Consider the following 72,089-nt stretch of genomic DNA (forward strand, 5'->3'; position numbering starts at 1 on the left):
TAGTGCATTAGTCCTCCTTTGACTACGTTTCATCTTTGGTCTTAGTTTTGTATTATTCTTCATCTTAAGAGGCTATTGATCACGTTTTAGGGGGCTGGCCATTCGGCCATGCCTAAACCTTTTACTTATGTGTTTTCAATAGTGGAGTTTCTGCACACCATAGATTAAGGGTGTGGAGCTCTGCTGTACCTCAATTTTCAATACAATTATTATTACTTTCTATTCAATTCTCTTCTATCCTTATTCCAAGATATATGTTATACTTAACTTTGATGAATGTGATGATCCGTGACACTCATCATCATTCTCACCTACGAACGCGCGTGATTGACAACCACTTCCGTTCTACCTTAGGCCGGGCGCATATCTCTTAGATTCCCCAACAGAATCTTCGTGGTATAAGCTAGATAGATGGCGCCATTCATGAGGATCCGGAAAGTCTAAACCTTGTCTATGGTATTCCGAGTAGGATTCTGGGATTGAATGACTGTGACGAGCTTCAAACTCCTGAAGGCTGGGCGTGATGACAAGCGCAAAAGAATCAAGGGATTCTATTCCAACCTGATTGAGAACCGATAGATGATTAACCGTGCTGTGACAGAGCATAGGAACGTTTTCACTGAGAGGATGGGAAGTAGCCATTGACAACGGTGATGCCCTACATACAGCTTGCCATGGAAAAGAGTAGGAAGGATTGGATGAATGTAATAAGAATGTAGAGGTTCAAGAGGAGCACAGCATCTCCACACACTTATCTGAAATTCCCACTATTGATTTACATAAGTATTTCTATCCCTTTTATTTTCTATTTATTCCATTAATCAAATTTAAACCAATAATCTGCCTAACTGAGATTTACAAGGTAACCATAGCTTGCTTCATACCAACAATCTCTGTGGGATCGACCCTTACTCACGTAAGGTATTACTTGGATGACCCAGTACACTTGCTGGTTAAGTTGAACGTAGTTGTGATCACATATGCCAAAGAGCCGTTAAATAAATCTCATGCAAATACAAAGAGGGCAATCACAATTTCGTCCACCAAAAAGATAAGAGGATAAGAAGTTAGTTAAGATATTTTGAAATCAAAATTTTTTTTTTGAAAAAGATATGATATAAAAGATTTGGTTGAAAAAGATTTAATTTTTAAAATTAAAATTAATTACTTAACTAACAAGAAACTAAAAGATATGATTCTAGAATTTAAAGATTGAGCCTTTCTTAACAAGAAAGTAACAAACTTCAAATTTTTGAATCAATCACATTAATTGTTAGTGTAATTTCAAAAATTTTGAGATAAAGATAAAAAAATATTTTGAAAATCAATTTAAAAGAAATTTTCGAAAATATATATAAAAATTGAAAAAGATTTGAGTTTTGAAAAAGTTTTGAAAAGATAAGATTTTTAAAATTGAAATTTTGACTTGACTAACAAGAAAGCAACTTATTTTAAAATATTTTGACCAAGTCAACCCAAAATTTTGAATTTTTGAGTAAATTAAGGAAAATATATTTTTTTGATTTTTTTGAATTTTTAATGATGAGAGAGAAAAACATAAAAATGACCCAAAACATGAAAATTTTGGATCAAAACACATGATGCATGCAAGAACACTATGAATGTCAAGATGAACACCAAGAACACTTTGAAGATCATGATGAACATCAAGAACATATTTTTGAAAAAAAATTTATGCAAAGAAAACATGCAAGATACCAAACTTAGAAATCTTTAATGCTTAGAAAATATTAATGCAAAGATGCACATGAAAAACAACAAAAGACACAAAACAAGAAATCATCAAGATCAAACAAGAAGACTTACCAAGAATAACTTGAAGATCATGAAGAACACCATGAATGCATGAATTTTTCAAAAAAAAAATGCAAGAACAATATGAATATGCAATTGACACAAACTTAAAAATTGACTCAAGACTCAAACAAGAAACACAAAATATTTTTGGTTTTTATGATTTTATGATTTTTTTTGGTATTTTCTTTATTTATTTTTGAAAAAAAGGAAAAAAATTTTTGAAACAAAACAAAAAGAAAATTACCTAATCTGAGCAACAAGACGAACCGTCAGTTGTCCATACTCGAACAATCCCCGGCAACGGCGCCAAAAACTTGGTGGACGAAATTGTGATTATCAACAATGGCTCCAATAATTTGGTAGCTGTCACACGTGAATTACACTTAGTCATAACTCCACACAACTAACCAGTAAGTGTACTGGGTCGTCCAAGTAATACCTTACGTGAATAAGGGTCGATCCCACGGAGATTGTTGGTATGAAGCAATCTATAGTCATCTTGTAAATCTCAGTCAGGCTGATTCAAATATGATTGGATTAGATATTCAAAAGATAAATAAAATAAATAGGAAATAAAGATAAAGTTACTCATGTAATCCAATGGTGGGAATTTCAGATAGGTGCATAGAGGTGCTGTGTTCCTTCCGAATCTCTACTTTCTTATTACATTCATCCAATCCTTATTACTCCTTTCCATGGCAAGCTGTATGTAGGGCATCACTTTTGTCAATGGCTGCATCCCATCCTCTCAGTGAAAAAGGTCCAAATGCTCTGTCACAGCACGGCTAATCATCTATCGGTTCTCAATTAGGTTGGAGTAGAATCCCTTGATTCTTTTGCGTCTGTCACTAACGCCCAGCCTTCAGGAGTTTGAAGCTCGTCACAGTCATTCAATCCCGGAAACCTACTCGGAATACCACAGACAAGGTTAGACTTTCTGGATTCCCATGAATGCCACCATCAATTCTAGCTTATACCACGAAGATTCTGATTAAGGAATCCAAGAGATATGCGCCTGGTCTAAGGTAGAACGGAAGTGGTTGTCAGTCACGCGCGTTCATAGGTGAGAATGATGATGAGTGTCACAAATCATCACATTCATCAAGTTGAAGTGCAACGAATATCTTAGAACAGGAATAAATCGAATTGGATAGAAAATAATAGTAATTGCATTAAAACTTGAGGTACAGCAGAGCTCCACACCCTTAATCTATGGTGTGTAGAAACTCCACTGTTGAAAATACATAAGTGAAAGGTCCAGGCATGGCCGAATGGCCAGCCCCCATGATCTGAGAACTAAACATCCCAAGATGTCTAATACAATTGTAAACTATCCTATTTATACTAGACTAGCTACTAGGGTTTACAGAAGTAAGTAATTGATGCATAAATCCACTTCCAGGGTCCACTTGGTGTATGTTTGGGCTGAGCTTGATCTATCCACGAGATGAGGCTTCTTTTGGAGTTGAACGCCAAGTTGTAACGTGTTTTGGGCGTTCAACTCCGGTTCGTGACGTGTTTCTGGAGTTTGACTCCAGACAGCAACATGGAACTGGCGTTGAGCGCCGGTTTACATCGTCTAATCACGAATAAAGTATGGACTATTATATATTGCTGGAAAGCTCTGGATGTCTACTTTCCAACACCATTGAGAGATTGCCATTTGGAGTTCTGTAGCTCCAGAAAATCCATTTCTAGTACAGGGAGGTCAGATTCCAACAACATCAGCAGTCCTTTGTCAGCTTCCTATCAGAGTTTTGCTCAGGTCCCTCAATTTCTGTCAGAAAATACCTGAAATCACAGAAAAATACACAAACTCATAGTAAAGTCTAGAAATGTGAATTTAGCATAAAAATTAATGAAAACGTCCCTAAAAGTAACTAGATCATACTAAAAACTACCTAAAAACAATGCCAAAAAGCGTATAAATTATCCGCTCATCAATTACTATAACATAGAAGAGCCCGACATGAGGTAGTCGGACTCCCACAACCAAGTTACAAAGATAATTCCTGAAAGAGACCTGAACAAGGTCCAAGAAAGAGGATTACCAAGTAACTCGACAGGGCCCGACATGACGAAGTCGGCCCAAAATATAAAGTTACAAGGGTAATCCCTGGAAGAGACCTGAACAAGGTCCAAGAAAGAGGATTACCAAGTAACTCGACAGGGCTCGACATGACAAAGTTGGCCCAAAATATAAAGTTACAAGGATAATCCCTAAAAGAGACCTGAACAAGGTCTAAGAAAGAGGATTACCAAGTAACTCGACAGGGCCCGACATGACGAAGTCGGCCCAAAATATAAAGCTACAAAGATAATCCCTGAAAGAGACCTGAACAAGGTCCAAGAAAGAGGATTACCAAGTAACTCGACAGGGCCCGACAAGACGAAGTCGGCCCAAAGTATATAAGTTATAAAAGTAATCCCTGAAAGAGATCTGAACAAGGTCCAAGAAAGAGGATTACAAAATAACTTAGGAGGACCCAACATGATAAAGTCAACCCAAAACATAAAGCTACCCCTGAAAGAGACCTAAATGAGGTCCAAAAAAGAGGGTTACAAACAACAACTCGGACAAAAACCGACCTGAAGAAATTGGCAACCTCAGCATTATAATTCCTAATGAAGACCTGAACAAAGTTCAAATAAAATGAATTGCTGAAAATAGCATCAGGCAAAGGAATCAAGCCGATCATGTCAGACAAAGTTCCAACACTCCCAAAGCCTACGAAGATACCAAGACAAGCGCAGACAGACATGATATAAAAACACAAAGTTATAATAATAGCCAGCTTCATAGGCCATCAAGTTCAGCCCACAAAGCCTGGAAACTACTTTGTTTATCAAAATAAAGTTGCTAAACCAGCAACTAAAAAAGTGTCAAAAGTCAACAAAATAAAGAGTTCAAAAGCCCACAAGCCGGGCTATCTACACAAGTAATTACAGAAATCAGTTAAACACCCGAAGGCTTCTCGGCAGCATCAGCACGGGGTGAAGGAGGGCGAGTCTGGAGAGGCACTACATCCACTGTCCTGTCATATCGATTCAATATCTGGCAATCAAGATCTAATTCGAGACGAACAGGAGCTGAAGAAGCCGACACAACAGAAGCTTTGACAACAGGCTCAGAGGGAGGCTCAACGTCATCATCATCAGGATCATCGGGGACGATCTTGCCATCCTTCACAACATTATCCAAACTAAATAAAGCAAGGTCGACCTCCAGGGGAAGAACCCGAACCTGCTCCTTCAGGTTCTCATAAGTTGCAGTTACGCTGCCTATAAGGTGACCCTGGAGCTCAGAATAATCAACCCGGGCCGACTCTAACTCCCCCTGAGACGCATCACTTCTCGGTAGGTTATAACACAGCTGTCTTTGTGCTTCAATGTCGTATCCTCAGCCAACTACACAGAAGCCGCCAAGGCAAGAGAGCTAGCCTTCTCCCTTTCCAGCTCCTTCTCCAGTTTAGTCACCTTCACTTCGAGCTCTTCCTTTAGACCCTTCATCTGATCGAACTCTCGCTTAGCTTCCTCCATAAAGGCTTTGGTAGCATGCAGAGGAAGATTTTGAGCAGTTTGATACAGAGTAACTCCCATATGAGCCATCTTAACGCTGCTTCGAGTTATAAAATCTACGTGATGAAGGAGAGAAACATCATCCATGGAGAGGGCACCATAAGGAGTAATCTGCTGGTCGACAAAGCCAATGGGGTCAAAATCAGGGCATCCAGATTGAAAGGTTCAACGGTTCGAGGTCTTTTGGGAGGTGGAACGGCCGAAGAAGAAACCACAGTAGCAGTGGAAGATTATGGAGGATCCACTAAATGAACCCGAGGAGTAGGGATAATTCTCCTCGGGCCAGGAGAACTCGGCACAGACGGCTTCAATGGGACCTGAGAGGACCCTTCCCCATCCACCCGGGTCGAGGTGTTTGAGCTGCAGTAGCTTTTCTCGCCTTTTTGAAAGCCTTCATTACATCATTATTCTTGGCCATCTCTGAAAAAATGAAAAACAATAGTTTTACAAACTGGGAAAAAAGGAGAAAAGCAAAAACAAGAAATAGTATATATCAAGTAATACCCAATACATCTCGGACGAGGGAGGGGTCTCCCAAACATTTTTTGGTATCTAGATGAGGAGGTTCCCCCCAAAGATCCTCCAAAACCGTCACAAAGGCCTGTTCGATCTCATCAAGCATTTCTCACATATATCGGGATACTACTATATTCTACTGCCAATGTAAAGGGAAGGATGGCTCACCATTCGCTTTCAGAAAAAAGGGACGAGCTCCCTTAATAGCTCGAACCTTGAAAAAATAATTCTTGAAGTCCCTAAAAGACTCGTCATACATGGTAAAAACCTTATGTCCTTGTGCAGATCTAAAAGAAACCCATGAGGCTTTCTTTTTTGAAGAAATTTCGGGCTTAGTTAAAACAAACAAATAAAGGAAAATAATTTGAGAAGGGGTAACATTCAATTCTTGACAAAGAAGTTGAAAAATCTTAATGAAGCCCTAGGAGTTTGGATGAAGCTGGGATGGAGCTACATTACACGACCACAACAAGTCAGCCTCAAACGAAGTAAAGGGAAAGGTGATGTCCAACTGGCTGAAGAAATAGTCATAAGCATAAAAGAAAAGGCGCTCCCCCTGGGTCAGGACAGGGAAGCAAACCCTCTCCTCGGAGTTAGGTGCCACCAACTCATAATTCTTCTCTTGATCTCTACTCTTATAGAGACGGTGATGTTTCCTAAGCTCCGCACAGAATTCAGCATTGACCACAGAAACACGCATCAAAACAAGGGAGTCCAACCAATCGGACATACCCTCAAGAACCTTAGAGGACGTCTCTACAATATTTTTGCGAGAAGATATAGCCAACTAGTCCTACAAACAAGAAAAGGAGAGCGGATTACTAAAAACATCTCGGACAAAATCAAAACAACTCAGCCAGCACAGTCCAACACAGTACAAACAGCAAAAAAAACCCCAGGACCGACACCAAAAAGGTCCAGGGGCATCTTTTGGAGGCAATCAGGGAACAAAGATTCAGAAAAATCTACAAGGTTAACGTCCCAACAAAAAACTCACAACAAGAACAAAGAGAAACCCTTTCTCAGAAAGCAACATCCCAAAAAAAAAGAAAGTCATTACCACCAGAAGGTCATCAAGATAGCTACCTTCCAAATTCATAGTCTTAGCTTATCAGCAAAACAAAAAGCAAAACAACACGAAGAAAATCAAACGAGCCACCAAAAGAAAAAGTTCTTCTACGGGATTCATCAGGAAGAAAGCTAATCAACATGCAGGAAAAACATCAAAGGAGTCATCTTCCAGAAAAGAAAGCAGGTTCATGCAGTCCGCAAAAGAAGAAAAACAAGCAGTATGAACCCTAGAATACAGAGGGGCTATCTCAAAAAGCAAGAAAAAAACCCCCGAACAATAAAATAAAGCAGGCGCGCAGTGATACGAAAAGGATCAAACTTTCCAGCGTGTATTTAAAAATCAAAGCTTTATCAAAAATCAAAGGTAAAGCAACGAAAGAAATAAGGGAGCAGAAAGCAGAACCAACCTGGAGAAAGGAGAAAAGCTTGAAAAGGCTGAAAGACGAAGCAACGATAGATGTTCCTCGAAGCAAAAGCATCAACAAATACCAAAAGACGTTACAAGAGAAACGCAAAAATGCAAATTTCAGACGAAAACAGAAAGGGAGAAAGAAAAGAGGAAGTTACAACAAAGAAGCAAGAGAAGAGAAACCGTTTTTGTGAAAAAGTTCAAAACGAACAAAGAGACGAAGCATTAAAAGAATTAATGAGGTTATTAAACCCTCACGCATTCCTAAAGCAGGGAGACGTGCATTTTCAAAAGAATAAAATTTAAAAGAAACGTTCCACATTCAAAGGAGAACTCTACAAAAAAGAGATTGACAAAATGCTCGAGTTTGGCTTCACTTGAGAAGGTCCGAAGTCCTACAGACTAAAGACTCGACCTCAAGAGGAAGACCGAGTTCAAGCAGGGGTACTGTTCATACCCGGGGTCGAGCTGTCCGACCCGGGATGTTCTACCGACATAGCGACCGACCTCTTCAGGTCAAGGACAATCCGACCTCTTCAGGTCAAGGACAATCCGACCTCTCCTCAAAGAGCTCGGCCAAACTACCAGGAAAGCCCAATAATGGGCCCAAACAGAGGAACACGATCCGAATCCAAGGGCAGCCCAAGCCTATGGAGATAAAGGCGGTTCCCTTAAAGATAAGATGACATCTCTCGAAGATAAAGATAAGATAAGATAACTAACTTATCTTATCTAAGGAAGGTCTCTCTACACCGTTATAAATACACTGGAGCACCCAGGTATAACTTATACTCTGATTATACTCAATACCTGCTTAATACTCTTGCTAACTTTAGCATTGGAGTCCCCACCCTCCGGGGACGAAGGATCAACACCACCATCAGGTCCAACAAGTCGGACACAACAGCTCCGACCAATACAGAAGATCTCGTCCGAGATCGATCTACAATTTCAGGTAACCCTCGAAACAATTAATATATGTATATTTTTACTGTTTAGAGGTCTGTAATACCACACTACCTCTGTTCTACGACTTAAGCGCAAAACACTGTATAGTAGGGTGTTACATTATGGTATCAGAGCAGTTCGTTACTATAGAGCCTGAGGATGGACTGATGGTGCTTTTGTGCATTTTCTGTATATGTGTTTATGTGCTATTAGGATATCTAACTGATATATGTGGCATAAATGTTCATGAGCATGCATTTGGGACTGAAGGCATTGAACTTGAGATATTGAGACTGATCAACTTGATATCACTTGTTTGGTGTGTATAGGGACCAGATGTCTACTCGCGGATGCAGATGTGGACGCGGACGCGGGCGAGGTAGAGGCTGAATAGGCAATGCTATGCCTGAAGCATCAGGAAATACTCCTAACCCTATAGACTTCATGGCTGCATTAGGCAATATGGCAGCAGCAATGTAAGCGACAGCTGAAGCCCTCGGAAATCAAATTAATAATGGAAATATTGGCAATAATGATGAGAATGGTCCAATGTTACTGCATTCCTTCCTGAACGTTCACCCTCCAAGTTTCAGAGGAACCTCAAATCCTACCAATGCCGATAACTGGATACAGGCCATTGAGCGAGCATTGCAGGCTCAGCAGGTTCCTGATGAACAGTGGGTTGAGTTTGGAACCTACCAGTTGCATGGTGAAGCTCAGCACTGGTGGCAAGGCATGAGGGACATTCTGCAGCCTGATAGGGTTGTGATCTCTTGGGAGTTGTTCTGAGAGAAATTCTATAAGAAATATTTCCCCACCTCAGTTAGAAATGCTAGAGAACTCGAACTGCTTCAACTTAAACAGGGCCAGATGACTATTACTATGTACACCAGTAAATTTGAGGAATTGTGCCGCTTCTCACACATCTGTCAGGGAGCTCTTGAGGACTTTGCTGAGTGGAAGTGTATAAAGTATGAAGGAGGCCTTAGGAGTGACATTCAGAGTTTTGTGGCACCTATGCAGATTTGGGTGTTTTCTGAGCTGGTGAATAGTAGCAGGGTGGCGAAGGATTGTGTCAGAAGGGCTGCAACAGAAAAAGGGAGTCTGAGGATGCCATTCCAAAGGACCACAGGGAGAAACTTTGCACCCAGAGGTAGACAGTTCAAGCGTGGTGGCTATGTCCCTCAGAATAATCAGGGGCAAGGCAACTCTAGAAGACCTAATACCAGTGCTAATCAGGGAAGGAGACGGGGGAAGCAGCCACATCAGGATATTAGTTGCCATAGATGTGGAAAGTATCATTCTGGGCCATGCAGGATTGGGACTGGAGTCTGTTACTCCTGCGGGCAGCCAGGACACTTGGCTAGTAGTTACCCAGAGAAGAAGAGGTATGAGATAGGCAGAGTGCAGCAACCAGGAAGAGTATATACTACTTCTTCAATAGGCGCTGAGGGTCAGAGGCATTGATAAGAGGTAACTGTGAAATGGCGGGTAAAACCTTGAACGCTTTGTTTGATTCTGGAGCTTCACATACTTTTATTGCATTTAAGATGACTCATGAGTTAGGGTTGAAAATAGTAGTACTGGGGTATGATTTAAATGTATATAATGCCACCCACGAGGCTATGGTGACTAGGTTAGGGTGCCCCCAAGTTCCTTTTCGAATACAAGGGCATGATTTTGTGCATAACCTAATTTGTTTGCCAATTACTGGTCTTGATCTCATTCTGGGATTGAACTGGTTATCCAAAAACCGCGTTTTACTGGATTGCTCTGCGAAAGTAGTGTATTTCATGCCTGAATACACTGAAGGGCCAGCTGTGGTGAATAACTACTACTTGAATTCCATGACGGTGAACTGTTATGGAGCCGAATGTCAGGGGATATTGGTGTTAGCTGCGGGTGTTTCGGGTGATGATCAGAACTTGGAACAAATCCCGGTTGTGTGTGAGTTTCCGGAGGTGTTCCCTAATGATATTGATGAATTTCCACTAAAACAGGAAGTTGAGTTTGCTATTGATTTAGTACTTGGGGCCGGACCAATCTCGAGTGCTCCTTACAGGATGTTGCCTTTTAGAAATGGCTAAATTGAAGTCTCAACTGGAGTATCTATTGAGTAAGAATTTTATCCGACCAAGTGTATCACAGTGGGGTGCGCCGGTATTACTGGTGAAGAAGGAAGATGGAAATATGCGCTTATGTGTTGACTATAGGCAGCTGAATAAGGTTACAGTGAAGAATAAATACTCGTTGCCAAGGATTGATGACCTGATGGACGAATTACAGGGAGCCGGTGTGTTCTCTAAGATTGATCTACGATCTGGATACTACTAGATAAGGGTCAGAGATGAGGATATTCCTAAAACTGCCTTCAGAACGCGCTATGGCCACTATGAATATACCGTGATGTCCTTCAGACTATCTAATGCTCCGGCAATATTCATGGATTACATGAACAGAATTTTCCATCCATATCTGGATAAGTTTATTGTTGTGTTTATTGATGACATTCTTATCTATTCTAAGACCGAGGATGAGCATGCAGAACACTTGCGAACAGTGCTACAAATTTTGAAGGATAGGAAGTTGTATGCCAAGCTATCCAAGTGTGAGTTTTGGAAGTCTGAGGTGAAATTTCTTGGTCATGTGGTGAGTAAGCAAGGAATAGCAGTGGATCCTGCTAAGGTTGAGGCGGTGATGACTTGGGAGCGGCCAACTTCAGTGACGAAAATTGGGAGTTTCTTAGGCTTGGCAAGTTATTATCGAAGGTTCATCAAAGGATTTTCACAGCTCGCTTTGCCTTTGACAAAGCTGACCAGGAAGGATGTTCCTTTTGTATGGACTCCCAAGTGCGAGGAGAGTTTCCTTGCCTTAAAACAGAGATTGACTACCGCCCCTGTATTAGTGTTACCTGAGCTGAGAGAACCATTTGAGGTGTACTATGATGCGTTCTTGAAAGGTTTGGGATGCGTGTTGATGCAACATCATAAGGTTGTAGCTTATGCCTCACGTCAGCTAAGGCCACATGAAAGAAACTATCCGACTCATGATTTGGAACTCGCGGCCATTGTCTTTTCCTTAAAGATTTGGAGGCATTATCTCTATGGAGTGAAATTTCAAGTCTTCTCAGACCATAAGTGTCTGAAGTACCTGTTTGAGCAAAAAGAATTGAACATGCGTCAGAGGAGGTGGATGGAACTCCTAAACGATAATGACTTTGAGCTAAACTACCATCCGGGAAAGGCGAATGTGGTAGCAGACACTTTGAGTAGGAAATCCTTATGTGCCGCTTGGATGATGCTAAGGGAGGTAGAGTTGTTAAGAGTCTTTCAAGGATTGAAACTAGGAATCAGAGAAGAGTTTGGGACCTTATGCCTAATCCCGTTACAGATCTCAAGCGACTTCAAGGCTGAACTAGTAAAGGCTCATCAGAATGACCAAGAATTGTATAAGATTTTGCCGGCGATTGAGAAAGGCAAGCAATGGAGAGTGTTAGAAGATAAAGATGGGTTGTGGAGTTTCAAAGGCCGGATAATTGTGCCAGATATCGGGGATTTGCGACAAAGCATATTGGAGGAAGCTCACAAGAGCGGGTTCTCTATTCATCCAGGAAGCACCAAGATGTACCAAGACTTAAAGGCGATGTTCTGGTGGCCAGGAATGAAAAAGGATATGGCGTTACATGTTTTCAAATGCCTAACTTGTCAGAAAGTCAAGATTGAACACCAAAGGCCAGCAGGAACCCTTCAACCTTTGGAAATCCCACAGTGGAAATGGGAGAGCATTGCTATGGATTTTGTATTGGGCTTACCAAGGACCCGGACAGGTTGTGATGCTATTTGGGTGGTTATAGACTGACTGACCAAGTCAGCTCATTTTCTGCCTATTCGGATAAGTTGTACTATGGAGGAGTTGGCGCACTTATACATAAAGGAGATTGTGAGATTACATGGCGTACCTTCACAATTGTATTGGATAGAGATCCTCGCTTTACATCACGATTCTGGGGGTTACTTTTCAACGAGCTTTTGGCACCCAATTAAGCCTAAGCACTGCTTATCATCCTCAGAGAGATGGCCAATCAGAAAGAATAATCCAAACCTTGGAAGACAAGTTAAGAGCTTGTGTTTTGAATCAACCGACGAGCTGGGATCGATATATGCCTTTGGTAGAATTTGCTTACAACAATATCTATCATGCGAGTATTGGAATGGCTCCATATGAGGCTTTGTATGGAAGAAAATGCCAGTCTTAATTATGTTGGTATGAGGCAAGAAAAAAGACTTTGATAGGACCTGAAATGGTATATGAAACACTGAGTAAATAAAGAGAATCCGGAGGCGAATGCTTGAAGCTCAAAGCCGTCAGAAGAGCTATGTTGACCGAATACGGAAGCCTTTAGAATTTGAGGAAGGAGAACACGTCTTCCTGAAGGTTACTCCGACCACTGGAATAGGGAGGTCCATCAAAACCAAAAAGTTAAATCCTCGTTACATTGGGCCATTTGAAATCCTGAAGAGGATTCGACCAGTGGCGTATAGGATCATATTACCACCACATCTTTCGAACCTGCATGACGTGTTCCACGTATCGCAACTTCACAAATACACTTTTGATCCTAGTCATGTCCTAGAACCGGAATCAGTCCAAGTGAGAGAAGATCTGACGCTTTCAGTAACTCCGGTTAGGATTGATGATGCCAGCACCAAGCGTCTACGCAGAAAGGAAGTTTCTTTGGTGAAAGTAGCTTGAAGTCGGGCTGGTATTGAAGAACATACTTCGGAGCTTGAATCAGAGATGCGGAAGGACTACCCACACCTCTTTTCAGGTAAGAGAAGAAAACAAGAAAATATGGAATCCTCTATGCCACAGTATAGAGATTCCTTGAGGTGTCAGAGGAAAAGAAAAATAGAAGGAAGAGGTAGAAGAATTTGAACTTAGAAAGATAGAGTTCGAATTGTACATGTTAGTCCATAAATAGAAGGATGTGAGAAGAGGGGAAGAAATTTTCGAAAATAAATTAAAAAGATTTTAAAAACATATTGAAAAATTGAAGAATGATTTTCGAAAAATATGATTGGGAAAGAGATAAAGTGATTTTTGAAAAAAGATTTTGAAATTAGAAATCAAAAAGATATGATTGAAGGCTTATTTTGAAGAAGATGTGATTAAAAAGATATGATTGAAAAGATATAGTTTTAAAAAGATATGATTGAGAAGATATGATTTGAAAAAAACAATTTAAAAAGATTTGATTTTTAAAATCAATGACTTGGCTAACAAGAAAAGATATGATTCAAACATTAAAACCTTTCTCAACAGAAAAGGCAACATACTTGAAATGTTGAATCAAATCATTAATTGTTAGCGAGTATTTTTGAAAATGGAAAGAAATTGATTTTGAAAATATATGATTGAAAAGATATGATTTGAAAAAGATTTGATTTTGAAAAATTATGAAAACTTGAAAAAAAATTTGAATTGAAAACAAAATCTTCCCTCTTGTGCCATCCTGGCGTAAAACGCCCAGAATGGTATACATTCTGGCGTTTAACGCCCAAAATGTACCCTTTTGGGCGTTAAATGCCCAGCCAGGTGCCCTTACTGGCGTTTAAACGTTAGTTTTCCTTCTTCACTGGGCGTTTTGAACGCCCAGCTTTTTTTGTGTAATTCCTCTACTGTATGTTCTGAATCTTCAATTCTCTGTATTATTGACTTGAAAAGATACAAATTAATTTTTTTTTTGGATTTTTAATGATGAGGAAAAATCAAAATGCAACTAAAATCAAATAAACAATGCATGCAAGACACCAAACTTATAAGTTTGTATACTACTGACACTAACAAATTGAGAATGCATATGAGAAACAATAAAACACACAAAATAAGAGAATTTAAAGATCAGAGCAAGTAAATCATCAAGAACAACTTGAAGATCAATGAAGACACATGATAAATGCAAGAAGAACAGAAACATGCAATTGACACCAAACATAAAATGAGACACTAGACTCAAACAAGAAACATAAAATGTTTTTGGTTTTTATGATTTTGTAATTTTTTTTGGATTTTTTGAAAATTATGTGGAAAAAGAAAATAAAGAGATTCAAAATTTTTAAATAAGAATTCCAGGAATTAGACATGGTTAGCCAAGTTTCAGCAGGACATTACATTCAAGAGCTAAATTGATGAAGATCAATCAGCTTTGGTGATGATAAGAACATCACCTTGAAACACTAGAATTCATTCTTAAAAATTCTGAAAAATACCTAATCTAAGCAACAAGATGAACCGTCAGTTGTCCAAACTCAAACAATCCCCGGCAACGGCGCCAAAAGCTTGGTGCACAAAATTGTGATCATCAATGGCGCCATCAACATGGTACGCTCAATTGCAATCTCAACTCTTTATCACAACTTCGCACAACTAACCAGCAAGTGCACTGGGTCGTCCAAGTAATAAACCTTACGCGAGTAAGGGTCGATCCCATGGAGATTGTTGGTATGAAGCAAGCTATGGTCATCTTGTAAATCTCAGTCAAGCAGATTCAAATGGTTATGAATGATTTATGAATAAAGCATAAAATAAAGATAGAGATACTTATGTAATTCATTGATGAGAACGTCAGATAAGCGTATGGAGATGCTTTGTCCCTTCCGTCTCTCTGCTTTCCTACTGTCTTCATCCAATCCTTCTTACTCCTTTACATGGCAAGCTGTATGTTGGGCATCACCGTTGTCAATGGCTACAATCCCATCCTCTCAGTGAAAATGTTCAACGCGCTCTGTCACAGCACGGCTATTCAACTGTCGGTTCTCGATCATGTCGGAATAGAATCCAGTGATTCTTTTGCGTCTGTCACTAACGCCCCACAATCGCGAGTTTGAAGCTCGTCACAGTCATTCAATCCTTGAATCCTACTCAGAATACCACAGACAAGGTTTAGACCTTCCGGATTCTCTTGAATGCCGCCATCAATTCTAGCTTATACCACGAAGATTCCGATTAAGGGATCCAAGAGATATCCACTCAATCTAAGGTAGAACGGAGGTGGTTGTTAGGCACATGTTCATAGGTGAGAATGATGATGAGTGTCACAGATCATCATATTCATCAAGTTAAGGAACAAGTGATATCTTAGAATAAGAATAAGCTGAATTGAATAGAAGAACAATAGTAATTGCATTAATACTCGAGGTACAGCAGAGCTCCACACCTTAATCTATGGTGTGTGGAAACTCCACCGTTGAAAATACATAAGAACAAGGTCTAGGCATGACCGAATGGCCAGCCCAATGATCTAAGATAGCATAAGACTACTCAAAGGTAGCTACCTAGATGTCTAATACAATAGCAAAAGGTCCTATTTGTAGAGAACTAGTAGCTTAGGGTTTACAAAGATGAGTAAATGACATAAAAATCCACTTCCGGGCCCACTTGGTGTGTGCTTGGGCTGAGCATTGAAGCATTTTCATGTAGAGACTCTTCTTGGAGTTAAACGCCAGCTTTTGTGCCAGTTTGGGCGTTTAACTCCCATTCTTGTGCCAGTTCCGGCGTTTTATGCCAGAATTCTTCAGCTGACTTGAAACGCCTGTTTGGGCCATCAAATCGCGAGCAAAGTATGGACTATTATACATTGCTGGAAAACCCAGGATGTCTACTTTCCAACGCAGTTAAGAACGCGCCAATTGGATTTCTGTAGCTCCAGAAAATCCACTTCGAGTGCAGGGAGGTCAGAATCCAACAGCATCTGCAGTCCTTTTTCAGCCTCTGAATCAGATTTTTGCTCAGGTCCCTCAATTTCAGCTAGAAAATACCTGAAATCACAGAAAAACACACAAAATTATAATAAAGTCCAGAAAAGTGAATTTTAACTAAAAACTAATAAAAATATAATAAAAACTAACTAAAACATACTAAAAACATACTAAAAACAATGCCAAAAAGCGTATAAATTATCCGCTCATTAGCCTTGTAATGTTGTTGGTGGATATATATTGGAATTATGAGGTGTGGAAGTTATTAATGGTATGCTCTTGTATTTACTTATGATGGATTATGGTTGGTGTTTGTTAATAAGGATGTAGAGTTGTGTTGTGGTGGTATTGCATATGCTGTAACTAATTCTGTGATGATCAGAATTGCGTGGAACCAAATCCTGGTTAAACCTCGGAATATTTGAAACTGAATTGGAGAATTTGGGATCTTTTCATCAAATATATGATTTATGGTGAATTTTCAAATTGTAATCGTGGAATTTGATTTTTACTGCATAATTTTTAGAACATCTGCTGCGAATGTTTCAAAATGAATTTTGAAATGAAACCAATTTTAAATAAAGCTTTATTCCTATTATTTTAACATCGAAAAATTTCAGAATGGTTGGACTTGTGGTTTTAAACATATGAATTTTTGAAATACGATGTGTTATACAATAAAAGCCAGATTCTGTTTTCTTAGATCAGCAACTTTGAGAGTTAATAACTTCTGATTATGGATGGATATTCAGGTGCACCCAATTGGAGGTTGAAAGTAATTATGCTTAGCAGTTGTGATTTAAAATTCAGGGCTGTCCATATTTTAATGAGTGAGTTATGGGACTTGGAAGAGGACATGTTCATTGGCTTTTAAAACAGAATTCTGCAGAAAGTTACTCAAATTCCAAGTTACATAAATCCTTCATTAAAAGTGGTTTTGACCTGAAACCAATTTTAAAAGAAACCTTCATATGCTGCTACTGTTTTCTGGTTTCTAAGCACTGTAGAGCAGTCAGCGTTTCTCCTCTGTTTCTGAGGCTAGTTAAATCAGAAAATTGTGATTTTTGGTTTGTTAGAAAGCTTATTCCGAGATGAACGTCTGGACATAAAGTTTTCCCAGTTCCAAGTTCATTTGTTATATAAAAAACAGAAAAGAAAATAGAGTGTTGAGGATGTCTTAGTGATAGTCATGGGTCCGAGAAGACGAAGTTTAACACTAAGACTTGATATTTGATGATGTATTGATAATAATTGATATGGCTTATGAATTATGATATCTGAGATACGAGTTTTCCTGGGTAAAAACCGTGGCTCACCACCACGTGTTCCAGGTTGAATCTCGATACTCTGTTGATCCTACGTCGTAAGGGTGACCGGGCACGTATAAATTCCTGAGTATGGATAGCCCCCATTGAGTGATTATATGATGATTGAATGTGAACTCTATGCATAGACTCTTGGGGATGCGCGACGGGGGACAGTCTAAGGTTTTTGGACTTGTCGGGTTGGCTGGATAACCGATAGATGGGCCCCATCAGCCATAGGACAGGCATGCATCATATGCATTTGTTTGTTTTGATTTCTATGTATTTCCTGGGTTTGCCTAATTGATATATATATCACATGCTATCTGTTCTACTTGCTATTTGTACTATCTACTCACTACTTGTGCGTGAACTTGTTTGGTTGCTTATTTATGTTGCATTTTGGATGATGGAGGGATGGAGAAGATGGAGAAATGGTTGGATGTTAGATTAGGATTGAACTTGAGTAAGTTAGGTAGATTTAGAATACCTACCCCTGTTTATGGCTTCTGTTTAGTACTTGAGTTGGATAACTGAATAACGGAGTTCTAGGATTGCATATGCCATTCTCGGGACCTTATTTATTATGTGCGTGGCACTTTTACCAAGCTGAGAACCTATGTTCTCATTCCATATTGTATTGTTGTTTTTCATATGCAGGTCGAGAGGCTCCTCGCTAGGCGTCTGGATCTTGGAAAGCGAAGTAGTCCTTTGGTGTATTTTGGTTTCTTGTTGTATATATGTATATATGTATTTAGCTTACTCTCCAAGTAACTTATGTATGCTGCTCCTCTTAGAGGTTGAGGGAGAGATAGGAGTTTACTTTGGCATTTTGGTGTATTTTGGGAATACTTATATATGTTCATATATATATATATATCCTCCGGCCAGCCTTAACTTCGCAAGCTGAGTCAGGGACTAGTTATAGTGTTTCCTTGGCTTTCCTTTACTCTTTTGTTTACTTTAATCTTTTTCCTAATAGGTTTCTTAGCACGCAAGTAATCCTATTCCTTGAGTATTGCGCTTTTCATTTTGTGATTTTTATTTACCCGTTTGTTTCAAGGCTCCTAGTGTATTATTTCTTTCATTATTATATGTATATTTTTATTGTTTAGAGGTCCGTAATACCACACTACCTCTGTTCTACGACTTAAGCGTAAAACACTGTGTAATAGGATGTTACAGAACAATGTTTATGCCACTATGGATTTTGCTTCAAAAAAATTTCATAAAGTCTTCTTTCTCCAAATTTAAATAAAAAATAGTCATTCCTTCCTTTTGGTTTGGAAACAAAATTAGAGTAACCAACAATTAAAGCTAAGCACCTCATTTCTTTTGTTCATTTTCTTTAACCTCATGTTAAAACATCACGTCAAGTTATTGAAACATCAACGCTGAGGGAAAAGGAGAGAAGAAAATATCAAATAATTAGATATTTTGAGAGCAAAATTAGAGTATAAAAAAATTCAATTATATTAAACTTATATAAAAATCAGCAATTCATATAAAATATACATTAGAATACAAAAATATAGTTTAAAAATAATTTTAATGTACTCAAATATATAATTGCTTATTCAATAGTTGATTTTTGGGTGCACATAGTATTTGTAAAACCCGAAAAAATAGTAAATGATTAGCCAATAAATTAAATATTAATTTAGAAAATTAAAAAATGAAATTTTATAGTTTAATGAGATAGAGAAAATTAAAATAAAGAATTTTAACACTAATTTTAAAATTTTTGGCCCAAAATTGGGTCAACGGACCGAATCGGTTGTGCCAGGCCTGTATTGGGCCCAAGGACCAACATATATATGGCTAACCTTGAGGTATTCAGTCTCATTTTCATGTCAAACCTGAAGGGGCAACGTTGGAAGAGAGATTGACGTGATAACCTAATTCCCAAATCTCTCCAAACTTCAAATTCTTGTAACCTTCAATCTGGAGCTCCGATTGACGAGCCGTCAGCGACCACACATTCGTCTCGAAATTCTCTACAAAACCCATCTAACAATTTGGTAAGGAACTTGAGTTTTCGTGCCCAGTTCTTCCCCTTTTATTTTCGTGATTTTGAGTTTTTGATTTTCGAAAAATTGTGATTTTGATGTTTAGGATCAAATTAACTTTATGGGCTTGCTGGGTATTGCCCCAAATCTCCGTCGATAAGGTGAGAAACCTTTAAATCTTGTGAACCATTAATGATTGAACTTGTAACACCCTAGCTTTAGCACGTCATGATCGTACCAAAAGTAAGGAGTTACTAACCTATTTTCCTTATTTAGTATTTAATATTGAGCCTTTATTTCGATATCGTGTTTCAGTTTTATAGAAAATACCAGAAAATTTTGTTTTTGTTTTTAAAATCATAAATAAAAAATTGTCAAGTAATAATAATCACATAATTGTTAATAATAATAAATATTACACAAATAATTCAATATAAAACTCGAATACATTACCTATCCTTCCGGGTAAAATAAAATCCTAATCGCTAAAGGCGAAGGAACTCTATGAAAATGACTTAACTTTTAAAACAATTCCAACTATTCGTCCGCTATCTCATACTGAGTCTTCGAACCTCTGTCACTAAAAGGGTGAAAAATTTTGGGGTGAGAACAAATCACACATTCTCAATAGGGAATGAGAATGCCGTAAAAGTAATGAATAAAATGCAAATAATTCACATACCCAAGGAGTTTATGTTTTTATCAAACCTTTGAAAAATACTCTTGGTTTAACTTTAGCTAATTAATTACCTCTTTTAAAATCTCTAATCTCACAACATATTTTAAATATAAAACTACTCACATTAATCATCTCTTAACCACATAATTAATTATCAATCAAAACGCCAAGTCTTAATCACTTTATTACATTCACAAGCTAATAGTACAAGCAAGAAATTCAGTCCAACACACAAGCAAGTCACAACAAGACAAACGGTACAATCACAACAAAATAAAACAATCAAACATAATCAAATGCAAATGCGCAAACAACATGATGCATGTCTGTCCTAAGCAGGCCATGAGCTCATGTGTCAGTTGCCTACCTGCTCCCGACATTACCTGGGCACGAGCCCTAGATATGGCTTTCCTGATGCATACAGTGTACTTATATAAGGCTTACGGCTAGGTCGCATACAATGTGACTTTCAATGTGCTTACATCTGGAAAACAGTTCTTAGTGTGTGGGTGTCCCTACTATACATTTGGCACTAAAGCCCAAACAAAGTCGCATATGCTCTCCTGTGGTAGATAATTTCTTAAAGCTTTCACTTTATCCTTGTCCTCTGTTCTCCTATGGCAGAGAACCTTTTTAGTTAATATATATACTTTTAATCTTTGTTCTCTGCTCTCCTGTGGCAGAAATTTTTCTTAATAAACCGAGCTCAAATCATTTTTATTTAACACCAACACCACTCCTTATAACCTTTTCCAAACTTCCAAAACCACTTTACTTACAACAAGTTCTTCTTTCATACAAAAGAATCATTTCAGATTTAAACCTCTTTCAAAAGACTAAAAGAATCATTTATTAAGTAAATCTCACGGCAGAGTCTTGAGACTTTAGGGAGGACGACAATCAAACTCGTTCTTTAAAATTAAAAACTCCTTGAATCATAATTCCTTAAATGTAGTTCTTTAGTCAAACTCAAAACATAAAGTCTTTCTTAATAAGTCAAAACTCAATACATGATCTTTTCTTAATAAATCACATTCAAACCATAAAGCTTTTCTTAATAAATCAAACCCAAACATAAATCTTTTCTTAAAAATCAAATAATACAATTTCTCAAGTTCAACCTTTTTTTCTAAATATTTCAAATAAAGTCTTATGTTTCATAATAAAATTTCGACAGCATCTCCCCTAAAACTCGGACTTTGCAACCCTTTTTAGGTCCCAACCGAACCATTCTCAACCTCTTTCCAATAACTCAAACTAATTCCAATATCAGAAATCATTTTCAAATCTCAATTCAATACCATAAATCAAACCAAATCCAATGTCAAAATCTTTACTGATCCTCAGAATCATTTTCGATAAATCAATAAAACTTATTCCCAATATCTCAAGTCATTTCAAGTGCAGATTTTGTTTCAATATCAAATTAACCCCAAATCAAGAAAACAACATGACTAGAAATTCCTGCAACAATCACAACATCAATCCAAACTCAATTCTCATTTCAGTTTAGCAAATAACACAAAATTAAACACCATTCACAACCACAATTAAACGAATCCATATCAATTACTCATACTAAACCGTTATAGACTATTTGCAATTATTCAATAAGCCTTTTTGGCATTCATAAATTAAAAACTGTTGATTTTTAAAATAAAACCCCCTACCTGAACTCGTCAAAACTCGAAAGCTATGTAGCGCATCAAAGACCCCTTTTTTTCTCGACCCGTAATAGCGGCAACCATCAAATACCACATGCAAGAACCGAAGGCATAACCCTATCGCAATAATGCCACAGAATACTCAGCCACAATTAACAGAAATTGATATATCAAGGGTTCCAGAACAAAATACTAACTATAACAAAAGGAACCAATAATAGAGCAGTGGTAAAAATCTTTTGCGGTGACCGAGTAGTGACAGATGGCGGTGCATAACCCTGAACGGCGATGGCGATGGTCAGCAAGGAGCACGGCGGTGCAAGTTTCCTCCTCTCTTCTCTGATCTGACGGTATCAAACTCCACGATAGTAATAGGGCTTTGGCGACAACAGCTTGGCGGTGAGACCTCCCTCCCACGACGGCGGTCCAGCTTCAACGATGACGATGCATGCGGAATAGCGTTCCTCTACAGTCCCCTCCATCGCATTCCTTTCTTCCTCGAGCCTTCTCTCTTTCTGGAGCTTAAAGACGATAGAGAGGGTGACTTCAACAGCGATGGTTGCAGCTCGCGATAATGGGTCTGTAGACAACGAGGGTCACGACGATGCTAAATGGAAGCATAAACGGTGGCTCGATTATGGCGAGGAACAGCGATAGAGTGATGACGCTACTTCCACTTCTTCCCTACAAACTCATCTCTCCTTCTCCTCTATTCACGGATCACGGTGGCGACACAGATGACGGGTTCGATGGCAGTGCTTTGGCAGCTAGGCGTGGTGGAAACAGCTCCCTTTGGCTGGCTCTCTCTCTCTCTCTCTCTCTCAAACGCATCTTTCTCTCTCCGATCATAACCTTCTTTCTCTCGTCTCCCTTAATTCAACTCTGTGTTTGTGTGGGTTGTTTGTGTGCCGTGTGTGTGTTTGGGGAGGATGAGAGAGGTAAAGCGGTTAGGTTAGGGTGATTTAGGGCAAAATTAGGGTTTTGAATTGAGAATTTAGGGTTTGAATACGGTTTTAATTTGGAACCAAATTTAACCTAATATAATTAACTTCAAAAATACTATTTATTTTTCAAATTACAAATTATTTGTAATTAAACACTTTAATTTAAAACTATAAATAAATAAATAAATAAATTTTCTTTTAGTTCATAATATTAATCAAAACTTTAAATTATTTCAATTTGAATTATATAAAAATTTCATTATTTAATTTTAAAAACTCGGGTTATTATAGACCCCTAGTTTAATTTTTGTGGTATTTATCTGGAATTAGAGTGAGATATATGTTTTTGAGACAAATTCGATGATATCGGTGACTAGAAAGCAAACTGTGGAGGTTGGATTTTTGTTCGGTGAGGATTTGGGGCTTTGGACACTGGAGGAATGGAGATAATTGAGGTGCTTCGACATTAGGGAGGAATCGACCAAGGTATAGTTTAGATTTCTTATATTTAATATATAATGTTTTGTGAAAATCTAGGCTAGACGACTTAGGATAAGTTGAACTGTATGTTTGATACATGTTTAGTGGTTTTGGTGAAGGGTTGAACTTGTTGCAATGTGTAATGGTGATTGATGAGATTGAGGATTTATGTTATAAATGTGGTGGAAATTGTTAAATTGTACTATTAGTTGAGAATGGAATGATAGTGTTGGAGATTTGTGAATTGTTAATAATGATGAACTATGATGAAGATGGTGAATATATGATTGTGAATCTTATATGAGCTTTGAAGTTGAGTTGATAAAATTGTGTGTTAGAGAGGTTAAGGTTATTGGAGTTGTGTATTGGGCTATTATGAAATTAATTGAGCATTAATATGTGAAATTGGTGTAATATGGGGTAAAATGGGTGTGTTGAGAAATGTTTGGGTTTGGTTTGATATAGTTTGGTAAGTTTTAAGAAGGGTTGAACTTGGATTATTGTGAAAATTGAGGTTTAGCACTCCTTGAGAAATTTTATGAAAATATAATTTTTGGGTTGAACTTCGGAGAGCCATAACTCAACTTCCGAACCCCTAATTTGTTTCAAACTTATTTCATATGAAAATTGGGTCCGTGAAGTTTACGCCATTCGAAGAACGAATGAAAAATATTTTAATGCAAAAAAGTTATGCGCGTCAGAAGTTCAGAGGGCATGCTTGAAATTTTACAGCATTCAGCATTTTTGCTAATTTATAGGTCTTACGCACATGACCACTATACGTGATCTGACTAACCTTTTCAGGTTGGGCATCTCATGTACACGAGTAAGGACCTTGCGTACGCGAGCATGGGAAAAAGTACGCACACGCGTATGCGTGACCCATGATATCAGCAAAGTGAGTTTTGTATTTTAAAATATAATTATGAACTTCTAAACCTTTGTTTTTACTCTTTTAGCCCCTAAACCTCAGTTGTATATTAAGTGGTGAGTAAAAGGTAGGGGAAGAGTAGTAACTTGGAGATGAAGGAAGTTTGAGAGGTGTGAATAATGAACGAGAAGTGTGTAAATGTGATTGTGGCCTGGGTAGTAGGCAGTGGCGATGCCCACTTGCTCTGGGTAAGCGATAGGGAAGAAAAATTATGATAAATGAATTTAATTATGAAAATTTGAAATGAATGTATGTTTGTGATACCTAGCTAGTAGCAAGGATGGTGGTTCGTCCCGCTTGCTCCAGGTCAATGCTTGAGATTTGATAATAATGATGATTGTTTTAGATTTAATGAATGTATGTTTGAGATACCCGGACAGTAGTAAGGATAGTGGTTCGTCCTGCTTACTCCAGGTCAGTGATTGTGACGCTTGGGTAGTAGTAGCAGTACTGGTTATTCCACTTGCTCCAGTTTGAGCCTTTAAACACCCGCCTAGGTAGTAGCCGCAATAGTGGTTATTCCACTGGCTCTGGGTTAAGCGGGTAGTAGCAAGGGGGTTATAGCTCAAACTCACTTGCTCTGCATGGGTGTTTCAGTCCATGGTTAGCTACCAGGACATAACGTGTTGGCTATACAACTGATAGATGGTATCATCAGCCATAGGGCATGCATTTATCATATGTATTTGTCGGTTTTGCTTGAGTTTGCATTTCTTGGGATTGCCTAATTGATAATCTATACTTACCTGCTATATTTACTACCTGCTGTAATTGTATTCTAATTGTGTTTGTCTTTGCTTGTATTGTTTTTCTGTGCACTGGTGAGTCTGGAGGGTTGGAGGAGGTAGAAGATGAATTGTAGAGTTAGTGTTTCATAAGACAGTGAGTGGATTGTAATTTGAGAGATTAAGTTGGGATTGAGTTAGCCCTTAAGAACCTTAGATATCTACCCCTGCTTATGGTTTTTGTTTTAATCCCTTAAGATTTATAATCTGATTGTCAGAGTTCTAGGATTGCCTCTAGCTTTCCCGGGACCTTATTTATTATATATGTAGACACTTTAACCATACTGAGAAGTCCCGGTTCTCATCCCATACAATATTGTTATTTTTCAGATGCAGGTTGAGAAGCACCACTCTGTATTCTGGAGACTCGGATAAAGCAAAGAACTCTTGGGGCTCAGGGGCTTATTTATACATGTATATAGATTCTCCATCTTGTATCTTATGCTTGTCCCTCCTAGAGTTTGATTTGGAGAAATAGGTTCTACAAACGGTATTGAGGGTCATGTTTGGGGTTTCTCATATATATATATATATATATATAGTCCAGTTTTAACTTCGCGAGCCAGGTCAGAAGCTTTGCTATATGTATCTTTGGAATTCTTTTCTCACACTTATCATTTACGTGGATGTTGCGCTCTTTCGGTTTAACGCTTTTGTTTTACCCTTTCCTTAAAAGGCTCCTTGCTATAAAATTCCTTTCAACTATTATTATTTATATATTTTGATTTTAGAGGTCGTAATATCTCGCCACCTCAGTTTTATGACTTAAGCATAAGACTCTGTATGATAGGGTGTTATAGTATTTTTTAAAATATATAATTCTATTCTATATAAATATTCACAATTACAATTACCTTTATTATTTCTTAGAAATTAAGATGGTGGATATAATTTCTCAATCAATCAAAATTCAAAGTTATAATACTGTTAAAAAATACTACTTTTTGTTATTAAATTATTGAGGTTTTTTTAATTTTTATTGGGCCATATTTTTTTGCTCTAAAACACAATATCCTCCTTAATATTATTATAAAATAGTACTGTCATCAATTATTTAATATTTTTCATCGTGAGCGTATTAAATATATAGTACTCTAATTAATTAATAAACATATTAATTATTATATATAGTTTTTAATATACTCATGATAAAAAAATTACATATTTAATGAGTACTATATTTTATAACTAGAAAATAATAATTAAAATAAGTAAAAAAAAGAAAATAACATAAATTAAATAACAAAATAATAAATTGCTAACAATAATGTTGAGACTTTTGTTCCAAAATCTAATATACTCGATTACAAAAATCAAAAGTTTAGAAAAATCACTCATAAATTTCAATTGAACATTTGACCTCTTTTCTTTTCCCACATACTTTATAGACTACTTATTTTTTTTTTATATATTTTTTTTTCGTGATATGAAATTCTTGAATTTCTAGAAATCAAAGAAGTTATCTCGAAAGGCACCATAAAATCCACCTTCTTATAAAGGATCACAATGCTGTTATTTTGAATTTAACCGACACAGGGAATGATCTTCCTGTTGAAAAATATGCCTATGGAACAATGTTTATGCCACTATTTGATCTTTCTTAAAAAAAATTTATAAAGTCTTCTTCCTCCAAATTCAAAAAAAAAGAGTCATTTCTTCCTTTAGGTTTGGAAACAAATACTACTAGAAAATTAGTTATTATAAATGGATATGTTCGACAGATTTTATCCTACGAAAATACAGACGAAATTTGCGAGGAATTTTTTGTCGGAAACCAAAAAAAATGAATTAGTATAAATTACAAATGGAAAAGAGAATCCGTTGATAATTCTGTAGAAAAATTAATTTTTTCAGGAAAAATAACTACCGACAGAAAATCTATCTGTAATTAAATGAATATAAACATTGTGTTTTATTAAATTATTACAGACAAACAATTTGTCTGTAATTTAAAATATTCCATTGAAAATATTAGAATAAAGAGATGGGTCACTTTACTCCCAATCCTTCATTTCACTTTTTTGTCACATTCTTCTTGAATTACTCCCATGCCTTCTCTCTCTCCATTGAAGATGTGACGTCCTCCGCTGTTGCCGTCACCACCGCTCGCATCGCACGAGCTCCTTCCATCGCCGTTCTCAATGCGTTTGCTCCTTTCATCGTCACACGAGCTCTCTCGGCCGTGCTCTTGTCTTACGAGCTCCCTCCGTTGCCGCTCTTATGCTGCTTCTTCTCTCTTCGCTGAAGGTTTGTCATTGTCTCTTCTCGTCGTTGTTAATTCAGGTAGGCCTCCGCCTCCTTCTCGTCCCTAGTCTTAACCCTTCCATTGTGATTCTATTCCAATTTCATTATCCCTAGCCCTAACCATGTCCTTTCCCTGTTTTGATTGAAGTTGAAAATCAAAGAATATGATCGAGGAGAGCTCTTATGTTTGCAAATCAGCTGTTGCTGCTTCAAAGAACGAAGTTTCTAAATTCTAAGGTATGAATTTTGTATATTCCTGTAATTTGTGAAATCTGAAACATAATTTCTATGATTGTAGTATAGAATGAAGTTTGTTTATGAACTATATATTTGAATTGTGGAGATATTTTATCTGGAATTTGCATGCATATTCTTGTTCCTTCCCATTCTTGCTATGACTTGATTTTGGCTCCTCCTTTTTGTCCTTGTTTGAATCTGCTGAATTACAGACAGATAACTCATTCTTTTCAGTGTTTTTGAAACAGGAAAGATGACACTAACACAACTCCAAAGACAACAACGCGTTTAATTGATTCTGATCTTACCGTTGCTCTTGTCTTTCAACAACAACACTATCATCATGACTTTGATTTAACCTCAAGTTACTCTCTTTCTCACTCTCTTATCTCTCACTCACTCACTCTCTTATTTATCAAATATACCTTATCCTCTGCATTAATTTACTATTATTTTCAGCTTCTCCTTCCTTCACTGCCAAGTTGAACAATGTTGTTATTGCCTCAAGTAACTTGCAGTACGGGACATTTAACACCGTATGAACACACTCACACACTGTCTCTTGTAGTTGGATTTTGAAGAACCTTATCTGAAATGTTGTATTTCTATAGAACCTTGCTTCTTCAGGTTGTTACGTTGAGACATGGCAATATCAGCAACCGCATCATATGTTCCAACAGAAGGGGCATTTTCTGCTGTGTGCTACTTCAGGATCAGAAGGTTTGTTTCATTGTTTGTGTGCTACTGTTTGTGCTTACTATTTTAATTTCTGTTTCATCAGTAGTACTGGTTCTAACATTTTTATATAAACATTTTTCTAGACTCTTTGTAGACTGGCTCAAAATTGTGAGGCTGCTAAGAAGAGTCGATTGAGGAAGAAGGTAAATTAATTGTTCCCAACCTGATATGTTACATTGCTCAATTGAACCTAAACTTAAGCCCCCAACCATTGAATGATTGATATGTGTTGGTTTTTCAATAGGCATATGTGCAGCAATTGGAGAATAGTAGAGTTAGGCTTGCACAATTTTAGAGCAAGAACTTCAACGCGCACGTCAGCAGGTCTTAATTTGATTGTACAGGTTGTACTATTTAGTATGGTTTTGTTGTTATTTCTGCTTACCATTATGTCCATGGGATGATGTTTCCTTTGGGTGTATTTGCTGCAACTGGAACTGTGTGGGAGCATGCTTGCGCAGTTGTCGGAAATGGTAACATTTATAAAGCCAGAGAATGTTTACCTGAGTTGTGACTGATCTTGTTGATGTCTTGTGGAACAAAATAAAAAATTGTTAGGTTTGTGTATTTTCTGCTGATGGAGAGATTAGAGATGAATGGAAACTTTTTCATTCTAGGTTCCCCTTGCATAAATAATCACTGAATGATAATTAGGCTGATATTTTAGTTATGAAGAGCTAGATAGAATACTTCTTGTTGAGTTCAATGAGCTTCGAAAATTAATCTCTTAGTTTGAAATGTTCATAGATTAGGTGCCTTAGCATTTGATATGAACTTTATGCGCTGGATTAATCAACATCATCGGCTGATTAGTGACATAAGATCAGCCGTAAATTCTCAAATGGGTGATAATGAATTGAATCTTCTTATCGATGGTGTCTTGGCATGTCCTGATGAACTATTACAGGTAAAAACCATAGGGGCCAAGGAAGATGTATTTCACATACTTTCTGGAACATGGAAGACACATGCAGAAAGATGCTTCATGTGGCTAGGTGGATTCCGTCGATCAGAGCTTCTTAAGGTGATTGATCATCCACATTATTGCTCAGAAAAATGAATAATAAGTGCATTTTTCTTGTTGTCTATGGAGCAGGCTTATGTGCAGTAATTAGAGTCAAGTAGATTAAAGCATACACAAGTTAAACAAGACCTTCAAAGGGCTCATTCTCAGGTTATAAACTCATATATATTAAAATATATTTCATCAATTATTATGTTATACTATATAAAATATAAAGTTCTCTTTTTGTATATGTGTGTTTTTACTATTTGAGCTCTTCAATTTAATAGGGACTATTCATGGATTGTGGTGGTGTTGGAGGAAATCTAAGCTCTCGTGAGTTTTTACCAATTCTTATTTCTTTAAAAAAAATAATGTTGAAGTGCAGTTTCTAGTTATAATAATTTTTTAAAACGGGGATTGATAAATAAGTAGCTGAAATTTATTTGTAGTATTCTTTTTACACTTGAAGCTATTACTCTGTGATGACACATTGTAATGATTAGAGTTTCCAGTTTTATTTACAGTCGTGTAAGGCAGATATCCAAATCATGTGAACGTGATTTTTGCTCGGTCATAAAGGACACGGCTTTGACTTTTAGACCAAGTTGTTCATGGATACCATTGATTGTTCTAAATTTTAATGATAGTTAATTATTTATTGTCTGTCTGAGTTCTTAAAACTTTTGTTTGCCTTCTAGCTTGCAGATGGGTTAATTTTAGAGAAGACATCATCTCCTATAGGAGTTCTCTTAATTGTTTTTGAATCTTGCCCTGATGCACTTGTACAGGTGAAATAAACATTTTTTTTTCAATTTTTCTCTTAACTTTCTCGTTGTCACTTTCAATTGGTCATGGTTGTGATTATGTGTCATTCCTGTTCAGTGGGCTGTTAAAACGATTACATAAGTGGCAAGCAGGACTTTCTTTATCATGTGAACTTGTTTATATTAAAATATCAAAAACATTTTGCTTCTCATTTTAATATTTGAAGAAAAAACATTGGACATATGTGTCAACTTCTTGGTTCCCATTATTTCTCAAATTTATATTTTATCCATTCATCTATCTAAATTAATTGTTTTGCACCTTCATTTGATGTCTAGTTTTTTACCCCCATATATAACAACTCCTCCAATAGACAGTGCTAACTATTCTGACTCTTGTTTCTCAAATACTTTCATAGAACATGGAAGCATGTGCAGCGACTAATCATCATATTGCAAGAATCACCTCTCATCTTCAGTCACCCAATTTCAAGGTTTGTTCCTCATGCTCTTCCTACTTCAAATTATATATCTTTTGTTGCAAAGGGTACTTCATAGTTAATATAACTTTACATAGCTATAAAAAGCTTCAATGATCAGTATTTAATGAACCAATACTAACCTAAAAATTTTCTAAATTTGTGTTCCTTGCATAAACTTGAGCTTCTATTATTGCCAAAGATTAGTGCTTGATCACGTGATGTGTTCAATTTTGTGATGACAGGATGGTGGTGATCAAAAGGAGGGGCACCGGGATTCAAGGTAGCAATCTTGGGGGCTGCTGGTGCAATTGGCCAATCCCTATCTTTGCTGATGTATAATAGTTATTTTCCTCCTTATTTATTTGACTTCTTTATCTGCTACTTTCACTGAATTTTGTTTCTTGTGGATTCTATTGGCTTATATGATTTGGCAGGTCTCAAGACAAACCTCCTAAGTACTAAGTTAGCAAATAATTATTATACATGATGATGGAGCTAGATTATTAACCAATTTCGTGAATAGTTGGGGACTTAGCAGACCCCATTGATGGAGGCCCTTGTTATAAACTTTACACAAAATCCTTCTATGAGTTCACTGAAGGAGGGTGGCATATTTGTGACACAGGTACTATAAGACCAATGTCCATAACATGAATCAAACATTTATTAGAGGAAACAAAATTAAAGTGACATTTCTATATTGTTCAGGCATAACCTGTTGGAATATTCAGCCACACTAAGGTCTTTTCATCTATCTACAATACATTGAGACAGGTTTTTAAGTGTAAGTAATCTTTTACCCTTTTTAAGTGTAATAGGAATTGGTAAAGATTATTACTTTATCATCATTTTCAAGAAATTGTTTTGTATGTTATGTTACAATAGGAAATGGACCTCATCATATCTTAATCATTCTTTTGCTCTTGGAATATAACAGGCTTTAGATTTTCTATTAGAGTTGGATGTAGAAGAGATAGACCTGAGAATAAAACAAAGGATTAAAGGGCAAAACAGTCTCCAACTGGAACAAGCTAAAATAGTCTTCATATTTTCCACAATTTTCTTTATATAGATTGGAGGAAAAAATTTCCAATTCAGAGTCAGAAAACCAAGTTCTTCGCCAGCAAGCATTGGCTGTATCACCAACTGGAAAAGCTTTGACTACAAGATTAATACCTGAGGCATTACTTCTACTTCAACAACTGACACATAATTTGATAATACTTTTAACTTTACTGTTCTAATTCATGTGAGTAACTTAGTTTTATAAAGTAATTAGATTAATTTGATGAATGAAGTTGTGTGAGAGTGGAATGATGTAAATGATATTCATTATATGATGTAAATGATATTAATTACTTCTGCTTCAACTTTTTTTAATTATATGACGTAAATGAATTATATTGACTTACTTGTTTATAGTGTTTCTTTTTTCACTTGATAATATGATGAACTTGTTTAAATTTATATTTATTTTCTATGAAAACAAGTTTATTTTTCATTGGAAAAATCGAAAAAAATCTATTTTACTTTACTGACAGATTTATAGACAGATTTTCTGTTTGTATTCAGAGTGTGGGATGATTTTTCAACGTTCCAACTACAGACGAAAAATTTGTTGAAAGGTCTATTGCCAATTACTGACGAAAAATTGGTCGAAAAATTTGTCTGTAATTACCAACGAAAAATTCGTCGGAAAATCCGTTTGTAATTACTGACGGAAAATTCGTCAGAAAGTTCGATGTTTTAGGGAAATGGAGGGGATAATTTTTCGAGGGAAAATCCGTCGGTAACTGGTAAAAATCCATCGATAAATAATTTTCGACGAGACTTTTACAGAGGAACAAAATCCGTCAGTAACAAAAATTCCATCGGTAATAAAGACCAAATCTATTTGGAAATCTGTCTGTATTAAGCAATTTTCTAGTTGTGAAAATTAGAGTGACCAACAGGTAAAGCTAAGCACCTCATTTTTGTTCTTCAATTTCTTTAACCTCATGTCAAAACATCACATGACGTTATTAAACCATCAACACTGAAGGGAGAGGAGAGAAGACAAGAACAAATAATTAGATATTTTGAGAGCGGAATTAGAGTATAAAAAAATTCAATTATATTAAATATATATATATATATATATATATATATAAATCAGTAATCTGTTTAAAATATACATTAGAATACAGAAATACATATTAAAAATAATTTTAATGTACTAAAATATATAATTGCTTATTGTATCACCCCAACTTTTAGCACCTCATGATCGTACCAAAAGCAAGGCGTTACTAACCTAATTCCTTTTATTATCTATTTAATAATGAGCCTTTACGCATAAAACTATCGATGATTTTACTAAAACTTATAACTTTTCCAACAAGAACAAACAACAAATATTCACATACTTATTATTAATAATACATTGTAGTATTACATACAAAAGCAATTACAGAACCTACCCCTCTAAATAAAATTCTAACTGATAAGACGAGGAAAAAATAAATTCTAACAACTCAACCCAAAAACAAATTTCTCTGTGCTCCCACAATTTCACAATAAGCCTTCGCACCTGTAGCTGAAAGTGGTAGAGATAGGGGGTAAGAACTGGGGAGTTCTTAGTAGGGCCGGGGTTAGAAGTTAAGTTCATTATCCAAATTTAAAACTCTTATTTTTCTTATAAAAATTTCACGCAAAATGACATTTCATATATTTCACCACTTACTAAGAAACCATTTTAACCAAAGCCTACCACTGGTCCTTCCAATCACGGTCTTTGGCCCAAATTAAATCAACTCGGTCTCTGATCCAAATTAAATCAACTCAGCCTACAGCCCAATTTAACACGAATCACCATCAAAACTCAATCACAAAATAGAATCAATCATAGGCACAAACAATGCAAGACAAACACAAATTAACAGGAAATTACAGAACATAGAATCCAATCACAAGCACACACAATCATGAAAACATAATCACAACAAGTATGCGCAAACAAATATGATGCATGTCTAGTCCTATACAGGCCATGAGGTCATGTGTCGGTTTGTTGCCCGATTCCTGACACTAGTCTTGAGATAAGCGTTTCGTACTACCGTCCTTATCTCAGCCAACGTCCCCTCCATGAGCAGTACGCAACGCCGTCCTCATGGTGGAACCATCTTTACGGTCTCCAGTGAGTGTTACGCATGGCATCCTCACTGAGTCGTCCCTACAGTATCAACGTCCCCTCCATGAACATTACGCATCGCCGTCCTCATGGGGGAACCTTCCTTTCGGTCTCCAGTGAGCGTTACGCATCACCGTCCTTATAGTGTCAACCTCCCCTCCATGAGCATTACGCATCACCGTCCTCATGGGGGAACCTTTCTTTCGGTCTCCAGTGAGTGTTACGCATTGCCATCCTCACTGAGCCGTACTTATAGTGTCAAGTGAGCGTTACGTATTGCCGTCCCCACTAGACACTTGGCACTAAGTCCCAAACAGCACTCAATTTCTTTTCAATCTTTGCTCTCTACTCTATTGCGGTAGAGATCCCTTTAATTAATACTTTCTTTTCTATCCGCTCTACTGTGGCAGACGTTCTTTAAAATCTTTTAGTCTTTTCACTCTGCTCTCCTGTGGCAGACAGTCTTTTAAAGTCTTTTTATCTTTGCTCTCTGCTCTCCTGTGGCATTAATACATTCTTTTCTTTCTCATCTTTCTTTTTTATTTTCTTACTTCTTTTCTTTCTCTCTTCTTTTCTTCAATCTTTTAATTCTTTATCATAACTCAACTTCACATTCTTCCCTCGCTTTTTCCTAAGTATCTTATGAAAAAGAATTGTAAAGTACTTTAATTAAGTCTGCGTTCTCTAAAACTTTTAAGATTACTCTGTTTGCTCTTCTCTAACATATAATAATAAATAATATCTCAGTTTTTCGAGTCTTTCGGTTAACGATTTTTCTCAGTTTTTAATTTAATCTTTAAACTACCAAATCTCATCAATTTCCTCAAAAATATCATATTACTACAGTCCCAACATCATTAAAACAACCATCACTGAGCAATTTTTTTAAAGCCAAACCAACAAATCACAAGCAACAATAATAATTCAACATAAACTCTTTTAAACTCAAACAATTCTCAACCAAATCAACATTCACTTAGCAAATTCACATTTAATTATTATAAAATTACCAAACTCTATCTTTGTGTGAAATCAAATCAACAGAAATACTGGAGAAACTTTCCGACCGAGCTGCTGAAGAAGAAAACGTCAGAAATCATCTATGCCTCTTGGATCTCCAATTGGCTGAACTCAATAGGAAAAGGGAGCTACGTCACCATCAATTTTCACCGAACAAAGTAATTTTTAGTAAATAATAATAATTATAATAATAATTTTACTTATTAAAATAATTTTTAATAAATCGCTTAAACTAATAAAATAAATTATAATTAATTTAAACTTTAATAATCATAAATTAGTTTAATTATTCTTAGTAAATTAGTTTCTAAAAATAAGAGGCTCCAATTTATAAAATAAATTATAACTTATTTATATTTATATTTTAAAAAAATGTGGGTCGTTACACTTATTCAATAGCTAATTTTTGGTGTGCACACAGTGTTTCTTAAAATAAATAACTCTATTATATAGAAATATTCACAATCACAATTACTTTTAGAGTAAACTACCATTTGTATCCACGAAAGTTGAAAATGCTGACATATCTATCCACAAAAAAGGAAATTACCATTTGTACCCATGAAAAATGATTTTTACAAGTAAAATTATCCAAATCCTAAAAAATTACCTAAAATTCCTAAATTATCCTTATCTTAACCACCACACCACCTCCTTCACCCAATCACCTTTCTAACCCTAACCTTCTTCACCTAGTCACCACCCCTCTTTCTCTTTCTAATCTCAAATTCCACCCTTTCTAACACACTCACCATTACTTCCCACTCAGTCCCCACCGCTGCTCCAATGGCTCCTTGCCACACCCTCTTCTCTTTCATCCTCACAGTCACAGCAACACTTGCTGCCGTTTCCCCGGAGAAGAAGAGCACCTTTATGGTGCAAGTACACCATTAAGGCAAGCTCTCCATCTTCCCAATCCACAAGCACTGGTACGAATCTTCTCTCGCTTCTATTATCAATCCTGCCACTTCAGCTGAAACCACCACCGCCGCCGCCTCCGCCGCCGCCTCCGCCGCCGCCTCCGCCGCCGTCCTTCACACTTGCGACACTGTCTTTCACGGCTTCTCAGCAAAGCTCTCACCTTTAGAGGCCCAATCACCTTCTTCACCCAATCACCTTTCTAACCCTAACTCTCTTAAAGTCATTCGCTAGCCTCAGCTCCAATGGCTGAATCAATATTATCCTTTTAATCTTTAGCGGCCTGATCTGGTCTGCCTCCGTGGTTGCACATAGACCCGTATTGTACGCTATGTTCCCTCCAACACTCTCTCCCATGAGATAGCATCGGGAGAAATCAGTGTGAGCCAGCCACAAGTCATTGGAGGCTCTGATCCAGTGTAGCACCTACACTGAGTCCTCGTATGCCGCTAGCAAGCGGTACTCCGGAGCAAGGCGGTAATCGATGGAAACGACGACGGATTGGGTGGCATTGGCCATGCGGACGCAGAAGTCCTGGAAGTAGGTGGAGTTGGCATGGTAGAATATGAAACCGACGCCATGGTAGAAGACGATGAGGGGAAGTTTGGGGTGGTTAGGGGAGTATTGAGTGCTTGGCGGGGTAGGTAGATCCGTACCCAGGTGTGCTTGGATTGGTCGATGGTAAGGTACTTGGAGAGAATGGGTATGGGGAGAGTGGGATCTGGTGAGAGAGTGAGGGGTCTCTGGATAGTTTTGGAGGCGGGTGAAGGTGCCGTCTGGGTTGGAATTAGAAAGGGGATTGAGTGAAGGAGGTGGTGTGGTGGTGAAGGTAAGGGTAATTTAGGAATTTTAGGTAATTTTTTAGGGTTTGGATAATTTTGCTTGTAAAAATCATTTTTCATGGGTACAAATGGTAATTTCTTTATTCTATGGGTAGATATGTCAGCGTTTTCAACTTTCGTGGGTACAAATGATAGTTTACTCTTACTTTTATTATTTTTTAGAAATCAAGGTGGTGTATATAATTTCTCAATCAATCAAAATGCAAAGTTATAAAACTGTTAAAAAATACTACCTTTTGTTATTAAATTATTGAGATTTTTTTTATTTTTTGGGCTATATTTTTTTGGTTTAAAATACCATATCCTCTTTAATGTTATTATAAAATAATACTCTCATCAATTATTTAATATTTATCATCATGATTGTAAAATCCGGTCAAACCGTAATTAATTAAATAATAAATTAAATAGGAGTGACCATGGCAAGAAAAGTTAGCAATCAGAATTTGATAATTTAAATGTGATATTTGGATTCAGTAAATTTTTCTGAGTCGGAAAACATAGTTTTCTACGTAAAATTGCGCACTAGAATTTTGACCGGCAGTACCGGTTGAGATCTGTCTGGTACTGCAGCTGAGAAAATTGATTATAAGTAAATGAGTTTATGAAATTAAGAATTATAATTAGGGAATGTAGAAATATTTAAAATGCGATTTGGAGCGCTAATCTTAAAGGTTTTCGCCCAAAATTGGACCAACGGACAAAAATAAGTGAACCGGACCTAAGTGGGCCCAAGACCCAACATATATAAACATTAGTTATGAGCATTTCAGCTCATTTATCCTAGAAAAGGGGGTGTGGGGCGCTGAAATGAAGAGGTGAGGAAGAAGAGAGAAAATCTAACTCTCTTTGATCTTCAAACCACCATAACTTGAGCTACGGAGCTCTGATTGACGAGCCGTTTATGGCCACGTGTCGCTCTTCTCCTCCTCTACAATTTTATTTAAGTTTTGTGGTGAGTAATTTGATGTCCTTTGCCCAATTTTTGTTTTCCTCTTTAAATTCGAATTTGGTTTGGGTTTTAAGGAAACCTTGTGATTTTGGTTGTTTAGGAGTGCTCTAGTATGAGCCGTGGGTGATATTCATCATAAACTTCAGTGGGTTAAGGTAAAAAATCCTCCAACTCTTGTGATTTATCAATTTTATGAACCCTAGGATAATTGGTTATGTTAGTGTATTTGGTGATTTTGGTGCACAATTGGGAGATTGGTGTTGCTTGAGGAGCTTTGGTGAGGTTGGGAGCTAATGTTGGTGGAGACTTCCAAAGAAGAGGCTCAATTGGTTTGGCTACAAGAGGTACGATTTAAGTTTCATTTAAGTACCTTGTGGTGTGATGAGAATTCCTAGGCTAGATTCCCCTAGGATTAAGTTTGGATTGTGCAAATAGTTGGTACTAATATGCATAGTTGATATGTAACGTAAATTAATGATTGGGTTTAGAATTGTGTGAATTGTATGTTTAGTGTGTTGAGAATTTGATGAATTGGATAATGAGTATTGGTTGTGTGATGAGCGGATAATTTATACGCTTTTTGGCATTGTTTTCATATAGTTTTTAATAGGATCTAGCCACTTTTATGTATATTTTTATTAGTTTTTAAGCAAAATATACATTTCTGGTCTTTACTATGAGTTTGTGTATTTTTCTGTGATTTCAGATATTTTATGGCTGAAATTGAGGGACCTGAGCAAAAATCTGATTCAGAGGCTGAAAAAGGACTGCTGATGTTGTTGGATTCTGACCTCCCTGCACTCGAAATAGATTTTTTAGAGCTACAGAAATTTAAATGGTGCGCTATCAATTGCGTTGGAAAGTAGACATCCAGGGCTTTCCAGCAATATATAATAGTTCATACTTTTCTCGAGTTTAGATGACGCAAACTGGCGTTCAATGCCAGCTTTCTGCCCTATTCTGGCGTTAAACGCCAGAAACAAGTTGCAAGCCATAGTCAAACGTCAGAAACAAGTTTCAAACTGGCGTTTAATTCCAAGGAAGACCTCTACACATGAAAGCTTCAATGCTCAGCCCAAGCACACACCAAGTGGTCCCGGAAGTAGATTTCTGCATCATTTACTTATTTATGTAACCCTAGTAACTAGTTTAGTATAAATAGAACTCTTTACTAGTGTATTAGACATCTTGGATCTGGGGAGATTTTGGAACATTTTTGGACCATTGTTCACGTTTTGGGAGGCTGGCCATTCGGCCATGCCTACCCTATTTTCACTTATGTATTCTCAACGGTGGAGTTTCTACACACCATAGATTAAAGTGTGGAGCTCTGCTGTTCCTCGAGTATTAATACAAAGTACTATTGTTCTTCTATTCAATTCATGCTTATTCTTATTCTAAGATTTACAAGATGACCATAGCTTGCTTCAAGCCGACAATCTTCGTGGGATCGACCCTTACTCACGTAAGGTTTATTACTTGGATGACCCAGTGCACTTGCTGGTTAGTTGTGCGAAGTTGTGAAAAAGAGTTGAGATTACAATTGTGCGTACCAAGTTATTGGCGCCATTGAGATCACAATTTCGTGCTCCAAGTTTTTGGCGCGGTTGCCGGGAATTGTTCGAGTTTGGACAACTGACGGTTCATCTTGTTGCTCAGATTAGGTAATTTTCTTCTTGTTTTAACCATTATTTTATTTTCAAAAAGTTTTCAAAAATCTTTCAAAATTTTTCTTCTTTTTCGTTTTTCTAAAAATAATTTTTGAAAAATCCAAAAAAATAATAAAATCATAAAATCAAAAATATTTTGTGTTTCTTGTTTGAGTCTAGAGTCAAGTTTTAAGTTTGGTGTCAATTGCATGCTTTTATTAAAATTTTCGAAAAATTCATGCATGGTGTTATTCATTATCTTCAAGTTGTTCTTGATAAGTCTCCTTGTTTGATCTTTAAATTTTCTTATTTTGTGTCTTTTCTTATTTTTCAGATGCATTTTTAGTTTGTTAGTGTCTAAACATGAAAAATTTCTAGGTTTGGTGTCTTGCATGTTTTTCTTTTCTTGAAAATATTTCAAAAATAAGTTCTTGATGTTCATCATGATCTTCAAAGTGTTCTTGGTGTTCATCCTGACATTCATAGTGTTCTTGCATGCATCATTGGTTTTGATCCAAAATTTTCATGTTTGGAGTCATTTTAGTTATTTTTCTCTCTCCTTATTAAAAACTCAAAAATAAAAAATATCTTTTCCTTATTTCACTCATAAATTTCGAAATCTTTGGGTTGACTTAGTCAAAAATTTTTAAAATAAGTTTGTTTCTTGTTAGTCAAGTCAAGATTTCAATTTTAAAAATCTTATCTTTTCAAAACTTTTTCAAAAATCAAATCTTTTTCATTTTTCTTTTATATTTTCGAAAACTTTTTTTTATAAATTGATTTTCAAAAATCTTTTTCTTAATTTTATCTTTTATTTTCGAAATTAATACTAACAATTAATGTTTTGATTCAAAAATTTCAAGTTTGTTACTTTCTTGTTAAGAAAGATTCAAAATTTAAATTTTAGAATCATATCTTTTAGTTTCTTGTTAGTCAAGTCATCAATGTTAAAAATCAAATCTTTTTCAACCATATCTTTTCAATCATATCTCTTTTAATTTGATTTCAAAATCTTTTCTAACTTCTTATCTTTTTAAAATTGATTTTCAAATCTTTTTCAACTAACTAATTGACTTTTTGTTTGTTTACTAATTCTTATCTTTTTCAAAACCACTAACTACTTTTCTCTCTCTCTAATTTTCGAAAATCACCTTCCTCTTTTTCAAAAATCTTTTTATTTAACTAATTGTTTTAACTTTTAATTTCATTCCCTTTCTTAATTTTCAAATTCTAACTAATAATTAAAATGAAAACAAAAATATTTTTCTTCTCTTTTCATCTAATTTTCAATTTTTCCTCTCTCTCTCTCTCTCTCTCTCTCTCTCTCTCTTTCTATTTATTTTATTTATTTACTAACACTTCTCTTCTCAAAATTCGAACCCCTCCATTCTCTGTGTTCGAATTTTTTTTCTTCTTTCTTCATTCTTATTCTTCTACTCACATAAAGGAATCTCTATACTGTGACATAGAGGATTTCTCTTCTTTTCTATCCTCTTCTTTTTCATATGAGCAGGAGCAAGGACAAGGACATTCTTGAAGTAGATCCTGGACTCTGAAGAAGAAGCTAAGAGAAGCTAAAGCATAACAATCCAGAGAAAACCTTACAGAGAATCTCGAAAAAGAAGGAGACATGGCCGAACCCAACAACAATGCAAGGAAGATGCTTGGTGACTTCACTACACCAAATTCCAACTTCCATGGAAGAAGCATCTCAATCCATGCCATTGGAGCAAAAAATTTTGATCTAAAGCCTCAATTAGTTTCTTTGATGCAGCAGAATTGCAAGTTTCATGGACTTCCATCAGAAGATCCTTTTCAGTTCTTAACTGAATTCTTGCAGATCTGTGATACTGTCAAGACCAATGGGGTTGATCCTGAGTTCTATAGACTTATGCTTTTCCCTTTTGCTATAAGAGACAGAGCTAGAATATGGTTGGACTCTCAACCTAAAGATAGCCTAAACTCTTGGGATAAGCTGGTCACGACTTTCTTAGCCAAGTTCTTTCCTCCTCAAAAGTTGAGCAAGCTTAGAGTGGATGTTCAAACCTTCAGACAGAAAGAAGGTGAATCCCTCTATGAAGCTTGGGAAAGATACAAGCAACTGACCAAAAAGTGTCCTTCTGACATGCTCTCAGAATGGACCATCCTGGATATATTCTATGATGGTCTGTCTGAATTATCTAAGATGTCATTAGACCATTCTGTAGGTGGATCTATTTACCTGAAGAAAACGCCTGCAGAAGCTCAGGAACTCATTGACATGGTTGCAAATAACCAGTTCATGTACACCTCTGAAAGGAATCCCGTGAGTAATGGGATGCCTCAGAGGAAGGAAGTTCTTGAAATTGATGCTCTGAATGCCATATTGGCTCAGAACAAAATGTTGACTCAGCAAGTCAACACGATTTCTCAAAGTTTGAATGGATTGCAAAATGCATCCAACAGTACTAAAGAGGCATCTTCTGAAGAAGAAGCTTATGATCCTGAGAACCCTGCAATGGCAGAGGTGAATTACATGGGTGAAGCCTATGGAAACACCTATAATCCCTCATGGAAAAATCATCCAAATTTCTCATGGAAGGATCAACAAAAGCCTCAACAAGGCTTTAATAATGGTGGAAAAAACATGTTTAGCAATAGTAAGCCTTTTCCATCATCCTCTTAGAAATAGACAGAGAATTCTGAGCAGAGCCCCTCTAGCTTAGCAAATATAGTCTCTGATCTATCTAAGGCCACTCTAAGTTTCATGAATGAAACAAGGTATTCCATTAGAAATTTGGAGGCACAAGTAGGCCAGTTGAGTAAAAGAGTCACTGAAACTCCTCCTAGTACTCTCCCATGCAATGCAGAAGAGAATCCAAAAAGAGAGTGCAAGGCCATAACCTTACTTGGTGTGGCTGAACCTAGAGAGGAGGAGGAGGAGGACGTGAATCCCAGTGTGGAAGACCTCATGGGACGTCCTCTGGACAAAAAGAAGTTCCCATTTGAGGAACCTAAGGCATCTGAGGCTCATCTAAAGACTATAGAGATTTCATTGAACCTACCTCTGCCATTCATGAGCTCTGATGACTATTCCTCCTCTGAAGAAGATGAAGATATTACTAAAGAGCAAGTTGCTAAGTACATTGGAGCAATCATGAAGCTGAATGCCAAGTTATTTGGTAATGAGACTTGGGTGGATGAACCCCCCTTGCTCACCAATGAACTGAATGACTTGGTTAAGCAGACATTACCTCAAAAGAAACAAGATCCTGGTAAATTCTTAATTCCTTGTACCATAGGCACCATGACCTTTGAGAAGGCTCTGTGTGACTTGGGATCAGGCATAAACTTAAGGCCACTCTCTGTAATGGAGAAACTGGGAATCTTTGAGGTACAGGCTGGCAAATTCTCATTAGAGATGGCAGACAAATCCATGAAAAAGGCTTATGGACAGGTAGAAGACATGCTAGTAAAGGTCAAAGGCCTTTACATCCCTGCTGATTTCATAATCCTAGACACTGGGAAGGATGAGGATGAATCCATCATCCTTGGAAGACCCTTCCTAGCCACACCAAAAGCTGTGATTGATGTGGATAGAGGAGAGTTGATCCTTCAATTGAATGAGGACTACCTTGTGTTTAAAACTTAAGGATCTCCCTCTGTATGAAGAGGAAGCAAGAAAAGCTTCTCTCAATACAGAGTCAAACAAAGCCCCCACAGTCAAACTCTAAGTTTGGTGTTGGAAAGCCACAACCAAACTCTAAGTTTGGTGTTGAACCCCCACATTCAAACTCTAAGTTTGGTGTTGGGAGGCCCCAATAATGCTCTGAACATCTTTGAAGCTCCATGAGGGCTCACTGTCAAGCTATTGACATTAAAGAAGCACTTATTGGGAGGCAACCCAATTTTATTTATCTATGTTATTTTCTTTTTTTTAGGTTGATGATCATGTGGAGTCACAAAAATAACTGGAAAAATTAAAGAAAAATAAAAAATAGCATTAAAAATAGCACACCTTGAAGGAGAAACTTACTGGCGTTTAAACGCCAGTAAGGGTAGCAGAATGGGCATTTAATGCCCAGTCTGGCACCATTTTGGGCGTTAAACGCCAGAAAGAAGCACCAGACTGGCGTAAACGCCAAAAAGAAGCAACAGACTGGCGTTAAACGCCAGAAAGAAGCAACAAACTGGCGTTAAACGCCAGAAACAGGTTGCAGCCTGGCGTTTCATGCCAGGAAAGGAATAAAAGCTAGCGTTTAACACCAGAAACAAGCAGCAGTCTGGCGTTAAACGCCAGGATTGCACAATAAGGGCGTTTTGCATGCCTAAAAGGAGCAGGGATGAGAAATCCTTGACCCCTCAAGATCTATGGACCCCACAGGATCCTCACCTACCCCACCTCTCTCTCTCTCTCCCCCTTACACATCACAATCACCTTATACCCCTTGGCCAAATTCACTCTCTCCCTTCATCTCCTCCATTATCTTCTTCTTCCCCTTCTTTCTTTCTTCTTTTGCTCGAGGACGAGCAAACATTTTAAGTTTGGTGTGGTAAAAGCATTGCTTTTTGTTTTTCCATAACCATTTATGGCCCCTAAGGCCGGAAAAACCTCTAGAAAGAGGAAACGGAAGGCAAAAGCTTTCACCTCTGAGTTATGGGAGATGGAAAGATTCATCTCAAAGGTCCATCAAGACCACTTTTATGAAGTTATGGTCAAGAAAAAGGTGATCCCTATGCAATTCAGCTGGAATTGTCACAGATGAGGACATCCTCATTGAAGAGGACAAGCCCATCACTAAAAAAAGGATGGAGCAAACAAGAGAGCCACTCATGGACCTCAACAAGAGCATGAGGAATTCCCTCATCAAGAAATCCCTGAGATGCCTCAAGGGATACATTTTCCTCCACACAACTATTGGGAGCAACTAAGGATAGGAGCACCAAAAGCGCTAGGGATGGAGCAACAAAGGCAAGGAAGAGACATTGAGGAGCTCAAGCACTCCATAGGATCTTCAAGAAGGAGAACTAGCCGCCATCACTAAGGTGGACCCGTTCTTTGATTTCCTTGTTCTTATTTTTCTATTTTTCGAATTTGATGCTTTATGTTTGTCAATGTTTGTGTCTTGATTACATGATCATTAGTGTCTAGTGTCTATGCCTTAAAGCTATGAATAATTCCATGAATCCTTCACTCTTAAATGAAAAATGTGCCTAATTACAAAAGAACAAGAAGTACTTGGATTTTAAATTTTATCTTGAAATTAGTTTAATTATTTTGATGTGGTGGCAATACCTTTTGTTTTCTGAATGAATGCTTGAACAGTGCATATTTTTGATAGTGAAGTTTATGAATGTTAAAATTGTTGGCACTTGAAAGAATGATGAATAAAGAGAAATGTTATTGATGATCTGAAAAATCATAAAATTAATTCTTGAAGCAAGAAAAAGCAGTGAAAAAAAGAGAGAAAAAGAAAGAAAAATAAAAAGCAAGCAGAAAAAGCCAATAGCCCTTTAAACCAAAAGGCAAGGGTAAAAGGGATCCAAGGCTTTGAGCATTAATGGATAGGAGGGCACAAGGAAATAAAATCCAGGCCTAAGCGGCTAAATCAAGCTGTCCCTAACCATGTGTTTGTGGCATGAAGGTCCAAGTGAAAAGCTTGAGACTGAGTGGTTAAAGTCATGATACAAAGCAAAAAGAGTGTGCTTAAGAACTCTGGACACCTCTAACTGGAGACTTTAGCAAAGCTGAGTCACAATCTGAAAAGGTTCACCTAGTTATGTGTCTGTGGCATTTATGTATCCGGTGGTAATACTGGAAAATAAAGTGCTTAGGGCCACGGCCAAGACTCGTAAAGTAAATGTGTTCAAGAATCAACATACTGAAATAGGAAAATCAATAACACTATCTGAAATTCTGAGTTCCTATAGATGCCAATCATTCTGAATTTCAAAGGATAAAGTGAGATGCCAAAACTGTTCAGAAGTAAAAAGCTACTAGCCCCGCTCATCTAATTGGGACTAAGTTTCATTGATATTGTGAGATTCATTGTATATTCTTTTCTTTTTATCCTATTTTGTTTTTAGTTGCTTGGGGACAAGCAACAATTTAAGTTTGGTGTTGTGATGAGCGGATACTTTATACGCATTTTGGCATTGTTTTTATATAATTTTTAGTAGGATCTAGCCACTTTTTGGTTTATTTTTATTAGTTTTTAAGCAAAATTCACATTTCTCGACTTTACTATGAGTTTGTGTATTTTTCTGTGATTTTAGGTATTTTCTGGCTGAAATTGATGGACCTGAGCAAAAATCCGATTCAGAGGCTGAAAAAGGACTGCTGATGCTGTTGGATTCTGACCTCCCTTCACTCGAAATAAATTTTTTGGAGCTACAAAAATCCAAATGGCGCGTTCTCAATTGCGTTGGAAAGTAGACATCAAGGCCTTTCCCGAAATATATAATAGTTCATACTTTACTCGAGTTTAGACAACGCAAACTGGCGTTCAACACCAGCTTTCTGGCCTATTCTGGCATTAAACGCCAGAAACAAGTTGCAAGCCAGAGTCAAACACCAGAAACAAGTTACAAACTGGCATTTAACTCCAAGGAAGGCCTCTACATGTGAAAGCTTTAATGGTCAGCCCAAGCACACACCAAGTGGTCCCGGAAGTAGATTTTTGCATCATTTACTTATTTCTGTAATCCTAGTAACTAGTTTAGTATAAATAGAACTTTTTACTAGTATATTAGACATCTTGGATTTGGGGAGATTTTGGAAAATCTTTGGACCATTGTTCACGTTTTGGGAGGCTGGCCATTCCGCCATGCCTACCCTATTTTCACTTATGTATTCTCAACAGTGGAGTTTCTACACACCATAGATTAAGGTGTAGAACTCTGCTGTTCCTCGAGTATTAATGCAAAGTACTATTGTTCTTCTATTCAATTCATGCTTATTCTTATTCTAAGATATCCATTCGTACACAAGAACATGATGAATGTGATGATTATGTGACACTCATCACCATTCTCACTTATGAACGCATGATTGACAACCACTTTCGTTCTACATGAAGACAAGCTTGAATGTATATCTCTTGGGTTTCTAATAAAAAATTCACATAGACTCCCCTCTGACAATGGGGCATCTGAATTCGAGATTAGAATCTTCATGGTATAGGCTAGAATCCATTGGCAGCATTCTTGAGATCCGAAAAGTCTAAACCTTGTCTGTGGTATTCCGAATAGGATCTGGGATGGGATGACTGTGATGCACTTCAAACTCGCGACTGTAGGGCGTGGTGACAGACGCAAAAGGATAGTAAATCCTATTCCTACACGATCGAGAACCAACAGCTGATTAGCCAGATGATATATGTGCATGGTATTTTTCATCCGAGACGAGGAATCCGACAGTTGATTACTCGTACAGAAACTGTAGAGGACCATTTTCACTGAGAGGATGGGAAGTAGCCATTGACAACGGTGATGCCCAACATACAGCTTGCCATGGAAAAGAGTATGAAGGATTGGATGAAGGCAGTAGGAAAGCAGAGATTCAGAAAGAACAATGCATCTCCGTACGCTTATCTGAAATTCCCACCAATGAATTACATAAGTATCTCTATATTTATTTTATGTTTGTTTATCTTTTAATTATCAAAACTCTATAACCATTTGAATCCGCCTGATTAAGATTTACAAGATGACCATAACTTGCTTCAAGCCGACAATCTCCGTGGGATCGACCCTTGCTCACGTAAGGTTTATTACTTGGATGACCTAGTGCACTTGCTGGTTAGTTGTGTGATGTTGTGAAAAAGTGTTGAGATTACAATTGTGTGTACCAAGTTGTTGGCGCCATTGAGATCACAATTTCGTGCACCATTGTCGAATATACAATTAAATTGTGAATTTTGGGCCGGAGGCCTGAAAGAGGTAAGGAAGGTAAGTTGACATGTGTATGTGTGATGATATAAGTAATTGGATGGATTTTAGATATTGAATGTGTGAATAATTAGTTTGGTTATTGAATAATATGGTTTGAGGAATTGAAGTGTGGAATTTGATGGTTTTGGGTGAAATTGTGTACATGAGGTAGGTTTGGTTTTGGTTGAGTGTAATTATGTGAATGTGATTGGGTTGTGGTCATTTGGATGAGTGAAAATGAATTTGGCTTGGGAACATTGGAAAAATTGGTGATTTCTATGTTTGGGTAAAAACTTATTTTTGACCAACTTTGGCGGTCTGTAACTCGGTCCACAGAGTTTGGAATTCTTCAAAATTAGATTTTTATGAAAGTTTATTCAATGATCTTTTCAACGGTTCAGAAATGGTTGAAAAAAGAATTTTGTAGAAGAAGTTGTGTGTTGGAAGTTTGGGGTTTAAAACTGTGAATTCTGCAGCTTTTTAACTTAGTGTCGACGTGCACACATCATTTTCAAATTTTCACTTCCCATGCGTGCGCCTGTCCCACGTGTACGCGTTGATGTGTTGAACCAATTGTCCAGCCAAATTCTCAAGAGTTGTGCGAACATCGAGCTGGTTTTGTGCGGGGGGCACAAAACGCACCCACGCACACGCGTGGCTGACCCGCAGGCATCCCTTGGCTTTTCTCCCATCCACGCGTACGCGTGGGCGACGCATACACGTTGTTGTGACTTGTGGCTTCGCACGCGTGACCCTGTTTTCACCCCAAGGTTGAGTTTTGAGTTGTTAAAGCCAAATTTCAGGCTTCTGAGTATCCATCTTCCCCTCCATCCTCACCCTTTATGTCCTAAATCTTTATAGTATGCCTAGTAATAAAAAGAAGCTAGGACATGTGATAACTTATGGATGAAGTAAGTGAGATTAATGATGAGTTATGTATAATTATGACTGTATGAGTTGTTGAGGGTGATGATAGAAGTGCGGTGTATGCCGTGAGCCAAAGGGCTGTATTTGATAACAATTATTGGCTGGTTATGGGTTATGCCATGAACCGGATGGCTCTGATAAATATTGATTATCGGCTGGTTAAGGGTTATGCCATGAGCCGGATGGCTATGATGAATATTGATTTATGGCTGGAAATGAAAATATGACTTTGAATGATTGCTTTATCTTGAGCTCTTTTTCTCGAAAGTGCGACCCCAGATAAATGGAGGGAGGTGAAGATCCCCTTCCTTGTTCTTCCTGGTATTGTAAAATCACCCCCAGTAAGATGGTGGGAGGTTAGGATCCCCTCCTTGGTTCCTCTTGGGTATATGATAACGTACCTCCTGGGTAGATACAAGGGTTGTGATTGTGTCCCACTTGCTCTAGGTTGGTTAGTATAGAGGCTCCCCGGATGGATGCAAGGGTTGAAGTTTCGTCCCACTTGCTCTAGGATAGAGATTGTGATGCTTGAGTAGTAGCAGGGGTTGTGGTTCGTCCCACTTACTCCAGGTCAGAGATTATGGCGCCTGGGTAGTTGTGGCAGTAGTGGTGATTCCACTTGCTCCAGGTTGAGCTTTTGAGACTCCTGGGATAGATGCAGTGGTTAACCCCCACTTGCTCCTAGTTGAGTATGATTTGGGATTGAAACTATCTGAGTCTCAGATTTCCTTGGGTAGATGCAGTGGGTTGGCTCTACTAGCTCCAAGTTGAGACCCGAGGTTCTGCTGACCATATGTCATAAGTGTGGTCGGACACTGTGAAAGTTTCGGATGAGCTCGCCCCCGTGAATATATACATCAGTCAGGGTGTTGGATATGAATTATGAATTATGTTGAGTATAACTTGAGTTGGGGATGCACGAAAGAGGGACAGTCCAATGGTTAGCTACCAGGACTTGTCGGGTTGGCTATATAACCAACAGATGATATCATCAGCCATAGGGCAGTGATGAACGGAAATTGTCTATCGGTAAAGAATTTTGCAAGTGAAATATTGTTGCAAGTATAGTTCTAAACCAGCAAACAATTCCTCAATCAAAAATTTTGTTTGTCACAAGTACAAACCCCAATAAAAATAAACTGAAGTATTTAAACCTCGGGTTGTCTCTCAAAGAATTGCAGGGATGTGTTCTTGTTATTGGTTATTGGGCAAGTATTTTTGGGGTTTTGAATAAGAGACAAGAAAAGTAAATGAAACTCAAATGATAAAAAGGTCTTGGCAAGGGTTAATGGTTAAGGATCTTTATCCTTGTCACTAACCACAACATGATAATTGCAAGGATCAATCTCATTAAGTCATCTTCTAACAAGTAAAGGAAAGTCAAATGAGCTACATTAATCCTAATCCATAAGTCATAACCACCTCACTAATGGACTTAGTGGGAGCTAGAGTCAATGGATACCAATCATTAATCACTTGGACATTAGCAACTCAAGTTCACTAAATTACCATCCCAAGCCAAGAATTGAAAAATCTACACTAAAACCCAACCAAGAATTTTATCAAACACTTGGAATGCATACAAAAAAAGCAAGATAAAATTGCAAGAAATGTAAATCTACAACTACTCAAGCAAGGGAATAACAACAAATCAACAAGAGTGCATAAACATAAAAGAGGCATATAAAGGAAAATTAACAAGAGAATTGAGAAGAACAAAGCTATAAGAACAAGAATTTGTAAGGAAGACAAGATGAAAACAAGAAATTAAGCCTAGATCTAAGAAAATCCTAATCTAAACCTAACCTAATTTCTAGAGAGAAGAGAGAGCTTCTCTCTCTAGAATTCTACCATAAAACATGATAAAAACTCCAAACTAACACTACTTTGTTCATCCCCCTTCAATCCTTGGGTTCAATAGCATCATAAATGAGTTGTATTGGTCCCAAAATGAGCTAGAAATTGCTAGCCACGAGGTGGTCAAAATGGCCCCCGCTGATCATGCGATGCGTGTGCATAGAATGACGCGTACGCATCCTTAAAGGCCAGGAAACTATAACAATTTTATATCATTTTGAAGCCCCGGATGTTAGCTTTCCAATGCAACTAAAACCACCTCATTTAAACCTCTGTAGCTTAGGTTATGATTGATTAAGTGCAAATAGGTCAGTATTGACAGCTTAGTAGTTCTTTCATTTCTTCATGTGTTCTCCATTTTTACATGCTTTTTCTTCATTCCCTCAATCCAATCTTTGCCTTTTAAACCTGAAATCACTTAACAAATATATCAAGGCACCAAATAGAATCAAGGTGAATTAAATTTAGCTATTTTAAGACCTAAAAACCATGTTTTCACTCTTAAGCACAATTTAAGGAGAATTTACAAAACCATGCTTTTTTAGTGAGTAAATGTGGGAAAATTTAATAAAATCTCCTAAATTCAACACAAGATAAACCACCAAATTGGGGCTTATCAAATCTCCCCACACTTAAACAATAGCATGTCCTCATGCTAAACCAAGAAGGATAAGAAAAAGGGAATGAACATTTATTCAATGCAAAGAAACTATATAAACCTATCTATATGCATGCAACTAAATGCAATATTACTCTACCGACTTGGTTAAAAGTAAATCAATCTCCAAGGCATACATGAACAAGTAAGGCCAAGTAGTATGATGATTCATGAATCCTACCAATTCAAATATCAAAATGAAGTACAAATAGACTTGCAAGAAGAAAGCTCATGAAAGCCGTAACAAGGAATTGAGCATCGAATCCTCACCGGAAGTGTTTGCACTCTAGTCGCTCGAGTGTATAGGGTTGATCACTCAATTCTCTTTTAATCATGCTTTTTAAGATTTATTTTTCATCTAACAATCAACAATTATTTAATGCATGCAAACATTTATCATGAGGACTTATTCATAGGTTGTAATGGGGCTAGGGTCAAGGTAGGGATGCATATGGTCACGTGAGCTTGAAATTTGAATCTTTGATTATTATTGAACCTTACTTTGGGGCATTTTGTCCCCTTTTATTGCTTTCTTTTTCTTTCTTTTTCTATATATTTTTTTCTTTTTTTATACAATTTTTTTCTTTTGTTTTTCTCAAGCAAGCAAGTAAAGAAAGCAAGTAATAAAGAGAGATATTCATGGCAAGGATTGAGGATATAGGCTTTCTATCCTAGTCATATAATGATTAATTCATCTCATTTAGTCAACTCCAACAAATGGAAGATGGTAAGCATTATATCAAACACTTGGTTGGTATGAAATGAAAGCATGGTAAAAGTGCAATAAATATTAAATCTACCAACTACCAATTGCAAGGAAAGTAAAATTCACAACTCAAATCAACAATAAAAGGGACACAAACATCAAATATCAAATTTCATTTGAAAAGATCCAAATCCAACATGAGTGCATGAGCATAAAAGAGACATGAAAGTAAAATTAACAAGAGAACCAAGAAGAATTTCAGTATTAGAACAAGAAATTGCAAAGGAAACAAGATGAAATTAAGGAATCAAATCTAGATCTAAGAGAATTTAACCTAAACCTAACCTAATTCTAGATAGAAGAGGGAGCTTCTCTCTCTAGAAAACTAACTAAAGGCTCATCATGACTAACTAAGTGCTCCCCCTTTGCCCAAGCTTGAATTCTGCATGAAATAGCCTCAGGAATGGGTTGGATTTGGGCCTGGGCAGCTCAGAAATCGTCCCCAGCATTTTCACCTTAATGAGGTCACGTGCGAGTATCGACGCATACGCGTGGGTCACGCGTACACGTCGCTTGGCATTTTTCCATCCACGTGTACGGGTCATGTACGTGTACACATCTCCATGTGACATCATATCTACGCGTGCGCGTCTGCTGCACGTGCGCATCCATGAATACACTCCAAATCCTTGTTTTTCCATGCGTTCTCCACTTTGCATGCTTTTCTCTTCACTCCTTTGACCCATCCCTAGCCTTTTCAACCTGAAACCACTTAACAAACATATCAAGGCATCGAGTGGAATTAAAGGTGAGTTAAAATTACCAATTTAAGGGCCTAAAAAGCATGTCTTTACATTTAAGCACAAATTCAAGGAGTAATACAAAACCATGCTATTTAATTGAATAAATATGAGAAAAGGTGATAAATTACCCAAAATAAGCACAGGATAAACCACAAAATTGGGGTTTATCAAGCATCAATGCATATGTTTTAACATTTAATGCATGAGTATGTACCCAATTCCCAAGATCTTCAATGAAAATAAAAAACACTCTTACCTCAACCAATGTCCCAAGTTTCCCCACACTTGAATGATACACACACTCACTAACCTAACCTAATCAAAGATCCAAATAAAGGACATTTATTGTTTTCGTTTTAAGGCTTGTAATGTGCTAAAATTAAGAGAAAAAGGGGTTTAAAATAAGCTCAAAATTGGCTAACAATGGTTGATGAAAGGTAGACTATTTGGGTAAGTGAGCTAAATAAAATGATGGCCTCAATTATATAAATGCATATATACAAGGAATAATGGACATATAGAATCAAACAAATCAAAGATTACAATTATAGAAAGAGAATAATGCACGCAAGAATGAAAATAGTGGTTATATGATGTAACCACACAATTCGGCTCAAAACTCATATGCTTGTGTTCTTAGCTCAAAAACCATGTTCCAAAATAAATCCTTCAAGCAAGTTCAACCACAAAAAATTTCCAAATTGGTAGGTGGCGCACGAAATTGTAATCTCAATGGCGCCAACAACTTGGTATGCACAATTGTAATCTCAACTCTTTTTCACAACTTTGCACAACTAACCAGCAAGTGCACTGGGTCATCCAAATAATAAACCTTACGTGAGTAAGGGTCGATCCATGGAGATTGTCGGCTTGAAGCAAGCTATGGTCATCTTGTAAATCTCAATCAGGTGGATTCAAATGGTTATGAAGTTTTGATAATTAAAAGATAAATAAAACATAAAATAAGATAGAGATACTTATGTAATTCATTGGTGGGAATTTTAGATAAGTGTATAGAGATGTGTTATTCCTTCTGAATCTCTGCTTTCCTACTGCCTCCATCCAATCCTTCATACTCCTTTCTATGGCAACCTGTCTGTTCGAGTATCACTGTTGTCAATGGCTACCTTCCATCCTCTCAGTGAAAATGATCCAGCTACGGGTTACGTAGGGCTAATCATCTGTCGGTTCTCACTTGTGTCAGAATAAGATCCAATGATCCTTTTGCGTCTGTCACTACGCTGATGCCAGGGCATCTAGACCAGTTTCACTGACCTTTTCTTTACTATTTTAAGGTAGTTTAATGCATTTTCTTAGGAAATAAGCAAGTTTTGGATGAAAATACACTTATACCTTGATTCAAGAAACTATTGTGAATTTTACATGATTTCATGAGGATTTTGCAAGGATTGAATGACAAATTGATGATGCATAATCTCATGACTTGGGCTAGAGCTTTGATGCACTTTATTTGCTTGATTTTAGGACAAAAGAAACAAGAAGAAGCCACGTTAGCAATCACGTTTACCTAGTTAACGTGACCACTAACGTGGAATAGAGACAAGCTTGTAGCGTTAATGGAAAAGGTGATCGCCAATAATGCATGTGAAGCCATCATAAGCCCACGTTAATTGCCATGTTAACTAGGTTAACGTAGTAGTTAACATAGAGAAAAAGGAAGCTCCAACGTTAGTGGTAAAAGTGAACACCACTAACGCTACAAATTCGCAATTACCACATTAAGAGTCACGTTAACTTAGTTAACGTGAACTCTAACGTGGAAGGAAAGGACAATGCCAACGTTAGTGACACTCACCTTTGTCACTAACGTTGGATCAAAACCAACATTGCCCACGTTAGTGGTCATGTTAAGACCACTAATGTGAAAGTTAACGTGGAGCTAAGCATGATGAGCTAATGTTAGTGACACTCACCTTTGTCACTAACGTTGGAGATGGAATTCATTACCACGTTAACTTAGTTATTGTGAACTCTAACATGGAGAGGAGGGGCATTTGGAGCGTTTGTGACAAAGGTAAGTGTCACTAACGCTCTCGAAGCTTAGGCATGCCTAAGTTAAGAGCCACGTTAATCTAGTTAACGTGAACTCTAACGTGGGGAAAGGGGGCACAATGCAATGTTATTGGAAAAGGTGATTACCAATAACGTTTGCGAAGGATCATAACGTGACCACTAACGTTGAAGTTAACGTGGACCATTTTAGGGTTGGAACGTTAGTGAAAAAGGTGATTGCCACTAACGTTCTCGAACCCACATTTTCACTTAGCATTAACGCCACTAATGTCCTAACTAACGCCCATGCTTAACTCACATTTTTCTACAAGCTGAGCCCACTGAAGAGTGTACTTGCTTCAACTCAAGATCTAAGGCCCACATCCAAGACTTGAAGAACTCACTATAAGGTTGAGAAGAGTAGTATATATAAAAGTAGTTTTGAACTATAGATAGGCTTGGCACTTTGGAGAACTACCCTCTGTATATTTACTTTTCTGCATATTTTAGCTAAGCATGTATTCTTTTCTGCTATATTCCATTTCCAGAGCCATGAACAACTAAACCACTTTCATTGGGTTAGGGAGCTCTGTTGTAATTTGATGGATCAATTATAGTTTTCATTCTTCTTCCTCTTTCTTTTCTCTTGATTTGCTAGAAAGCTTTCCATCTTAATTCAATTGGTTAGTTGTCTTGGAAAAGAAACTCTCCATAATTGGATCTCCTCTAAGCCTTGGAAAAGGAATGAGGAGATCATGCTAGAAATACTTTCTCATGTTGGACCAAATTGGGGTCTGGGCGGATATAGTGACATGTAATCCTCCCAACACTTTGATTTAGAAATACATGTGGTATAATCAGTGACCACACTTCATCTCTTCCCATGAGCAATTAAATCAAGGAATTGGGCAATTGTTCAAGCTTAGAGAGATTGGATTGCCAAGGAATTGGGATCCAATCACTTAAGATTGCCAAGGAGATCAATGAATGCATTGATTGGGAAGAGATGAGAATAAACTTGATCCGGAGAATTTAACATCTCCTAAGCCCAATGAATTCCCCATTTTTGATCTTACACATTCTCTTTATTTTATGCCATTTATTTCCATGTTCATCTCCCGAAATCCCCATTTAAGATTATGCATTTTATTTTAAGCCATTTACTTTCTCGCCATTTAATTTCCTGCAATACCAACTACCTTCATTTTAGCTCAACTAGCATACTCTTCCAACTAAAATTGCTTGACCAATCAATCCCTGTGGGATTCGAGCTCACTCTATTGTGAGTTTTTCCTTGACGACAATTCGGTATACTTGTCGAAGGGAAATTTGTTGAGAGACAAGTTTTTGTGCATCAAGTTTATGGCGCCGTTGCCCGGGATTGATTTTGTATCAACAATGATTAAGTTGGAAGTTCACTAGATTGAGCATTCTCTTTTTCTTTTGTTTGTTTACTTTATCTAGTCATTTATCTTTAGTTGATTCAGTTTCTTCCTCACCCCCTATACCCTCTCTATTTTCTTTCTTTCTTGTTGTTATTTACAATTCTGCTCACTAACCCACTAACTGTTTGATAATTTGCACTACTCACACTAACAATCACTCTAACAAGAATAATCTCTTCATTGTATTCCTTGCCGTGTGCTCTCTTAGTTGTATGACAGGGAGAAGAAGCGGAGCTTCAACTTCCTTCGATTCAGAACCTGAGAGGACCCTCAAATGATTAAGGAGGGAAGCAAGAGGGAAGGGAGTTGTTGGTGCTGAGGAAGAGGAGGAATACTTTGAAATAAACATGGAGGAGAACTTGGAAAACAACCATGAAGGAAACGCTCACAACCATGCCAGAGAAGGCCCTAGAAATCACGTTGGGCAAGAGAGGAGAGTTCTAGGCTCTTATATCAACCCAAACCCAGGAAATTGTGGAAGCATCATCCAAAAGCCCACCATACATGCCAACAACTTTGAATTAAAATCCCAGCTCATCACCCTTGTTCAGAACAACTGCTCATTTGGAGGAAGTGCCCAAGAAGACCCCAATCAACATCTAACCACCTTCCTGAGAATATGTGACACTGTGAAGTCTAATAGAGTTTATCCAGATGTTTATAGACTACTTTTGTTCCCTTTTTCACTCAGGGACAAAGCCTCTAAGTGGCTGGAATCCTTCCCGAATGAGAGCTTAACAAATTGGGAAGATGTGGTGAACAAGTTTTTGGCAAGGTTCTACCCTCCTCAAAGAATCAACAGGCTGAGAGTTGAGGTGCAAACATTCAGGCAATAAGATGGTGAAACTCTCTATGAGGCATGGGAGAGGTTTAAGGACTTAACAAGAAGATGCCCACCGAACATGTTCAATGAATGGGTTCAACTTCACATTTTCTATGAAGGTCTTTCTTATGAGTCAAAGAAGGCTGTAGACCATTCATCAGGGGGCTCTCTAAACAAGAAGAAAACCATTGAAGAATCCATAGATGTTATTGAGACGGTAGCTAAGAATGACTACTTCTATGCTTCTGAAAGAAGCAACACTCGAGGAGTAATGGAGTTGAACCACATGGATGCATTGATGGCTCAAAATATGATGATCACCAAGCAACTAGCAGATCTTACCAAGAAGGTGGAAGAAAACCAAGTTACAGCAGTCATCACTTCATCACCAGCTTAAGAAAGAGTGAATGTAGGAGAAAAAGGTGACTGGAAACAAGCCAAGTATGTTGGAAACTCACCCAGACATATCCATGATCCATACTCCAAAACTTATAATTCTGGATGGAGAAATCACCCTAACTTTGGGTGGAAAAACCAACAAGACCAAGGCCAAGACCAGAGACGCCACAACCACAATCCCAACAATAACGCAACTCACAACATACCTCACAGAGATCCTATCAACACCCACCTAATCACCCTTCTCAACCACTTAATCTCAACCCACCATCACCAACCGAGGATAGACTTTCCAAAATTGAGGCTCTACTTGAAGACATATGCAAAGAAGTCCAAGACAACAGAGTGTTCAAGGATGAAGTGCAAGCCAATATCAAAAACCAAGGGGAAAACATCAAGAAGCTGGAGTCCCAAGTGGGATATCTTTCTCAATAATTTCCCAAACCTATTGATAGTTTCCCAAGTGATACAAAGAAGAACCCAAGAGGAGAAACAAAGAAAGTAAGGTGGAAAGAATGCAAAATGATCACCACAAGTGATGAGAGGAGTATGGAGGAAATAGACACACATAAAGAACATCTCCAAGATAGTCCAAAGGGAAATCATGAAGAAAGAAACTATACCCCCCATCCCACACACAAGGAGGAGCTAAAGAAAAAAATGAGGGGGGGGGGGGGAGGAGGGGGGCTAAACCCATATGCACCCTTTCCCCAAAGGCTCAAAGGTGGTGTAGCAAGGAGAATTTATTCAAGGTTCCTTGACATGTTTGTATCTCTTGATGTAAATATACCATTTATTAAAGCCTTCTAGCAAATGCCATCTTACATCAAATATATAAAGGAGCTGTTGGAAAAAAAAAGTTCAATGAAAGGTGGACAAACAATAAAGATGAACAGGGAGTGCAGTGCTCTCATTCAAACAAAGCCACCTACAAAGAAGAAGGATCCAGGGAGCTTTCACATTCCTTGTGCTATAGGAGAGACAATGTTTGATAAGGGACTCTGTAACCTGGGAGCAAGTATCAACTTAATGCCGCTATCCCTCATGAAAAAGCTTCAAATCAATGAGCTAACACCCACAGATGTAATCATCAAATTAGCTGACAAAACTGAAAAACAGGCTATAGGAGTGGTTGAAAACGTGTTGGTGAAGGTTGGGAACTACTTCTTGCCCACGAACTTCGTTATCCTAGAAATGGAAGAGAATCCCATCCACCCCATCATCTTGGGGAGGCCATTTTTAGCCACAGCCAGGGCACTTATAGATGTGGAGCGAGGAGAGCTAGTATTGAGGATACACGATGAACAGCTCACCTTCAACGTTTTCAAACCATCACAAGAAGTAGATCATGATAATGAAGAGTCAAATGAAAAGCACAATAAAGAGCTTATGAAAGAGCCAGACAAGGGAGCATAAGCACCACACCTAAGAACTCCTATGGTTAACGAGTAATGTAATCAGAAGGAACAATAGCCAAGTGCGAACCAAGAGAAGCTAAACTCACCAGAGTCATATGGGACAAGAAACAAAATCCCCCTGAAAGAAGGAACCATGAGGAGCAAGGTAACATCAAGGGAAACAAAGAAAAAGGTCCCAAGGGGATAGAGGAACAAGAAAATCCCTACAGAGGACTTCTCTCCAGGAGATGAAGTGGTCTCTGCCTACTTTCCATCTATACCACCTCATCTCCCCACCATTCCATCTCAGCTGTCTCTAGTGTACACCATCAACAAAATCTTATCCTTAACATGTGGAGCTTCTTAACAAAGCCAATGGAGATAAATCCACTGCAAAGGGGGAGGACTTGAAGCACTACCAACCACCCTGACAAAGGCCAAACGTCAAGCTAATGACGCTAAAGAAGCGCTTCATGGGAGGCAACCCATGTTCCATACCCTCTCTCTTTAGTCTCTAATAGTAGTAATAAAGCAAAGTTCATGGATTCTAAATCAACTTCGACAAACAATATAAGAATCCCTACATGCAGCATATAGTACATGATAAGTTTGGTGTTCAAGGCACACCAAGAGGGCTTGAACACACTCAATGGTATGAGATTCTTTTTGAATCTTGTTCCACCATATGATCACAAACAAGTTTGGTGTTACCAACGTTGCATGCATGGAAAATTGAGTGGTCGATTGATTTGCATTCATGAAAAGCATTTAGTTATTTTAAAAACAAAAGAAAATTTTTTTTTAACAGTAGCTATTTCACACTTTAATTTTTCCCACCAAAAATTCAATTAACTTTTTGCATTCCTTTTGTCTTGTATAGGAAATCAAAAAGGGGATATGTTGTACTTGATAGGACAACCAAAGAAAGGAGGTTCGGCCACTATACCAAGGAAATCACACACTTGTCTTCAAGGGGAGTATCTTGGGAAGTGTTGCCATGCAACATTGGGAGTTGGATAGCCTTGGAGACCGAACCAAGACCCTCATAAAAGAGGTGATCCTTGTGCTCATCCAGTGCCAAACCCCAACCGTTCATCATTAAGCAACACCATCAATCCACACCCTTCAAACACCCAGCATCCTTTTTATATGAATAACCCCCATACTACACCTCTCCCTACGCAATTCTCATTCTCATTCATTTCTCTTCCTTCTCTTGAACACACATACTCAATATCTCCACACTCTCCTAGCCACGTCTTGTGAGCCGCAAACATACCAACCATCACTCATGGCATCGTCGAGCTCTAAGAGGAGAAGAGGGAAGGAACCTATGGGGCAGCCTCCTTTCGATGCCGGGAGATTCAAGACCGCCTTCCATGAGCTCCAATATGAACAGATCAAAAACAAGAAAATATTGCCAGAGTTGACATTCTAATTTAACGAGGATGAGTGCCCGAAAATTAGAGAGAAGATTGCATAGAGGGGTTGGAAAAAGCTCACGAACCCATAGACAAAGATAAATACAAACCTCATCAAGGAGTTCTACGCCAATGTGGCAAGAGAAGACAGTACTAGGGTCCCCACCTTCAAAAGCTACGTGAGAGGAACAGAGGTGGACTTCAGCCCCAATGCTATAACAAGGACTCTTCAGCTGAAATTGCCATATTTTGATGAGCTCAGTTATCAAGTAAGAATAAGCAATGCCCCCGACGAAGATGAACTTGAAGAAATAGTGAATGATATATGTGTTATAGGGTCTGATTGGGAAAGATACTCGGATAAGAGACCACGGTTCATTAGGAGAGGAGACCTCATCCCGGAAGCCAAGGGATGGTTTGAGCTAGTAAGGAGGTCTATCCTTCCAGCTGCAAACAATTTTGAGGTCAATATTGCTCGAGCTACTATGGTACATTGCTTAGTAAAGGGTGGGAGTATCAATATGAACGAAATCATAGCTGAAGGGATCCAGGACTCACCTGAGAAGAATGATCCGGGTGCTAGACTTTGGTACCCCAGCACCGTCCTTAGACTATGCATGAAAGCCAAGGTGGTATTCGAAGATAACAATCCACAGTGGGTAAATCCTGGGAGATTAGTTACCTTCTAGCGTATAAACTATGTGACACCCGCTCAACAACAAAGAAGACCTCAGATAGGGAAAAGAATTACACAATAAGAGCCTCACCAAGAAGAACCTCACCAAGAAGAACCCTGACAAATAGGGTACCAGCAAGAAGGGCAATATGATCCAACCAACATAAATCTGTTTCATATTCAAGGAGCCATTGAGGATCTGGCAAGGAGCCATATGGAGGGACAAGAACAACAATTACATGTCCAATCTCAAAGGATGGATCATCAAGAAGAACGACTCTCTAGTTGGATGGATCAACAAAGAAAGTGGCAGAAACAACAAATGGAGTTGTAATAGGAGCATTACTCCCAGCTCACCCAAGCCATCAATCAAGTGACCGAAAGGCAAGAGAGCCAAGACAAATGCCTTCAAGAACTCAACCAGTGCCAGATAGCCCAGATGAAAGCATTCAACGAATTCAGCGTGCTCAACGAAAGAAGGCAACTGCATCGGGAAGAGTTTAGCATAAACACTCAGGCCAAGTTAACTTATATGACTGGGCATATGCATAACTTGCACCCTGCCATTCCAAGTTATGAGGCAGTTCGCAAGGACTTAGCAGAAAAAGAAGAGGGAAAGGTGAAACAACAAAAGGAATCATTAAAGAAGAAGATGGAGGATGCTGGTTTATGGAAAAAGCTTATCGGGAAGCGCAAAGGAAATGGGGACTCAAGCAATCAAGGAGGATCCCAAGACAAAGGGACATGAGCATTCCAATAAGTGAAAGGTGGTTGAGTTTCTTCTTAGTTTTATCTCTTTCAAGCTTTAAATAAGAAAAATCATGTATGAAATAGAACATGCTTCTATAGTAGTTTAGGATTTTTAATTCTGCCTTTAAAGCTTTAGTTGCTTAGGTCTATGCTTACTAGTCTAATGTCCATGCTTCATTTTCATCTTGCTTATTGTATGCTTGTCTTTTAAGTCAATCAAAAAAGAAGTTGTTATGAAAAGAATAAGAGTGGAGTTATCTTGTGAAGTAAATCCTGAATGTTTGTGGTAGGGTGATTAATTAGCTAAGTTGGTTCACCAACAAGGTAGGAAGGCAACTATCTACCCTGAATCATATGCTTGAAACACACCCCAGGAGACTAGCTAATTAATAAGATCCTAATAAGAAAAGAGAAAGAGCAATAAAAGTCAAAAAGGAAAGAAAAACAATAAGAAATAATGCTAGGCACCAAGGGTTTGAAGATTGAGGCATGTGTCTGTGGTGTTCATGTGCAAGGGATATGCTTGGATGAATAAGCTCTGAGGGGTGCCTTATCAGTTGGTAACTTGGATTAACTAATCCGGGATTATCAGCTGAAAGTCCATTATCAAGAGTAACCTGTGCTACAGAATACTTAGCAACCCAAAGAGGTGCTGGACACCAAGGTCTCAAGAAAGAAAAAGAACAAACCATATGCATGTGGTGTATATGTATGGGGGAAAGAGACTTGAGGGAGTAAGTCCTTAGGGGTGTCTTAACACCTAGCACCTTAAACCAACTGGTTCGGGAGTGTTGGCTGAAAGCTTATCTTAAAGAGTCGCTCTCTTACAGAGCACTTAGTCTAAAAAGGAATGCAATAAACCTTAGAAGGGAAGGGAGGATCAATAATTAAGAAGTCTCAAAGGATGCAATCAAGCAAGTATTCAAGGGCATGATAAAGGCCTGGAAGCCAGTAAAGGAATGAACCTAAGTTGCTATGCATGAAACCCCATAAACTAGGAATTTTACTTTTATATTGTTTATCTTGTTCTTTCATTCATTCTTCCTAGGTTTCAATACTTGCTTACGGACAAGCAAGCTTTAAGTTTAGTGTTGTGATGACAGGGCATCTAGGCCAATTTCACTGACCTTTTCTTTACTGTTTTAAGGTAGTTTCATGCATTTTCTTAGGAAATAAGCAAGTTTTGGATGAAAATATACTTACACCTTGATTCAAGCAACTATTGTGAACTTTACATGATTTCATGAGGATTTTGCAAGGATTGAATGACAAATTGATGATGCATAATCTCATGACTTGGGCTAGAGATTTGATGAACTTTATTTGATTGATTTCAGGACAAAAGAAGCAAGAAGAAGCCACGTTAGCAATCACGTTAACCAAGTATAGTGACCACTAACGTGGAATAGGGACAAGCTTGTAGCGTTAATGGAAAAGGCGATCGCCAATAACGCCTACGAAGCCATCATAAGCCCACATTAATTGTCACGTTAACTAGGTTAACGTGGTAGTTAACGTAGAGAAAAAGGAAGCTCCAGCGTTAGTGGTAAAAGTGAACACCACTAACGCTTGGCAATTAGCCACGTTAAGAGTCACGTTAACTTAGTTAACGTGAACTCTAACGTGGAAGGGAAGGACAATACCAACGTTAGTGACACTCACCTTTGTCACTAACGTTGGATCAAGACCAACATTGCCCACGTTAGTGGTCACGTTAAGACCACTAACGTGAAAGTTAACGTGGAGTTAAGCATGATGAGCCAACGTTAGTGACACTCACCTTTGTCACTATCGTTGGAGATGGCATTCACTACCACGTTAGTCGCCACGTTAACCTAGTTAATGTGAACTCTAACATGGAGAGGAGGGGCGTTTGGAGCGTTAGTGACAAAGGTAAGTGTCACTAACGCTCTCGAAGCTTAGGCATGCCTACGTTAAGAGCCACGTTAATCTAGTTAACGTGAACTCTAACGTGATGAATGGGGACACAATGCAACGTTATTGGAAAAGGTGATTCCCAATAACGTTTGCGAAGGACCATGAGGCAACGTTAGTGGTCACGTTAGTGCCACTAACGTTGAAGTTAACGTGGACCATTTTAGGGTTGGAACGTTAGTGAGAAAGGTGATTGCCACTAACGTTCTCGAACCCACATTTTCACTTAGCGTTAACGCCACTAACATCCTAACTAACGCCCATGCTTAACTCACACTTTTCTGCAAGCTGAGCCTACTAAAGAGTGTACTTGCTTCAACTCAAGATCTAAGGCCCACATCCAAGACTTGAAGAACTCACTAGAAGGTCGAGAAGAGTAGTATATATAGGAGTAGTTTTGAACTATAGATAGGCTTGGACTTTGGAGAACTACCCTCTATATATTTACTTTTCTGCACATTTTAGCTAAGCATGTATTCTTTTCTGCTATTTTCCATTTCCAGAGCCATGAACAACTAAATCCCTTTCATTGGGTTAGGGAGCTTTGTTTTAATTTGATGGATCAATTATAGTTTTGATTCTTCTTCCTCTTTCTTTCCTCTTGATTTGCTAGAAAGCTTTCGATCTTAATTCCATTGGTTAGTTGTCTTGGAAAAGAAACTCTCCATAATTGGATCTCCTCTAAGCCTTGAAAAAGGGATGAGGAGATCATGCTAGAAATGCTTTCTCATGTTGGACCAAATTGGGGTCTGGGCGGATATAGTGACATGTAATCCTCCCAACACTTTGATTTGGAAATACATGTGGTATAATCAGTGACCACACTTTATCTCTTCCCATGAGCAATTAAATCAAGGAATTGGGTAATTGTTCAAGCTTAGAGAGATTGGATTGCCAAGGAATTGGGATCCAATCACTTAAGATTGCCAAGGAGATCAATGAATGCATTGATTGAGGAAGAGATGAGAATGAACTTGATCCGGAGAATTTAACATCTCCTAAGCCCAATGAATTCCCCATTTCTAATCTTATCCATTCTCTTTATTTTCTGCCATTTATTTTCATGTTCATCTCCCGAAATCCCCATTTAAGATTTTGCATTTTATTTTCTGCCATTTACTTTCTCGCCATTTAATTTCCTGTAATACTAACTACATTCTGTTTAGCTCAACTAGCATACTTTTCCAGCTAAAATTGCTTGACCAATCAATCCCTGTGGGATTCGACCTCATTCTATTGTGAGTTTTTACTTGACGACAATTCGGTATACTTGCCGAAGGGAAATTTGTTGAGAGACTAGTTTTCATGCATCATACGCCCAACAGTCATGAGTTTGAAGCTCGTCACAGTCATCCCATCCCAGATCCTACTCGAAATACCACAGATAAGGTTTAGACTTTCTGGATCTCAAGAATGCTACCAATTGATTCTAACTTATACCACGAAGACTCTGATCTCACGGAATGGAAGGCTCTGTTGTTAGGAGAGGTAACCATGCGCATGGATCAGGAATCCAAGAGATATGTATTCAAGCTTATTTTCATGTAGAACGGAAGTGGTTGTCATAATTTCCAACTCAATTGAGAGCGCGCCATTTGGATTTCTGTAGCTCCAAAAAATCCATTTCGAGTGCAGGGAGGTCAGAATCCAACAGCATTAGCAGTCCTTTTTCAGCCTCTGAATCAGATTTTTGCTCAGGTCCCTCAATTTCAGGCAGAAAATACCTGAAATCATAGAAAAACACAAAAACTCATAGTAAAGTCCAGAAATGTGAATTTTGCTTAACAACTAATAAAAATATACTAAAAAGTAGCTAGATCATACTAAAAACTACCTAAAAATAATGCCAAAAAGCGTATAAATTATCCGCTCATCAGTAGGGTGCCCTAAAATAGTTTTCTTGGAAAATCAATTATCACCCTAACCAAGTAGTCATAACATAAAAGAAGTGGTAAAATATATACAAATTCTAACTAACATGCAACCTATCATGTAATGTGACAACTAATCTAACAAAGAAAACTAAGAATTGGTGTTGAAAGGAAATTGTTACCCACAGAGATCGTTCAGACGACCTCCCCACACTTGAAGATTGCACCGTCTTCAGTGCATGCAAAGAAGAGCAAGGTGGACGGGTTGCCACAACTGATGAGCTTCTTCAAAAGGTTGTGCGGAAGACTTGCTTGTTGCCCCAATTAAAAGCTTTTTCTTTCCCTCTTTTGGTGGCCAACCTAAAAGGAGAGAAAAAGAAAGAAAATTAAGCCTACAACAAGGATATCAAAGTAAATAGAACATAGGTGGGGCTAATGCCAAATAAGAGTATGGTTCTCATCTACATGGTAGCTACAGCATGTGAGTGAGAAAACAATATAAGTTAAGGCATATTAATACTTGATGCAAAGGTAGAGTCAAAGCATGAAAAGCATATTGAACATGAAGTTCAATCAAGAAAGAGTGGGTCATGAAAGACAATATGAGTTCATATCAATGCACAAAGAACACAAGAGTCATACAAGATTAAGCATTGACTTAGAAATTTCATCACCCATCAATATCAAACAAGTCAAGAAGCATTAATATAACCAAGAAATTCTCAACAATTGAGTAAGAGAATTCAACACCATTATTAGAATAAAAAACTTAGAAAGGAAAAGAAGAACAAGCTATAAAGAAAAAAAATTAAAATGCAAATGAATGAAAATTAGCAAATGCAATAAAAAAAAGAAAATGAAAAGTGATGAAAAAAATAATATATATATATTATTTTTCTTATTATTATTATTATTATTATTATTATTATTATTATTATTATTTAATTTTTTTTGAAAAGAAGGAAAAGAAGAAAGTAAGGAAAGAAGAAGAGAGAAGAAGAAAGGTGGAAAGAAAGAAGAAGGAAAGAAGATAGAAGAAAGGAGAAAGGAGAAAAACAGGGTGCAATCCACGCATAAGCATTGCCCATGCTTAAGCATGGATTGCAGCAGGGACAATCGACGCATAAGCATCACCCATGCTTACGCGTAGATTGCAGCACAACTCTAGCACAACTCTCTGATTTTTGTACCAGGAGTCTGCATATGGCAATCCACGCATAAGCGTTGCCCATGCTTAAGCGTGGATTGACCCTTTTTTTTAAAGCATAAAAATAGAATTTAACACTCTCCTAACCTATAAAAATTCTAAATCAACCAAAATTCAAATTTAACAAAAATCTTTTAGGTTTTGAAAAATTTTCAAAGACAAAACAAACAAAACTTGCACTTCAAGCAAAATGCAATTCAAAAACAACTAACCTACAACTTAAAGCTTAATTCTACTCAAACAAACTACTAACCAAGTACACTAAAATAAAAATAAGCAAAGGTGAAAACTACCTAACAATGGCAACTCAATTCATTCATTGATTATATATGCAAGAGAATGAAAAGAGTTTACCATGGTGGGGTGTCTCCTACCTAGCACTTTTATTTATTGTCCTTAAGTTGGACTTATGGGGAGCTCCTCATCAAGGTGGCTTGTGCTTGAATCCATCCTTGAACATCCACCAATGCTTGAATTTTCAATAAGCTCCATTCTTCAAAATTAATAGCTACAAGCTTTGATGGGGTTCTTCACAAACCATGAGCTCCCAAAGTTGATCCTCTTCTTGTAATCCGGGATCCCACACTTTGTTTTCACACCCATCTTCTAATTGATCATCATGATTGCAATTGGGTGGTAAGAAAGCTGAATTCTCATTTGAGCACCCAAACATTCTCCTAGACCTAAGCAATCTAGCTCTACACCAACCATGGGACCTATGCCTTGAGGGTTCAACCTTAATGAGCCTAACATTATTTTTCCAACCACTACACAATTCCCTCTTACTCTTAACTCCACAAAGAGCTCTAAGTTGCCCATCCGTTTTATGCAAACCATATTCAAGTGGGACAATAAAGCTTAGAGATGAGATATTTACCCACTTGAATGAAAGAATGAATGGTGATGGCTAGGGGAGGGGTGTTTCCAATTCCTTGCAAGTTCCACTCCCTTGTGCACTTATTTGATTACCTCCACCTCTTAATAACTTTCTTCAACTTCTCCTTGCTTGTTAACTTCTTCCAACTCCTCATCATCATCAATCAAATCAAATTTGGGAGGTCGTGTAAAGTCTACTTCGACATCCACTTCACATTCATTGGAAGAGTCATCAACAAGGTCACCAATGTCAATTGATATAGAGTTGTCTTCAATGATCTCAATTTCATGTCCCATGGAAGGGGATTCAATTGTGGATAAGAATTCATCAATGATTAAATCCATCTCTTGATCAACCTCTTCAAAGTCTCCAACTATGATATGCTTTGGAGGTTGTACACCCTCCTCAACATCAATTTCAAGCTTCTTGGTGGGAGGTTATTGAGATTCACATGGTGGTTCCGCATATCCTAAGTCTTTAACCACTTCTTCCTCTTCTTCAACAATCATAGCTTCCTCCAATTGCTCCAATACAAAATCCCACTCCTTATTCTCCACCGGGGTTTCTTATATATTCTTCATGCTAAACTCTTCATCTTCACATGTGGCTATGGAAGTACTTTGAGTGTTAAAACATTGGGAGGCTAAAGTGTTTACTACCTTGGTCAAGGTAGCCACAAATTCTAGTGTTCCCATTTGTATTTCTCTTTGCCCTTGAAGTAATAAAGTGAGAGAATCATCCATTGGAGCTTGGGGTGGATAGGAGGGTTCATTGTTTTGGAGAAAGAATTCATAATAGGAAGATTGTTCTTCTTGGTGGAAATATGGAGATGGTGTGTATTGAGGTGATTCTTGGGAGTAATTGGATTGGAATTGTGGTGGCTCTAAGGATTTTCTTACATAATGGTCACAAGGATAAGGTAAGGGTGATTGGTTATATGATGAATATGGATCATATGAAGGTATTTGGTAGAGAGGGGCTTGTGAGTATGGTTGATGGCTATGTTGAGGATGAGGCTCATAGGCATATGATGGTGGTTGTTGATAGTCACAAGGAGGTTCACCATAGCCATTGAATTGACATGCATTAGGATGGGAATTATACCTATAAGAAACCGGATGAGGTTGTTGCCATGAAGAGTGATAAATTCCTTGAGGCTCCTCCCATCTTGGATTGTTCCATCCTTGATGCACATTCTCATTGAAATTCCCATTTCCTACAACATAATTTGAACCAAACTCATAGCCAAAGGGGTGAGAATTCATAGTGAAAAGAGAAAAATAAGAACAAAACTAATAAGAAACAAAGAGAGATAAAGTCCTACAACTAGCAAGCCAACCAAAAATCAAGATATTTACAATATTAACATATTCACAATAACCAATAACAAGGCACACATTTGCAATTCCACGCAACGGCACCATTTTGATGAACGAAAATTGTTTATCGGTAAAGAATTTCACAAATGAAATCTCGTTACAAGTATAGTTCTAAACCAACAAACAATTCCTCAATAAAAAATTTTGTTTGTCACAAGTACAAACCCCAATAAAAATAAACTGAAGTATTTAAACCTCGGGTCATCTCTCAAGGAATTGCAGGGAAGTGTTCTTGTTATTGGTTATGGGACAAGTATTTTTGGGTTTTTGAATAAGAGACAAGAAAAGTAAATAAAGCTCAAATGATAAAAAGGTCTTGACAAATGTTGATGGTTAAGGATCTTTATCCTTGTCATAACCACAACATGATAATTGCAAGGATCAATCTCATTAAGTCATCCTCTAACAAGTAAAGGAAAGTCAAATGAGATACATTAATCCTAATCCATAAGTACCAACCACCTTACTAATGGACTTAGTGGGAGCTAGAGTCAAGGATACCAATCATCAATCACTTGGACATTAGCAACTCAAGTTCACCTAAATTATCATCCCAAGCCAAGAATAGAAAAATTTACACTAAAATCCAACCAAGCATTTATCAGACACTTAGAAGGCATAAAAGAAAAGCAAGATAAAATTGCAAGAAATGTAAATCTACAACTACTCAAGCAAGGAAATAACAGCAAATCAATTAAACAAGAGGAACATAAAACATGAAATTGCATTAAAGGAAATTAAAATAAAAAAAAGTGCTTAAACATAAAAGAGGCATATAAAGGAAAATTAACAAGAGAATTGAGAAGAAAAAAGGTATAAGAACAAGAATTTGTAAGGAAGACAAGACGAAAACAAGAAATTAAACCTAGATCTAAAGAGAGAGCTTGTCTCTCTAGAATTCTATCCTAAAAAATGATGAAAACTCCAAACTAACACTACTTTGTTCATTCCCCTTAAATTCTTGGGTTCAATAGCATCAGAAATGAGTTGTATTGGGTCCAAAATGAGCTAGAAATTGCTAGCCATGAGGTGCTCAAAATGGCCCCCGCTGATCATGCAATGCGTGTGCATAGAATGACATGTACGCATCCTTAAAGGCCAGGAAACTATAACAAATTTTATATCATTTTGAAGCCCCGGATGTTAGCTTTCCAACGCAACTAGAACCGCCTCATTTGGATCTATGTAGCTCAAGTTATAATCGATTAAGTGCGAAGAGGACAGGATTGACAACTTAGTAGTTCCTTCATTTCTTCATGAGTTCTCCATTTTTACATGCTTTTTCTTCATTCCGTCAATCCAATCTTTGCCTTCTAAACCTGAAATCACTTAACAAACATATCAAGGCATCGAATAGAATCAAGGTGAATTTAATTTAGCTATTTTAAGACCTAAAAACATGTTTTCACTCTTAAGCACAGTTTAAGGAGAATTTATACAACCATGCTATTTTAGTGATTAAATGTGGGAAAAGTTGATAAGATCCCCTATATTCAATACAAGATAAACCACCAAATTGGGGTTTATCAGGCAGGAATGCATCATTTGCATATGTTTGAATTGCTTGGGTGTGCCTATTTATTTTGAATTGCTATATCATATATGCTATATTACCTGATTATGTGCTACTTGTTCTACTTGTACCTTAATTGTGCATTACTTGTCTGTATTGCTTCTATTTGTACAACTGAGAGGTCCCTCATACTGGTGTCAGTGGACGCTAAGGGCTGTTCTTGATGAGATGAATTGATGATGCGATTGAATGATGATGATGATTAAAAATGAGATAATTTGAGCTCCCTGGGTAGACGTAGTGAAGTGAATTCACTTGCTCCAGGTGAGGATATGATGTATTGATATATAATTGATGGGACAAAACAACTGGTAATGATTTTGTTTATGATTCTAATTCTGGTTCGTGGAAGGGTTAGATAGTTGGGAAGCATGAGAAATATGAGTTAGATTTAGCATTCCCTTATGACAATTGCCTACTTATGGATTAGCGAGAACATAGGGTGAATATTTGGTGAAAGGAAGTTTAGGATGCTTAGTGAGTTTTTTATTGCAGTGCATTGTATTTATTTGGCACTTTTATCGTACTGGGAACCCATGGGTCGGGGGGTTCTCATTCTGTATATATCTCTTATTTTTCAGATACAGGTCTAGGTGCTCAAAAGTGAGCTGTGGTTCGTCTGAGAGACGGCGAAGATCTTTATATTCTCTACTTTATATTTTGCTTAGAATCTCTCCACCTTTATTTTGAAAAGATTATATTATGTATTGAACTCTTTTGAATTTGCCTATATAGGCTCTTATGTTTCTTTTGGGAGAGACTAGGAGATACTGTTGTCAACTATTTTCATATTGTACCCTAGCCGGCCTAAACTTCGCAGGTTGCGACTAGTGGCTATTTACTTATGTTATATATATATATCTATCTGTTATCTATCTCTTAATCTCCTTTATGCCTTCATCAGTATATCGCTTTCTACTTCATGTTTTATCTTTTTGTTGTCGAAACGTGAGTGATACGTCTTCGCGATTTTATTTTTTTACCCTTTTCAGGCTTCTCGCTTAATATTCCCTTCAATTATACTTATAGTTATGAATAAAAAATTTACCCAAGAGTCGTACCACCGTAATATCATTGACTTATGACTCGAGCATAAGAATTTGAATATTATGGTATTACAATGATCATATTAACTATATAGTACTCTAATTAATTAATGAACATATTAATTATTATACTTTTTAATATACTAATGATAAAAAGGAATTACATATTTAATGAGTACTATATTTTATAACTGACAAATAATAATTAAAATAAGTAAAAAATAAAAGAAAATAACATAAATTAAACAACAAAATAATAAATTGCTAACAATAATGTTGAGACTTTTATTCCAAAATCTATATACTCAATTACAAAAATCAAAAGCATGAAAAATCACTCATAAATTTCAATTGGACATTTTACTTCCTTTCTTTTTCTTTTCCCACATACTTTATAGACTTTTTCTTTTTTATTTTTTTTAATTTATTTGTTTTCGTGATATGAAATTCATGAATTTGTAGAAACCAAAGAAGTTATCTCGAATAGCACCATAAAATCCATCTTCTTATAAAGAATGACAATGCTATGTTATTTTGAATTTAACTGGTACAAGAAATGATATTCTTGTTGTAAAATATGCCTATGGAACAATATTTATGCCACTATTTGATGTTGCTTCTAAAAAATTTCGTAGTCTTTTTCCTCCTAATTCAAAAAAAAGTCATTTTTTTCTTTAGGTTTGGAAACAAAATTAGAGGTAAAGCCTAGCACCTCAGTTTTATTGTTTAATTTTTTTAACCTCATGTCAAAACATCACGTCACGTTATTGAAACATCAACGCTGAGAAGAGAGGAGAAAAGAAAAGAACAACTAATTAGATATTTTAAGAGCGAAATTAGAATATAAAAAAATTCAATTATATATATATATATATATATATATATATATATATATATATATATATATATATATCAATTCGTATAAAATATACATTAGAATACAAAAATACAGTTTAAAAATAATTTTAATATACTCAAATATATAATTGCTTATTCAAAAGTAGATTTTTTGTGTGTATACAGTATTTTTTAAAATAAATAAATCTATTGTATATAAATATTATCAATTATAATTACCTTTGTTATTTCTTAGAAATCAAGGTGGTGGATATAATTTATCAATCAATCAAAATGCAAAGTTATAAAACTATTAAAAAAATACTACTTTTCGTTATTAAATTATCGAGGTTTCTTTTATTTTTCTACTATATTTTTTTATTTAAAATACCATATCCTCTTTAATGTTATTATAAAATGATACTCTCATCAATTATTTAATATTTATCATCATGAGCATATTAAATATCTATTACTCTAATTAATTAATAAACATTTTAATTATTATACGTTTTAATATACTCAAGATAAAAAAAATTACATATTTAATGAGTACAATTTTTTATAACTGAAAAATAATAATTAAAATAAGTAAAAAAAGAAAATAACATAAATTAAACAACAAAATAATAAATTGCTAACAATAATGTTGAGACTTTTGTT

The 72,089-nt window shown here is 37.2% G+C and overlaps 1 long non-coding RNA gene, 1 other non-coding gene and 1 pseudogene across 3 annotated transcripts; all 3 read right to left on the reverse strand.

The window, feature by feature from the left end:
• Window positions 1-19,782: 19,782 nt before the first annotated feature.
• Window positions 19,783-22,150, reverse strand: LOC112803807 (uncharacterized). Of its 2 annotated transcripts, XR_011862957.1 has the most exons (3): window positions 21,952-22,150; window positions 21,761-21,871; window positions 19,783-19,991 (listed from the first exon to the last, which is right to left on the reverse strand). It is a non-coding gene; the product is annotated as an uncharacterized lncRNA (long non-coding RNA). The 2 variants fall into 2 exon arrangements; XR_003202693.3 differs by lacking the exon at window positions 21,952-22,150 and having other exon boundaries at window positions 21,761-21,901.
• An 18,788-nt stretch (window positions 22,151-40,938) lies between these two features.
• On the reverse strand, window positions 40,939-41,042 carry LOC112714474 (small nucleolar RNA R71). The gene has a single exon (XR_003159275.1). It is a non-coding gene; the product is annotated as a small nucleolar RNA R71 (small nucleolar RNA).
• A 14,993-nt stretch (window positions 41,043-56,035) lies between these two features.
• On the reverse strand, window positions 56,036-56,137 carry LOC112717261 (small nucleolar RNA R71; annotated as a pseudogene).
• Window positions 56,138-72,089: the final 15,952 nt, after the last annotated feature.

Source organism: Arachis hypogaea, chromosome 1, assembly GCF_003086295.3.
Source record: "Arachis hypogaea cultivar Tifrunner chromosome 1, arahy.Tifrunner.gnm2.J5K5, whole genome shotgun sequence".
Lineage (NCBI taxonomy): Eukaryota > Viridiplantae > Streptophyta > Magnoliopsida > Fabales > Fabaceae > Arachis > Arachis hypogaea.